General features: G+C 42.0%; 2 protein-coding genes across 2 annotated transcripts; both read right to left on the bottom strand.

The window, feature by feature from the left end:
• Positions 1–50,469: 50,469 nt before the first annotated feature.
• LOC129178536 (glycine N-acyltransferase-like protein 3) lies at positions 50,470–52,050 on the bottom strand. Its single transcript, XM_054770853.1, has 5 exons — positions 51,973–52,050; positions 51,758–51,865; positions 51,545–51,677; positions 50,985–51,105; positions 50,470–50,908 (listed from the first exon to the last, which is right to left on the bottom strand). The coding sequence occupies exons 1-5, from the start codon at positions 52,048–52,050 to the stop codon at positions 50,470–50,472; spliced, it is 879 nt and encodes a 292-aa protein (XP_054626828.1).
• A 6,468-nt stretch (positions 52,051–58,518) lies between these two features.
• LOC129178534 (glycine N-acyltransferase-like protein 3) lies at positions 58,519–60,041 on the bottom strand. Its single transcript, XM_054770852.1, has 5 exons — positions 59,964–60,041; positions 59,753–59,860; positions 59,541–59,664; positions 58,988–59,108; positions 58,519–58,915 (listed from the first exon to the last, which is right to left on the bottom strand). The coding sequence occupies exons 1-5, from the start codon at positions 60,039–60,041 to the stop codon at positions 58,519–58,521; spliced, it is 828 nt and encodes a 275-aa protein (XP_054626827.1).
• Between the last annotated feature and the right edge of the window lie 12,048 nt (positions 60,042–72,089).

Raw genomic sequence — 72,089 nt, 5'->3', positions numbered from 1 at the left:
GGTGCCTGATGAGGTACAGGAAATTGTGAAACCCATAAATACAGGAAGAGGTAAGATGCAAGCATATACCACTGTAGGAATTGCATTTTAATGTAAGCAGCTCATCTCTTGTGTGGTCTAAAATATACTGGAGTTAGTGGGATTGGGGGCTGTACTATCACACCGTATTTTACAGCAAATTAGTCACTGTGTAATTCAGTGAGTTATTATTTTTCCTCTCATTCCAACGCATCCCGCCGTGCATGTATCTTTTTGTATCTTATCTCAATCTTGCTGATGGAGTGCAAAACAGAAGAGGTTGCCCTTAGGCTACATACCATGCTTACAATGTGCCACTGTGATTTATTGTTCATTTATTGTTTTATCTGGCTGTTGTCTTCATGGATGTTTTTATAAAAAGAAATGTAAAGAACTGAACATTGAACACACTGGATATTGTGGGTCCCCACACAGCAGACACCCCATCCCCCCTCCCCCAGAATTTACCAAGAAAATAAACGTGGTAAATGAGGGAACACTGTGCTCGCTCATCCCAACGAGTTACTACCACAGCAGGTGAACAGAGTGTCCTTCAGCTCAAAGGTGAGCGCAGATCAAAAACACGGACCAGAGTTATAATTCCAGTAGAGGTTATTTCATGGTTCATGGTTATTTAATGCAATAAAACAAGAATTTGTTTAAAGTAAGCATATCTGTAAACAGACCTGCCAAAATGAGGAGCCCCAGGAAGGCACGCAGCTCCACCAAATCGATGTCCCTCCAGTGGGTAACACACCGCCTTCCCTGCAAATTAGTAAAATGCAGGACCAGCTGGAGTATTTCATCTGTTAAGAAGAGCTCCAATGCTGACACTGGACTTGTTGTCCGTGCAACAGCAAAGTGGGTTGGTCCAGGGGTCAAGATGGGCGGGAGAGAAGGCTTGAAGACCAAATCATTTGTTGAGAGCCACTGAATCTTCCCATCCATTCTCTACGGACACCATCCGCGCCTCTTCTTCCTTCTGCTGCTGCTGTTGCTCTTCTTCCTCCTCCTCGTCCTCCTCCTCGTCCTCCGTGCTCCATGGCCCTTCCACAGGAATAAATCCCTCAGATTCCTCCTACTCACTTGTAAGAAGTGTCGGTGGACAGGGGCTCATCGGACTCTAGGAGCGCCTTGAGTGCTTCCGTTGCGGAATATCACCTCTTCATGATGTCTGCAGTGTCGCCTGGTCAAGTTGGAAATGTGAAATGGTTGGGTGCAAAGGTGTTGCTAACTTAACTGCTAGACTTCAAAGGAGCAACTGGGCCAATGAAATACCCAAACCCTCCGTTGAGCATCGCTGGACATTTTTCCTGCTTCCAAGCAAAACAAGAGTACCAAGGAGAAAGGGAAACTTACCTGAGCAAATCACTCTCAGCAGGCCCGGATTCAGGCCTGTGCCGCTAAGTTTCGGTCGCTTCCTTCTGGCCGGTGTTTCGATCACCTGTCTAGGGCTCCTGCGTGCGTGGAACCCTTGTGTGTAAGTCTTGTTTTGTGCCATAAACCGGCTGTAGCATCTGCCATAAGGCATTTTAATTATTACACCACGATCTGCACTGGCCGAAGTCTATCTTCCCCAGTTCCTGAGACGACTATGAACTACTGGCAGTGCGGCCTGCTAGCCGAATTAGCTCCGGATTGTCAACTAGCTTCCGGCTTTCGGCTCCTGCGCTGTCATCGACATCTCCCAGCTGAGATGGCCACTACTGGGCCTTCAACCTTCACCACCGGGATTCACCAGTGGCTACTGGGGTCCTTCCTCCATCACTGGGCCTCGGCGACTGCCATCGCTAGCACTGCCATTGACACCTCCCGGCTGCGACGGACTCCAAAAGACCTACAACCTTCACCATCGCCCTAGCGGCTGCCATCGCCAGGCCAGTTACAGCTAGCAAAGACCCTGAGAGAAGATGGCAACTAAAAGAGACATGGAGGAACTAAAAAGATCCAACAAAGAATTCAGGAAGTCATTGAAGATTCTGAGTCATCGCATAGAAGATTTTACAAATAAGCAAGACATGTTAATAGACATGGTTCAAGAAATCAAAAAAATGAAGAGACAAAATGAAGAGAAAGATGTTATCATTGCAAAACTGGGAAGATTATCAAAGCTTGAATGATGACATTGTTACTGAGTTGCCGACAAGACCCTGGTCTTTTGCTGCTGCAGGACAGCCCAGGATGGAAGGACAAGTTTACACGAATCAAGACTTGGACTCAGTCAAGCAGCAAGTGGTAGATTTTCTGCAGGAAAAGCGTATTAACATACACAAGGACAATATAAAAGCCTGTCACCCTCTCCCTCAGAAAGACAAGAGCAAACCAGCAGCCATTATCATGAGGTCCGCCAATAGAAAATTCAAAAAACTATTTATTGCGACAAGGTAAGATGCTTAAAGGAACAAATATCTATCTCAATGAACACGTAAACAAAATCATTGCGGACATTGCAAGGAGAGCTAGATATCTACTCAAAGAGAAAAAAATCCAAGCAACATGGACCTCCAACTGCAAAATTTACATAAAGTTAAATGGCACTCCAGAACAAACAAAAGTGTTAGTGGTCAGAAGGAAGCAGCTGCTCTATTGAAGGACGTGGACAAACTCTCATAAGAAGGCAACTCTGTTTTACTTATGGCATGCAATACACATGATTGACGAACGGCTAAAATTGTTATAACAGAAACAAAGCAAGATAGATTTTCAGATGGGGGAATACGCCAGATATGCTCACACGAGTACCAGGAATAAAATGCAATATGACATTAATAATTAGGCAGACGTTAGCAGACGTATATGTGACAGCAGTCCTTGTGTGAGTACTCCGCCCGTTAGTCTTTTTATATTAGAGTATTTGCTGGAGGAATAAGCACTCTGAGGCATCAATCAACTAGAAGAAAACTAACACAGTTAGACCACAAGTCTCTGTTTTTTCTATTGCGCAAAATGCAAAATAACCCACAGTTATTTTATTATATATTAAAACACAGGAATTTTAAACTGGTCTACAAGACTACCATCAAAGTTCTCGTCAGCTCCTGAGTCAATGAGAGCTCAAATAGATTCCCCCATCAACCCCTACCCAAGATAGCGTACCTTCAACTTGAAGACGACCCTCGGACGAAATGGAGGAAGGGAGAGGAGGTGGGGTCAGGAGACGATCACCGAGTGGTCCAACGGCTGGGGCAGCGTGAGATGACGTGGTCTACTGCTCCGCAGTAAAGACACAGTGGCGCATGTGGCGGATCCTCTCGCCGTGAGACAGTCGATTGTCTCCAAGCTGCATCGGCACCACCTCCTCGGTGAACTCAGACGAGGGCCCCGACGAGAGAGAAGGTGGAGGAGGAGGAAGTGGAAGGAACTCCTGTCTGCTTGGTGACGGCCGACCTGCGGCGAGGAAAGGATCCACCCCGTGCTGACGGGCACGCTCCCGCAGGCGGTTGTCCAGCCGGATAGCGAGGGAGATGAGCTCCTCCAGCGTCCTGGTTTCATCGCGGGCTGCCAATTCATCCTGCATGCGAGAGCTGAGACTGGCCAAGAATACACAACGTAAAGCCTTTTCGTCCCAGCTGCTCTCCACTGCCAAGATACGGAACGTGATGGAGTGTTCAGCCACCGAGCCGCCGCCCTGACGCACGGCCAAGAGACGCAAGCCGGCTTCTTGCTCCCTCAAAGGGTGGTCAAACACGCTCTTGATCTCCTCCATGAACTTCGGCAAACTGGTGAGGAGTTCCGGCTTGCTCTCGCAGATGACCATGGCCCATCTGGCAGCGCGGCCCGAGATTAGTCCAATTATGTAAGCCACTTTGGCCGAGTCATTAACATAGGTCTAAAACAGGAGTCTCGTAGGGCGAAGCGTCCGCAAGGGCGAAACCTCCAGGGTGCGCCTAGGGGAGACTGTTCGTGCCACCAGAACTCAGGTCAGGAGTGCAGCAGCCACACGGCTAAGATATCCTGCCACCCGGGAGTACAACGCACGCAATTCGTGGTGGCCCAGAGATTTTGGTGGCCATCCATGTCGGCAGACATTAAGGAGTTTGTAGCTGCCTACTCTGTCCGTGCCAGGAGCAAGCCGTCTCACCATCCACCTGCCGGTCTCCTACATCCATTACCCATCTCTTCCCAGCCATGGTCTCACATACAGTAGCTCTGGAATTTATCACTGGACTACCCCCGGCTCAAGAGAAGACTGTCGTCCTTAATATGGTGGACAGATTTTCTAAAATGGCACATTGCATTGCTTTGTCTAAACTACCATCTTCATTGGAGACAGCCCGGCTGCTCATTAGCACTTGTTCCGCCTTCATGGCATACCCATGGACCTGGTTTCGGACAGAGGACCACAGTTTTCTTCATGCGTCTGGAAGGCATTTTGTAAAGCCTTGGGCGCCTCTGTCAGCCTTTCTTCAGGATATCACCCCCAATCCAACGGCCAGACAGAGCGGGCGAACCAAGACTTGTAGACTGCCCTTTGCTGTGTCTGCCACCGGCACCCCTCCTTGTGGCCCTCCTACCTCCTTTGGGTAGAATAAGCGAACAACTCTCTATCCAGCTCGGCTACAGGTATCTCCCCTTTTAAAGCAGCCTACGGTTATCAACCTCCTCTATGGTTGGGGTAGGGGGGTGCAGTACCTGGTCGACTGGGAGGGGTATGGACCAGAGGAACGCTCCTGAGTGGGCCGCTCCTGTATCCTCGACTCCCCGCTGATTAGCGATTTCCACTCGCTCCATCCTGATAAGCCAGGTAGGCCGCCAGGTGGCGCCTTATGAGGGGGGGATACTGTCATTAGCCTAGGTGCTGCTCTGCTGACCTCTAACTGTAATGTGTTGCAGCACACCTACCGACCCGTGGGAGGAGCTCATGCGCACTTGTTGGCAATCAGCGTCTGGACTATTTAAACCCTGTCTTGTTACTCACCTGTTGCCAGATTGTCTTCACATGCACGTCTGTTTTCTGCTCTTGCCTACCTTGTTATGACTTGTTTCCCTAGGTCTCTGGTCTATCCTTCCCTGCATTTTGTAAGCACTAGTATTTTCCTGCTTGTGGTATTGCGGCAGTGATTTTCTGTTGTACTTTGTATTTTTGCTCTGCTTGGTTTTCAGCAGTTTTTCTGTTTTGTGATTTTTCACTGCTAGCCTTTTTTGTTAGCAGTGTTTTTTGTTCCCTTAGTGTTTTCTCCCCCTGCTCTTTCCGTGTGTGCAGCGACTTAAGTTTCCTTTTTGCCTGATATTCTTTCCCGCGGCTCGGCCCGGAGTTTTTATTATCATTTTGTGGACACCTTTTATTTGTGTGCGGTATTGCCACAGTGTTAATAAATATTTGTTGCACGGACTCTTTGTCTCTGCATCTTGGGTTCCTGCTTTCCGGCGACACACTGTCCCGTGACACGCCATTGACATGTAATGCATGAATTAAAAATAATTCACTGCATAGCAGAAAGTTTGTTTTCAAATAGTCGGCAAATGTACGCGATCACAATGGTGATTTTTTCGTTGCTTTTGAGGAGCTCCATAACCACAAGAACCAAAGCAGATGTCATTTAGACACACATTCAAATGTTACCAACGACACAGAAGTGCTGTGGAAAGTTATGTTATCCATTTGACCACACAGATTCCACTAGTGAGAGCTATTGGCAGAGGTGTGGATTTGAGTCACGCGACTTGGACTCAAATCAAACTCAAGTCACAATTTTGATTAGTTAGGACTCGAATTGACAATATCAAGACTCGCAACTCAACTTGTACTTTGACATCAATGACTCAGGAAAGTATTCAACTAAAATGATCGTTATGTCAATTTCAGCAACAACAAATTTTCCCACAGAATCTGCCTCATGAAATGCATCTATTGCTGTCCAGTCAGGTTTAAGAGCCAACAGCGAGGGTGTGGATTACATTTCTGTCCACTGGCTAAAGACCATTACGTCGATCGTGAACTACCAGTCGATCGCAAAAGTAGTTTGGGTCAATCGCTTAAACGTCACTTTGTAGATGTAATAAGACATCATTCAGCTGACATTAAGATCCTCCGCGGCGAAGATTGAGTCGGGAACGGACGTAACACACGAAGATGCAACTTTCATTTTTATTATTCTGATTACGGATTAAATAACTCAGCGGTAATATACCTATATCTATAACAAAAGTTATCCGTTCACAAGCGGCTAGTTACTGTATGTACAAAAAAAGTGAATTTTTGATGGCTTCGCTTCACGTCCTGAACTCCACTATAGAAATGCGTGTTTTCTACACTTTCTTAAACTATTATTTCATGATTAATTGGAAAATATGTCCATTACTAAAATAGTTTTAATATGTTACCTTGACTTTGGCGGCATTGTCTTTTGCATAATCATTTTCATTTTATTTTCACTTATATATCGGTGCTAATGTTTGATAGCAAATGCTAACTTGACGTAATACACGAACTGTGTGTCTAACGAATGCTATGTAGCTATTTTGACTCACATATTACCGGTACTCAGGTTATGTACACTATTACTATTCAGGAATTATGTGTAATTATTTTTATTGCCATATTGAATTGAATTGTGAATTACTTGAATGATCTACTATTGATGATCCACTATTCTGATTACCTGTAAACTTTGAAACTGTACATATGAAATACTAATTGTTAGTATTTAGAAAGGATGAGCCAGATAGTCTTTTTGTAGATGAGAATCTGTTTCGGGTAATGCATTTTTGCACCTCTGAGCTAAATCTGAATGCTGTGTTACCACTCTTTTTCTGTGACTAAGTCTTACCACACTCACTTTATTTAAAAAAAAATAAAACAATTCAAAATGCATTCATTGTATTTGTCAAATTTAATAGTGTTAGATTGTTACAATGGCAAATGCTAAACACTAAACAATGCTTTTGACTTGTAAGTATTCAAAAATTTCAAGCCGATGACTTCAGACTTGATCTGTCTTGCCTTGACTTGTCTTGGACTTGTATTGAGATTAAGACTTGAGACTTGCAAAACACTGACCTTCTCCCATCTCTGGTTATAGGCATGTAGCATTGTCTTCCTTTACCCACATAGCTAAACTAACTGAAATGATCAAAGTCACTCCATTAGCATTTCTGTGGCACACAGCGTTTTGGCAGACTATTGAATTACTAAGTCAGGGATGTCCAAAGTGCGACCCCGGGGCCATATGTGGCCCACGACTCGTTTATTATTGGCCCATGGTACGTTGTAGAAATAACACTAAACACACTAAAAAAACAACAGCAAAAATGGGAAAAAGAGCAAAAAGGCACAATGTAGACAAAAAAAGAAGAACGTTTTATACATTAAAATATATATATACATGCAGTATTTACAAATATCAAAGTGGCCCCTTGCATCTTTTGGATTTTGCCCTCTGTGGAAAAGGTTCGGTGCATGTAAATGCAATGACTACAGTAGTCTGCAGCAAATCACATAATACAGCAATTTCAAAGCGATTTCAAATCTATAGTCAAACATTACTTTGCTGCACTGTAATGGGTAAATTACAATTGCTTGGCAAAATAACGTATTTATATGTCTGGGCACATATAAAATAGTAGTACACAAAATGTGCAGCCGGCGTGGAATCAATTTCCGCTCAGTGACTGTAGGTGTGAATGGTTGTTTGTCTCTGGCCTTAATAGTGCCCTCAGCCTACTATGGTCCAATTTCTGCCCCGCTGTAAAAAAGTCTTTGTGTTTTTATTGATAGTTCTTTTAACCTTGACAAGCAGATAAGTTCAGCTCTGACTCCATGGTAAGGTCAAGCCATATTTGGCACCAAACCAGCTAGAAATAGTGGTGCACTCTTTGATAACATCTCGCTTGGACGATTGTAACTGCTATTGTAACAACTGGTCCAAAATGCAGCTGCACACCTGCTCACAGGAACTAAAAGGCACGAGCACATCACTCCTGCGCTGGCTTCTCCCTACTGGCTGCCTGTTATGTGTAGAATTCAGTTTAAGATTTAAAAATTTGTTTTGAAATGTCTTCATAGGCTGGCTCCACCTTATTTATCTGAATTGCTTGTTTTGCATACGCCGGTCAGAGCTCTGAGGTCATCTGACCAGTATGTGTTACAGAAATTGTTCTCAACTAGTTTGGCTGCGGGACCCACCATCACCCTGCAATGACAAGCGGTGACCCAAACTGCAGAAATGTTTTAATGTAAATTTCTCAAATATCTTATTTACTTAATAAATTACTTTATTTAAATTTGAATTGTAAAAAGACTGTTTGCAACCGTTGCGTGGTTCTCGAGAGGGGGTTTACCTTTGAACGTATTGCAATCCCACCCTCTTCCTGCTCTGAGCATCTAAACTGCGCCTTGGGTAACACAGACCTTGCTAAACGCTGGCCGTGTCCCTTTAATGAAAAGACATTCAAGACATGAAAAGACATTCAAGTGCAGTTTGAATTTGAGGTAGTGCAAAATAGATTGGTGTGCCAGCACAAAAGATGTTTCATGGGGAGTTGAATCAGAGCATTTGCACATGGATCCGGATGAGAAGTGAAACACAAAGTTAAAAATCAAGCAAGTCCAGTTGCTCAGATTCAACACACAGTAGGTAAGTTTAATCATAGGAGGACCATTTCTTCTATAGAGCACACTTCTGCCTGGGTCATAGATGGACAGTACAGTATAAACAGTACCGTCATACTGTACTTGGTAGTCTTCATTGTGGGTGGATTTTCCCCACGCAACACACAGTGAGCTTTTGCTTTATGCTCTTCGCCAGTAGCTATCTACCGTATTTTCCGCACTACAAGGCGCACGTAAAAGCCTTTGATTTTCTCAAAAATCGACAGTGCGCCTTATAACCCGGTGCGCCTCATGTGTGCACTGAGTTCCAAAATCTGTAAAAATGTTGTTGTGCGACTCGGGTAAGCACTCCGCTTGATTGACTGTCGGACCATTTCCCGCTGACACAGGGACGTAATATGTACAGTACGTACGCTGGCAGCGAGTTACGCCACCATATGTAAATGGATTGTGGATGCCCGGGCTAAGGTACCTGCTTTAACTGTTGTCCGAGCTTTCGTGAAAGTCGGCATCATTGCTGAATAGCCACCTGACAACGAGACTGACTCCAACAGTGATGAGAGGGAACCCGGCATGTTTGTTGGTGAAATTGCCCAGCTGTTCAATTCAGATACAGAAGATGAGGACTTTGATGGATTTGTGGAAGAGCACTGATAAAAAAAATACTGTGAGTGTATTGTTAAATAGTAGAATAAAGATGTAGACTGTATGTTTTAGCAAGCACATTATAATACGGTGCACCTTATATATGGGTTAAGTACAGAAATAGACCCCGTAATTGAAACTGTGCCTTATACTCTGGTGTGCCTTATGGTGCGGAAAATTTGGTGCGGAAAAAGACAGACAGCGCATTAGGTCCACACACGACGTCCTTCGCCTCCCATTCAAGCTTCACCATGTCGCCCATAAACATGGCGTGCACCTTGTGGAGGTGTAGCAAGCCAAACGCACAGATGCAAGATGCATTCACAGACATCACTAAACTTTTTTTTTTTTTTTGGCAAAGACCCTGCGTCACGGCTTCACTATGATGGTTTTCCAAAACTATATCAGTTAATACAACCTGCTGTTTTTTGGCTGTTTTTTGTGCCGTATGCTACTGTCAGCAAAACATGGTTTGTTATTGCACTTATAAAATGTTTTGTGTCCATTATTTCATTAGATTTTACTAATATTAGGTATAATTAATAAACAATGTGTTGTTCTACTAAGATACACATTAATGGCACACTGACATGCCAGGATTATTTGTTAGAAGCCTCTTGTGTCCAAAACAAGTCTCTCCATGGTGTTTCCATGTCAACGGCTCTGATTAAGTTAAAATACATCCTTGCAGCTGATAAAGTGTCTAGACATGTGAGTCTGCCTTTCATTGTCTCTGTCCCTCACAGGAGGAGAACATTTTTAGCGTGAATTGTCAGACATTCTCTCAAGAACTTGTCTGTTCCGGTTGTATTGATTTGTTTCCTTACGTGCACATTTTATTACATTTATTAAATTGTACCATTCTGGGTTGTGGGTGTGCATGCAGACTGAGCTGTCGCTGACGGGTTGTTGCTTCCTTGTTAGGTCGAGAATAAATTGTTGATTGAGTGCATCCCTTTAAAGTCACGGCCATGCAATTAAACCAAAAAAAAAACATTTAAAGCATCTTTGTCTCTTTTGTCGCTAGCATGAATTAACTTGAGATAAATGTGCACATTAGCACTCAATAAATCATCAAAACTTACCTTCATGCATTCCCACATAGTATCAGCATTTCAGACCAAATATGAGGTGAAAGAAAAATGGTAAAAATACAGTAGTAGTCTATCTGTGCGGCATGAGAGAAAGTTAGCACACGAACAATGGACATGCGTCAAGTGAGACGGCTGTAACAGAGAGAATCCCAGGGGTTGGGGATCACTGCTTTAGGGCACTGGTGGTTGTTTTAATATGTGCTTATATAAATACACTATGACCTCTACGAGCCCTGTGACTGGTGACAAAGTCCAGGCCAAAGTCTGCCTTTTGCACATTGTCAGCTGGGATAGGTTCCATCTTACCATGACCTTGAACAAAATAAAGATGATATTTATTTCCTATTCTAGCATGGAATTTTGCTCAGTATATAAAAATAAGAAACTTTCCAATCCTTTGAAATGTACTTTTTAAACTAGAGCTAAAAAAAATAGGCTACTTTTAAAAATCGCTGTTGGGAAACTGCAGCAGAGGTTTTTGCATACAACTAAGTACATTTATTCAAATTCATGATTTATGCCTATAAGTTGTTTAAATGTAGCAGTAGTCTGCTTTGCATTGGCTCTTTTAATCGTCAAAAGTATGACTTTCTTTTCAAAGTGCTTAATTTGATGTCCAAAACAAACTGGGAATAAAAAGATGCTGGAACTTTATCCATCCTAAACGCACAGGGTGTAATAACATGTCAGGATTTTCTCCAATATATTTATTTACCCTCTCTCTGACATACTCTCTTGGAGCATTTCCATGTTTGTTTGGTTCTTAAAGCAGTGCAAATAATCTCTTAGAAGAAAATTCAGCAGACAACAACCAGTGATGCTCCACTGCCATGGGCCAAGTAGGCTATGTGGGATTATACTGGATCTGGCTAATACTTGTATTGCCTTGGTTAGACAGCTTCTTTATTTGCCTGTTTGTAGCTATTAACACACAAAGGCTTTGACCTATCTGTCCATATAATCTTCTCTAGTTTTGGAATAGTCTATTATGGTAACTGTTTAAGCAAATGGGCAATACTTGGTAGAAATATTGTGAACCTTTCGAACTAATCATAAAAATTTGAAGTGCCATCTTTATGTGCTGCTTACTGAAAAATACGATATGAAGTAAAAGCTGTTCATGCTTATTTACATATTCCACATGAGTTCTGCAAGGATGTCTGCTGAGTGTCTCTGCAGGCTGGTCAATGTATGTACTGTATGTATCAGCTGGGCTCTAAGCAAAAAAAAAAAAAAATTTAAAAAAACAAAGAACAGAGAAAACGTGTTGTTTGTTGATCATACATTTGGGAGAGTCCAAGGAAGAAAACCTGCTCCAAATGTAGTATTCCTTATTTAAACTAATGAAAACAGTGATTCCTATTTTTAGGAGACTATAAACTAATGAAACCATATTACCAATTGTGTTATGTACAGTCTATGTCAATTAAAAATCCCCCTAATTCAGCAGGCAAGGATTAACAAGAGGCGGCTTGTCTTTAATTACCAGGCAGATTTTCATTTCGATATGCAATCGGTTTAATTGACGTGGAAAAAAAAGACACATAAATGATTGTGTTCATGGTCTTTAATATAATTATGGGTGTATCTACATTCGTAATAAAGAAAAATATGGTTGTAGTTTAGTCGAGATATAGCATCATATTTGATGAATTGTAATGTGTACGATGTATACATTACACGTAATGTGTACTATGTATGTTTATTGCACATAGAACTGTACAATGTGAGACTGTGTAAGAGTGATATCGACTATTTAATCCGTGTTTAAGGTGTACAATATAACAAAGACTGTTTGGAGGTGTGACCTTCTCAAATGGTGGAGGACAGTCAAAGATTTATGTCACAGTTGAGAGCTTCTGTTGGGAGCCTGACAGACGGATAATCCTGTGGTTTAAACTTGGCAAATATTGATCCAGCGGTCCTCAGTAGCAGGCCTCGAGACCTGAAATTGGGTGAAATAGATTATTCTGCAGAGTCAAAAAGAAGACAAATGAGGAAGAACAAAATATGCTATCTTGACCATCAAACTAGATAACACACTGAGAGGAAGCATAGCCATCCATTCTTAGCTATCTCATTATCCCATTTGGAGCTGCATTGCAATGCTCTTCATTCAGTAAAGGATTGTCTTGCCCAGCTTTGCATTCAGGCTTTAAATGTGGGGTCTTGTCATCCATCAAAGCATGCATTATCCTGGGCTCTATTGACATTACCATGATAACGTAGCCTCACATAATGAGTCTTGAGAGTGTCATGTAATCAAGAAGGTCAGTGGTGAGATGTTTTTCCTTCTAGGAATATCTTTTTTGTCTATGCTCAAGAACTACCTGATGAAATTTTATCTCGCTCTTTTTTATTATATAAAATTATTATGAAGAAAATGAGGAGGTTTAATTCTTTTAACTTAAAGTTTGCAAATACAAAAAACAAAAATGCTAACATTGTATGGGATTACAGGTACACAATACAGTGTGTGAGAGTATACATACAGTAATCCCTCGCCATTCCGCGCTTTGAATTTCACGAGGCCTCAACTACCCATCCTTACTAGAAATGCTCAACAACTTACTGGTAATAGTTGGTAGCCAGGAAAAATGACAAAAGATAACTTCTATCAAACGTGGCATGAAGGAACGGAGCACACACAACACTGGTGAAGGCAGACAACAATCTGGCAAAGACGGACGAGGCAGCACTGCTTAAGAAGGGCTTGATTACTAGGCTTGATTATCTGTATCTGTTCACCCAACTAAATTCAATTGTTCACCCATATCCGTATCTGTACTCAGAACGGGTGGGGCATAAACTGGAAATGGGGGTGGTTTGACCAAATATTGCCTTTAAGTCATTATTTTAAGTCCGAAATTTACATGGATTGATCAGAAGTTGCTAAATTTATTGTTTACTATTCAGCTTTATGTGTAATGTGTATGTGTGTAAGTCATCAGTAAGACTTTATTATTTAATTATTTTTTAATGATCTGTGTGAGGTTGGTGATTCACGCAAACATCCACTGATAGCAAAGAGGGCCATAATCTGTCAGCCGTGCAGGTGTACCTAATGTTGTGGCCACGTAATGCAGGTTACTGTTATCACTGTCTGTGTACTGCCAACTGAAAATTAACAAAATTCTTATATTGTTGGTAGAACGCCAGTTTTATGATGACTTTATGGAATACAACAAAAATACATTTCAAGGAAAAAAGCGGCCATGCTAGACCAAATGAGTTGCATAAGTGACAGACGCAACACAAGGCTGCACAGCGCTGTCTTGTCAAATGCACCGCAGAATTTACGAAACAAGTTCACCAAATAATTTTAGATAGAAACCGAAATCGAGGCGAGCTGAGGAAAATTTAATAAAGCGGAGGCAACGGCACACAAGCCGTTTTCAACTTGCCAATTACACCGTGTACGTGAATGAGGCACCGCTCACCTCCTATGTGGCTCCAGCCTGCACAGTGTGTCTCGGGATGGGCGGTCGCTGTGTGTGACTGGCCAATCACAGAGCGTGAAGAGTGAATACATAATGAAGATTTTCTTTCATCACGATTACGGATAATGACGAGATGTACTTGTTTCATGCTTGTATTCGGCAAAAATGCATTATCCGTAACGGCTCATCCCTACTGATTACTAATGAGAAGCAGCTGCGCTAGCCAGACGAGCAGAAGACAGGGCTCCTCTGCAGAGCTTCAGTGAGACAGCAGAGGGCAGCACACCAAGCAGACTGCAAATCATGACAATTTTCATGTTAAATATCTGGAAGAAGTAAAGTACAAATATAAGGCATTCTGAAGACGCATTCAAAAATGTTGTGATGAAATGTAGTATTCTGCACTGGACACTAAGTGTCAGTAATGTTACTGTAACGCTCAGTCAGACAAGCACCAGACTTGAATGCCGGACCAACAATGTTTTATTTCAAATTTGAATTACCTAAGAACAGTCACAATAATACCTAACACGGGCTACTGTAACCGACGCCAACGTAAAACTCAACCCTGAACCCCCAATGTCACTTACTGTTCGCCCCCCACTCAGACTCCCAGCACCGGAAGACATTTACAGCAGCACACGCGCACAAGTCTTATTTATGTCTTGAATGGCTTATTTTCTCTTATTAAGTCTACTACATTGGGTATTACGAGTGTAAAGATGACTGTAAGGGTGTTTGTACAGTATGTCATGTCTAGACAGCTCCAATAATGCTAAAAACATATTTAAAAGCAGGTTTTGAATGCTCTAACTACATAAACATTCATAAATAATGAATCCTACTTTACGGAAATTCACTTGTCATGGTCGAGTCTACAACCACTTTACTGCATTATATTACTGTATGTGTGCATTACAGAAACAGTCAGTAGCAGGCAATGATGCAAACCGACATAAAAGTTGCAATATTAAAATATGACGTGTATTGAATACACTTACACAAAAAAAAAGGAACAGCTCACAGTTTACAGTTCAGTTTACACTGACTGATGCAGCAAAATTGTTTCCTTTTTTACCAATCCATTAACAATTCAGAAGAGGTTCATTGTTCATAGAGGTGAAATGTTGAATTGCATTTTTTTCCCCTTTTTAGACTGCATTTGAGTTGACTCATAATGGGACATTCAAGCATATGATTGCAATTCAGCTCACATTGCTTTTGAATAATTTAGGGTTTTAGTGGTGTTTGCATTTCTTATGTGACATATGAATGAAACATTGCATTTGTGTGATAACAAGGAAGCCCTTGTAAATGTGTAAACCAGGGGTCACCAACCCGTCGATCGCAAGCCACCATCGATATTTGGGGCTTTTCCAGCTTGTTGGGAGTGACTGTTGTAGTCGACCAACCCCTCTTAAACCACGATTGCTCGCCCACAACACTGAGCCAGCAAGCCAAATAGGGTTGTAGTTTGCTCATTGAGTCACTCCCGAAGACGAAGCCTGCTACGAAGAGCAACAAAAATAGTGGTGCCCAAAGTGTAGTCCAGGGGCCATCCGTGGCCCGTGGCTCATTTGTCATTGCATCACTGCAGAAACAAATAAATCTTTCAAAAACTGAAAAAGTAAAGTGTGCAATATCATGTGTGCCACAAATGTCCCTTCCAAAGTCAGCATCATCAAGGCATCAATACTATTTGTGCACTTAGACTTCAGTTCGTTGTCAAGGGCATTCCAGTGTGTTGATGGAAATCATACTAGGACAAACCCCTGAGAATATTTCTTAAGCCATCCATCCATCCATTTTGTATTCCACTTGTCCTCACTAGGGTAGCAGGTGTGTGCTGGAACCTATCCCAGCTGACTTTGGGCCACAGGCAGTTACACCCTGGGCTGGTCGCCAGCCAATCGCAGGGCACAGAGACAAAAACCCACGCACGGGGAGAACATGCAAACTCCACACAGAAATGCCCAAAGGAGATTCGAACCCAGGTCTTCCCCATCTCCTGACTGTGGCCAATATGCTAACCACTAGACCAACATTTCATGAAATAAGACATTATATTTAAGCTATAAAACATAAAAGTAATTTTAATGTAATGGAAAAAATTATTAGAAAAAAAACACCGGCAGTGACCAACTAGGTTTTCCTCAGCTCAGCTCGTATCTAAAGTGATTTGGTCAACTTGTTTTGTTATGTATGCGGTGCATTTGACAAACAGAGCTGTAAACGGCTCGTGTTGCGTCGGCCACTGCCGGTGTTTTGTTTTTTTTTTCCATCTGCTTGTTTCTAATTTGGCTAGTGATATGAAGTCAGTTAGAAAACTTTTCTCGTAGTACTGAACACTTTTTAGAAAACTACAGTGAACGAGGCTGACAGATTATTTTCCTGTTTGCCATCACTGCATGTTGGCATGAATCTCCAACTTCACACATCATTAAAAAATAATTAAATAATAAATTCTTACAGATCATTTACACACATACACAGTACACAAAATAATAAACAATAAATATAGTAACTTCTGATCAATCCATGTCAATTTCAGACTTAAAATAATGTAGTGATGTGAGCTCCACCCATTTCTGGTTAAACCACACCCATTTCTGGTTTATGCCCCACCCACTTCGAGTACACATACAAATTTAGATGAGTGAACAAAAACAGATACAGATAGTGATGTACTCGCTCATCCATACTATTATGTATGCTGTACGCAAGTATGCATCTGTTATGTGCAGTCAGGCAGAGATCCCAATATGCAGAGCCAGACACAATCCAGGTAAAAATAATATCTTTAATCTTGTAGAACAGGAACCAAGTAACAAACAAATAGCAAAAACTTCTGAGTCCAAACTGAGGTAGAACGGTGCAACTAAGGTAGTAAAACAAAAAGGCACCGTGGAAAAAGGAAACAACTCACTGATGAGCAGACGGCGTCACAGGAGGCAAGGAGCACGTGGAACAGACTTTGAAAGGACACAGCAATCTTAAGGCAAAGAGCACAGGAGCAAACAAACTGGTGTATCACAGGCAGCATGCAAACCAGTAGTACAATCCCACGTCCTCCTCCTGCAGCCATGTGGCTTAAGAGCCCTTGATGACCAAGTGGCTACAGGTGTGCCTCGTGGCGCCGCCCACTCAAGGAGTGAAGGGATCTACAGAGAAGCACACAGGTCAAAAGGTGACAACACCAAAATGAAACAAACCTAACAGCAACCTTTTTATAGAAAGACCCCACTTTACAGGGACATGTTTTGGGCGACCCCATACTTGATTATAAATATGTCATCGGTGAATATTCGAAAAATGGCGTTGTGAGCTTGTAGACTGTCCATCTACATTTCTTTTAAGAAAACAAAGTGAGAACAGCTGCTTAACTGATGATCTATTAACAAAAAACAATACAATAGTATAAATTTCATTATTTATTAAGATTTTAAAGAAATGTTCTGAAAATCTAGGGGACACAAACATTGCAAAGAATTTCAGGGCCTTTGGCATCACACATTAGGTCATTTTGTATCGGGGGGTAAATGGGAGTTCAGTTGTCCCTTGTTTATAGAGGTTACGTTGTTCCAGACCCAGCCACGATAAATGAATTTCCGTGATATAGGATTCAGTGTTTATCAATTTAATGTTTTTGTTGTTAGGAGCATAACCTGTTTGTGTCTTTCGATGTTTTTTTCACACTACTTGTATTAGTGTCCTGTAGTCCTGAAATAACACCCCTAGTCAACTTTACACACCTGTTATTCATTGTTTACACCATATTGCGCAATTCTGCTGCAGGAACTCGAGACATGTTCTTGGTGCCTAACTGTTTCCCAAGTACATTAGTGCATGTGTGAATAAACGAGAGGCATTAACTTAAATTTCTTTATAGAAAGGCGCTTTATGAAAGTATGTACATTTATTTGTATTCACTTACAGCGCAGCCTTGCCACATCCAACATGGCGGCGACTATGACGTAAGTCTCTTGTCGCTTGATGCAGCGTCTATGTATATGGTAACGGCACTTCCTGTTTCCAGGCATGCTTTGCTGTACTGTTGTTGTAAATGGTTGCTAAGTTACATGTTTAGAGCTCACATAGTTGTTGATTATTCAGCATTATTTGTTGGTAGTGTCTTGTCTGTTGTCATCTACCTATTACATTGCTGTGTGATGTCTTTTCTACAGTAGCTCTTTCTTTAAAGACACCATGAGTGCGAATGGTATGTGGAATGAAACACTCTTGAAAAATTGATCCACTTCACAAAAAAAACAAAATTATTTTGTAACTACAGTCAAACCTGTCCTAGCGGCCACCTTTATAGAAGGGCCACCTGCCTATAGCCACTGAAAAATCCCTCCCAGGAAATTTACATGTTATAGACCCTGTGTATAGCAGTCACCTGTCCAACGCAGCCAGCAGCCACCCATTTTGTCTCCCTTGGTCAATATCTGACCTGCATATAGCAGCCAAATTACCAACTCAAGTAGAAGCTTCATGCACGAAAAAGTTTTGTTTTTCAATCAATGAAGGCGTCGTGTGAAGACTTTAATTACTTATCCTAACTCAGTCACAATCATTCACAAGATCCACACAAATTGTCAGTTGTTCCACATAAAAAAGCCGTCTTCTTTTGAGCTTGCTATTTCCTGGTCAAACATGTAACTTTAAGAGCATTTGCACCAAAACATTACCGCAAAGTAGGCTGGGAACAGGACGTGCTCCCAGCGACGCTACAATAAAAAAAAAAAAAAAAAAAAACATATGCTAGCATGCATGCGGCAGCGGGAGCAAAACTGAGTTCGGTTGTACTTAACTGAAGTATTTTATCAGTTATCAGTTATTATTAAGCCTCTAGCTTCCTTTTAGTAAGTAAAAACCTTGGCTATGATTGCACTACATTGTCATGTAGAACTACAAAGTACACTTGGAAGAACAAGAGGTGAATAAATGTATTGCAACTGATGTGAAACTGATGAGGGGTAGGATTAAATAAGCTTTGCTTCTTCCTACTCCTTTTTGGACATGCAAAATTGTGAATTGTACTATGTGATGTGCTACTGTTTGACTCATGCATGTTCAGGGTTAAAACCATGAACCATGATAATAACAAGCCTAGTAGTGCTGTACAACTTTTATCAGCAGTCCGCAGTGCCATCTACTGGTCAAGATTATTATTATTTTTTTTTTTTTCCTTTTTTCCTCTACTGGTCAACATTCAAACTGGACGCCAACCTGTCTATAGAGGCCACCTGTCTATATCGGCCACTTTTGCAGACTCCCTCTAGTGGCCGCTATAGACAAGTTTGACTATATGAAACACACATTTCAAATGACTATTCTTTTTGAACTAGTAAAACTCGGCTGGAATAAACGTAAAACACTTTTAGCACTTCCCAATGATTAGAGTAAGCGACTATAAACAAAGTACACAGAGAAAGTACAAATATACAGTAAATTCACAAAACAGTAGACGACACCAGTGTTGCAGACTGAAGAAAATGTCATTTACAATATTTCTCAACGTGCCCATCATGTTGACATGGAAAGTCATACTACAGTATATACTGTACTATACTAATTTCACAGTCAGCGCTTTGGTGATGCAAAGATGGGACTTCATTATAGATTTATTTGTGTAATTTAGTGATTTGCAAATCACTGTGTGTATTGTTTTACAAGAACTGTGAGATTGACAATGTGCTTATATGGGCTGATGTGTTACTCCTTGAGTGTACAGTAAGGCTTTGCAAATAGTGTAATACTTTTCATTTGAGTGCGTAGGCAATCGACTGTAAATAACTGAGTTACGCACCTAGCCTAATGTAGTACAGTAAATAGTAAAAAAAAAAAAAAAAAAGATATGGGAAATGGCAGACTGCTGTTTATTAGCATGAAATAGCAGAGAAGCATGACGCAGGTGGTAGAGTGTCTCGTCTAGCAATTGTAAGATGGTTGTTTTCATCTATCAGCTCGCCATGAGATGTCCTCTGTCAAAGTGCACTTCAGCAAGATACTGGACTGCCAAATGCACCTGGTGCAACGTAATCAGCATGAATGTGCCAGGTAATGGTGACTGGGGTTGTCAACTCACAGAAAAATAAGGGACGCCTTGTTGGCAGGACCAACCGACCCGACTGTTATTATTCTTTTTTTGCTTTTATTTGTGTGAAACAAATTTTGGATGATTTGACACACATTTGATGCATGTTTTAGAGTAATAAAAATAACACAATCAACAGAATAAAGTAATAATTTCAATATCTTTCTTATGGAATTCTGTCCTGCTTAATTCAAAACAGTATAAATTCAGTGTCCAGGTTTATGATAATGTAGATGTCTCCAACTTCCAGGACTATTAAAGCTACTTTGACAAAAAGAAAGGAGAGGTGATTTATTTGTGTTTTATGTGACTCTCAACATTTAAATTGTACTTTATTTACAAAGCACATCTCCAGTCAAACAGTGTGAGTGCCTTCATGCTATTGTGTTCATTTGTAATGAAATACAGGCATCATGTCTGAATTGAATAGTTATAAAAAAGAAAAAAAATACAAAGGGTAAATACTCCTTGGTGAGCTACTCAAAATCAGATGGCAAGCTAGTGCTAACTCACGAGCTACCCTGCGAGAGCATCACTCATGAAGCTGGACACACTACATGTCTATGTTCAACAACTTAGACACACAACTAGTGTTTTGAGGATAAAACATTATCATGGTAACAAGAGAGCAAAATTGTTAAACGACACTTAAAAAGTAAGTTAGCACATACCTGAAACGTGATAGCCACTTGTAGCTAGCTTGATAGGCGAGCGATCAGACACGCTGGTATTGATTGGCTTAGCCTGTGACAAGCTGTCATCAACAGACTCCACATTTTACAGACTAAGTTTTGATTGTCACGGTAATAAAAGGACAAAATTTGTGTGAATCTGTGAATTAGACAGCAGTTTGATGAATATGTTAAAAGTTAAAAAAGGTACTATGTGGTGACTGTACTTCAAACTACAGAAATCATCTCTTTCAAAGCAATGCAGACGTCCCTTGCTACATCGCAGTTCGAACATCGCTCCCGCATTCCATTGCATTTTTTCAAAAATGAATGAATTAATAAATGATTGGTGTTTCGTGGTTGACCTGTCAGGAGACGGATAAGGCCGGGTCTCCAATCCCAAAAAGCATGAGCCAGGAGGTTGTGCAACAGGGTTTATTACACTCAACAAGTTAAAGAGGTGTGCGAGGTACAAGGTACAACACAAAAGGGCCCAGATAGTGTCACGGGAAAAAAGGTACACACCAACTAAAGGAGCTGCAAAAAAAGGGAGCAGAGGTGAATAGCAAAAGGCTAACTGAAAATCACTGTAACAGAACTGGCAGGAAAAGTACTAAATACTAAGAGCACTCGCTGCCACAGGCAGTAGCCTGGCAGGAGGTAACTGGTAGATAGTCACTCGAGGAAACAGGAATACAAAGGGCTAGCTAGGCTTGCACAGAGAAGAACGGGAGCTGATGCTGGCTTGAAGCTGGCAGTGAGTGAGAGCACGACTGCAGTTTAAGAAGGGGCCGCTCCAGATTGCTTGCAGGTGTGTCAATTAGTCCTTAGACTAGGTTTAGGGCGTGTGCTGCAACACAGAACAAACAGAGGGCAGCAGAGCAGCACACAGAGCATGACGTGGCAATTATTTGTCACAAAACATTGAAATACAAGTTATATGTAGTATTCTGGTCACTAGGCGTGAGTAATGTTACACTGATGACACATACAGTGGTGTGAAAAAGTGTTTGCCCCATTCCTGATTTTTTTATTGTTTTACATGTTTGTCACACTTTGATATTTTAGATCATCAAACTAATTTAAATATTAGTCAACGGCAGCACAACTGAACACAAAATGCAGTTTTTAAATGAAACTTTTTATTATTAAGGGAGAAAAACCTACATGGCACTGTGTGAAAAAATGATTGCCCCCGAAACCTAATACCTGGTTGGGCCACCCTTGTGCAGCCCGCCCTGTTTCGCACCGCCCGCACCGGGGCTCGAACACAAGACCTTCGTAATGGGAGGCGAGAGCGCTGACCACACGGCCAAAAGCCCAGACTGTCGACCGTGTGTTCAGCGCAGCTCTTAAGGCAGAGGGAGTGAGGTTTACCAACGTACACTTGCACAGCCTCACAGGCTGGCATCCGTTACACTCGGGAAGAGTGTTCATTTTGTTTTTCTTCAGCCAGTAAGAGGTGGACTTGCTGGTGTGTTTTGGATTATTTTCCTGCTGCAGAACCCAAGTTCGTCTCAGCTCGAGCTCACAAAGAGAAGGCCGGACATTCTCGTTCATGATTTTTTGGTAGACAGCAGAATTCATGGTTCCATTTATCACAGCAAGTCTTCCACGTCCTGAAGCACAAAAAGAGCCCATCACATTACCAACACCATATTTTACTGTTGCTATGATGTTCTTTTTCTGAATGTGCCATTACTTTTACCCCTGATGTAATGGGACACACACCTTCCAAAAAGTTCTTTTGTCTCCTCAAACCATAGAATATTTTCCCAATGGTCTTTGGGATCATTTTTGGCAAAATTGGGCCTTAATGAGCCTTCATTGAGCCTTAATGTTCTTTTTGTTCAACAGTGATTTCGTTTTGCACCTCTGCCTTGCAGGCCGTTTTCGCCCAGTGTCTTTCTTATGGTGGAGTCACGAACACTGTCCTTAACTGTGGCAAGTGTAGCCTGCAGTTCTTTGGATGTTGTAAGAAACCGGATTTTGTAAGAAACTTTTCTTCTGCATTTTGTAATTAAAAAAAAAGTGCAGCATCTGCATTTTGTCATAACATTTGCAGTATGTAATACGTTGTTAGCTCTGCCAAGCGCAGCACAGAGGTTATGTTTGTGTTCAAAATAACATAGAAAAGTTCTGAATGGATTTGGATGAAATTTATGATGAAAGTGGGATATGGAAGAACTGATTAAATTTTGGGGATGATCTGGATCCAGGAATTTTGTCCAGGCATTGGTGCATTTAACTCCGCAAAAAATGGTCACAGCACTTGGAAAAAAAATACAGGACAAGTTTCCAACAGGTTCTACAAAATATCTAAATATATAAATATATATAAAGACTGATCCAAAAAAAATGTAGGATTATTATGTTGGTGTGAATCACAATATGGGGGGGAACTATGGCGCTTGGTGGAGGTCTGCGCTCTCTGCAAAATGCAGCAAAGTTTATAACAAAACACTTATTTACTATTATTAAAAATCAAAGCACAGATGAGCACAGTATTGGGGTATACACAGAAAAATGCAACATAACAGCAAGTTGACGGTCTAGGTAGAATGAGATAGAGTCAGGGTAAATGTCTCTTTTGGCCTTTGACGTCCTCCTGTAATGATCATCCAACCATGCTGTAACCACCCCACCCTTGAAGCTCATGAAGAGGTCAGGATTGATGCTCCTGCTGTGACCTTGAAGTCATAGCATCTCCCTCCAGCAGCATATTCTTTTTAAACCTGCCAGTTTAATAGTTTTGGGGAGGAGAGGGTTACAGGAGTATGTTGTAATTTTTGCTGTTTGCAGTTACCTATTTTAGTCTATGCTGTTCTGTGGTCATATTTCATGACAAGATAACTATTTTTTTGTCATACCTTATGTATTTATGGAGCTATATTTACCTCTTGCTAAATTATTTCCCTTGAGGGGTTGAGAAACCCTTGAGAAACGCAACACTTTTGTTTTTGCACCCATCTTTCATGAACTATACTAAAAAAAAATTACAACTCGTTCGATGTACACAAAAAGCCTCTTTCTCTGAAATATCGTTCACTAATCTGTCTAAATCTGTGTTAGTGAGCACGTATTTGCCGCGATAATCCATCCTCCTCATAAATGTGGCATATCAAGATGCTGATGAGACAGCATGATTATTACATTACATGGCCTTAGGCTGTCTACAATAAAATATAAAAAAAAACACAACAAAATGTGCAGCTTTATCACAAAGCACAAAACCACAAATGTGTTCACCAACACAATATGTGAGAGAACTTGGGCTTTTGTTGTACATAGATAAAGATTCAGCTCTTTCAGTTCAGATCATGAAAGATGGGAACATAAACAAAAGTGTTGCGTTTTTAGTTTTGTTGAAGGACTTTCATCATGTATTGTGTGATAACTGGGAGTCTGTGTGACAAAGCAATACATGGGGAGATATGTTAAATTCAAAATCATTAAATAAAATATTGGTAGTGTAACAATGTTGATGACTGTTGAGTTTTGTTTTTACATCATTCTTTACAACTTTAACAGAGTTTATATTTCCCCTGTCCATATGGGACTTCATGCACATCAAATATTAATGTTGTATCAACAGAAAATGGTTACTCAAAAAAAGGGATGACCTACTTCTCACTTTTTGCCCAAAGGAAAATAACATACATAAGAGAGGGCTGTTCGCCAACAGGAAAGCTCTTTTAGTTTTAGCTTAACATAGTTTGAAATTAACTTTTGTCACCTCCAAAACATCCTACCATAAATGATCTGTGGCATAGAAAGAAAGTACTTGAACTGTTGGTACAAGCTCCTGAGAACCAAAATGAAAGCAAACTGTGCCAAGCTGACACTCTTAATTGGAGTCTTGTATTAATATGACTGTATTATGCAAGGATTAAATTATCCTGCCTCCCTTACAGAAATCAAGCCTATTGCATCTATTTTATTCGCCCAGTGGTATGAAATAATCCACCACTGTTTCAACCCACTAACATTACCAACCAATCAGAAGAGAAGCATGGTGGGTCTGACTAAACACATGTTGTGAACATACTATTGCCATAATTTCAGTATATCAAATATTATACAGCTCTGCAGTGAACATGTGTATTTGTTTTTCTCCCCTTGCCCCAATTTTGCGGCCCTTTTATGTTTGCAATAGTCCCAGAATCACTACCCTTTTCCCCATTTTTCAATTTCAGCTCCTTCCAGGAGTGTGGTTTGATGAATGTTGCCCACGTTATTGTGCCCTCTTTGATAACCCTCCCCTTCTCTCCTGAGAAAATTCATCAGGCAGGGTTGGTCAACCCCAGGGATTTGTGATTCAGCACTCAAGGTGAGTGTCATAGAGGCCTTATATGGCCACATATTGGTTAGTGAGGACACAGATGTGCTTTTTCCTGGTTGCTGTAGAGCTGAGACTGGATATGCAGTACTATGAAGCTGGTTTACTTCTTTTTTTTTTATCATGAAAGTACAAAATCTTTCATTATCTAAAAAAAAATTTTAAAAAATCACCAAGTAGCTGTCAATTTCAGATTCACCATCTTAGATTTAGTCACAGTCAAGATGCGGGGTTCGCTGCAGCAAGCTAGGCCGCATAGTTTGGGTCTCCTCCTGCTAGCCAGGACTCACAGACCGCTCTTCTTTCTGCAAGTCAGGGGTGAAGTTCGCTCCTCCTCCTGCTGGCCAAGACACATATCTTGCTTCTGTTCCTGCAAGTCAAGACGCAGGGCCCACTGCAGCAGCGCCGGGAACACAGACTGCTTCTTCTCCTCCTCCACCTGCAAGTCAAGAGGCAGGGCTTCCTGCAACAAGCCATAAAGCACAGCCTTCCTTTACTGCTTCTTCGCTGTCACGTCAGATGAACGAGACGTCACCTCCTTCTGCTACGCATCTGGCCGGACGTGACCTTCTACTCCACATCTGGAGGGGCTCCCAATCCCCGAAGGGGTTTCACTGGCTCCGCCTCTCTTACCGTCCCGGCCGATCCCTGGAGGGGTCCCGCTGGCTCCGCCTCTCATGCTGTCTCAGCCAACCCCCCGGATGGACTCCGCCTATCATGCTGTCCCAGCCAACCCCCGGAGAGATCCCGCTGACTCCGCCTCTCATGCTGTCACGGGTGACCCCCATAGAGGTCCTGCCAGCTTCGCCAGATTCACCATCCCGGTTGACCACCGGAAGGGTCCCGCCAGCCACCCACCACCGGTCCTCCCACGACCCGTCCCTTGTTGTCTTTGGACTTCTTAGGATGTCTGGGATCCGTCCTTGAGGTGGGGGGGTACTGTCACGATCTGCATTGTTGCTTGCCTGACAGCTCATTTATGTTCCCTTTTTATGCCTTAGTTCCTGTTTGATGCCTTTATTTTGTAGTACTTCCTGTTTTGCTATGGTCTGTGTTTTTCTGCTTTGCTTTTCTCATTTCAATCACGCCTGCTGCCAATTTGAGTTCCGCTTATATATAGTTCTGCCTCGCGCTCCTTTGTTTGTTGGAGCATTGTCGTGTACAGCTCTTCCGTGGTTTCCTGCCGCTGCATAGCAGCCGCATTAATGAAAGAAAATACTTTTTACCTTCACTTTGGTTTTCATCTCTCGCATCCGGGTGAGGCCCAGTCCCCCCTTGTTCATAGCGTTTTCTGAATCACTCTAGGCCTGGGCCACTCTGGCCCATCACTAAGACCTGTTTGCCTTGGGAGACCCTACCAGGGGCATATAGCCCTACACAACATAGTTCCTGGGCTCACTAGGGCATTCAAAACCCCTCCACCACAATAAGGTGGTGATTCACAGAGGAAATGATAAGCAATAATAACTGACCGTTAGCATTTGGAAAGTTCCTTGTTCCTTGTGTCATGTAGTAGATCTCATGACATCAAAAAATAGATTGACATTAGCCTATCATTCATCCTGTGCAAAAGTGCAAAATTGATACACATGCGCAAATACAAATTGAAGGCACAGACATTGACAGGGTAAAACAAAACAAAAATAAATTTCCCGGGGTCACAATAGATAATAATATGAACTGGAAATCTCACATTAAAAATATACAACATAAAGTGGCTAGAAATACCTCAATACTGAATAAAGAAAAATTCTAGACCAAAAATGACTCCATACTCTCTACTGCTCGCTGGTATTACCATATCTAACTTACTGTGTGGCAATATGGGGAAACAACTATAAAGGCACACTACACTCATTAACTATGCTACAGAAAAGGTCAGTTCGGATGATCCATGATGTTGCTGTGGAAAAGTGTTTGCCCACTTCCTGATTTCTTATTTTTCTTGCATGCTTGTCAATGTTTTAAATTTAAAAAAAAAAATAGTCAATGACAACAAAACTGAACACAAAATGCAGTATTTAAATGAAACTTTTATTTATTAAGGGAGAAAAAAAAAAAAACCTACATGGCCATGTGTGAAAAAGTGAAACCTAATAACTGGTTGAGCCACGCTTACCAGCAACGACCGTATCAATCGTTTGCGATAACTTACTTAAAATACTCAGACCACAGAGTATTTTCCCAAACGTCTTGATGATCAAGATGATTTCTGGCAAAATTGAGGCAAGGCTTAATGTTCTTTTTGTGCAGCAGTGGTTTTCGTCTTGGAACTCTGCCATGCAGGCCGTTTTTGCCCAGTGTCTTTCTTATGGTGGAGTCATGAACACTGACCTTAACTGAGGCAAGTGAGGCCTGCAGTTCTTTGGATGTTGTTGTGGGGTCTTTTGTGACCTCTTGGATGAGTCGTCACTGCACTCTTGGGTTAATTTTGGTTGGCCGGCCACTCCTGGGAAGGTTCAGCACTGTTCCATGTTTTCACCATTTGTGGATAATAGCTCTCACTGTAGTTCGAGTCCCAAAGCTTTAGAAATGGGGGGGTGCAAACACTTTTTCACACAGGGCCGTGTAGGCTTGGATTTTTTTCCTCCTTTAATAATAAAAAGTTTCATTTAAAAACTGCATTTTGTGTTCAGTTGTGTTGTCATTGACTAATATTTAAATATGTTTGATGAGCTGAAACATTTAAGTGTGACAAACATGCAAAAAATAAGAAATCAGAAAGGGGGGGCAAGCACTTTTTCGCACTTTTTCGTGTGTGTGTGTGGGGGGGGGGTTTCATGGGGCGCAGTATTCCTGGAAGTGCCCCTGGTTACATGTGTGGACATGTGGTCATGCGTGGTCTTATCTATCTAGCGTCTTTGATGTTCAGCATGTTTAAAAGGCACATAGGGATACTTGCAAACAATGTAAAGTTATCGGTCACTTTGTGGTCTGCATCAATGCATTTCAAACACTATGGTAGGGCAGGCACATGATGGTCAGTTCTATTTTCATGTGTGTTGTGTGTGAATACATACCGTACATTGTCTCCATCTGTGTATTTCTCCTGACAAAAACGCTCATTAGATATCCATCTGGTAGATCCAGTAAATGCCTAAACCAGTCTGCTGTCACGCCAATTGAGCACGAAAATTAAGGAGGCTTTTTTAGAAAACAGTGTGAACAAATTCCATCTAATGAAGTGTCTCATGCATGTATTTCCACAGTAATTTTTACTTAAATTGCAAAAATACACATGAAAGCACTTTCAATGTTTGAACAAAAAGCATATCACATATTGTAGTTGTGAATATACTGTAAATATAATTTATTAATACGCAACCAACTCAACATTATTTGTTTTTCTGATTCGTTACATGTCCACATACTGCAGGCCCTGTACTTTCTTTAACTTAGATTGCTGTGAACCACAGATGAGAGATGAGAAGAAAAACAGAATAGGAACCAATCACAAGCAATTCCTGAATTCTTTTTGCCACACTTAAATGTTTCAGATCATCAAACAAATGTAAATATTAGTCAGTGACAACACAACTGAACACAAAATGCAATTTTTAAATGAAACTTTTTATTATTAAGGGAGGAAAAAAATCCAAACCTACATGGCCCTGTGTGAAAAAATAATTGCCTCCTAAACCTAATAACTGGTTGGCCCCCCTTAGCAGTACCAACTGCAATAAGCGTTAATAAGCGATAACTTGCAATGAGTTTCTTATAGCACGGTAGAGGAATTTTGCATCATCTTTGCAGAATTGTTGTAATTCAGCCACAGTTGTATGACATCCCCATCAGCAGTGTAGTCCATCAGCGGTGAATTATCCCGCATTTGGTCTTGTGAGCCCAGTTCTGTTCAGATTTCGGTGATGAGAAATGTAGTTCCGGTTAGTTATTGGGGTTACTTAAGTAGAGTTTGGCTTCTCAAAACAACATGCGTTTCAAAGAGTAATACATTTACATGACAAGAATGCTCCTCCCAAAAATCAGACCGCACAAATCGCTCTGCTTTACTTCCTCTGACGTCATATTAATGCGTGCTATTGGCTGTCCACTACTGTGTATGTGATGAAAATGGCTGCGACCCAAATAGCTTCATCCGCTGTGGAACACATACGTAAACAAGATGACTGCGACGTCGTGGCGGATGCATCTTCATGCAAATGTATTACTCTTTTGAACGCATATTGTTTTGAGAAGCCAAACGCTTTACTTAAGTTACCCCAATAACTAACTGGAACTACATTTCTCATCACCGAAATCCGACCAGAACTGTGCTCACGGGACCAAGCGCAGTGTATGTCCCTGTTGATGGACTACACTGCTGATGGGGATGTCATACAACTTCATGTCAAAAAATCCGAACTCTACTTTTAATGTTCCTTTTGTTCAGCAGTTGTTTTGGTCTTGGAACTCTGCCATGCAGGCCGTTTCTGCCAAGTGTCTTTTTTATGGTGGAGTCATAAACACTGACCTTAACTGAGGCAAGTGAGGCCTGCAGTTCTTTGGCTGTTGTTGTGGGGTCTTTTGTGACCTCAAGGATGCATCGTTGCTGCACTCTTGGGGTAATTTTGGTTAGCCGGCCACTCCTGGAAAGGTGCACCACTGTTCCATGTTTTACCCATTTGTGGATAATGGCTCTCACTGTGGTTCGCTGGAGTCCCAAAGCTTTAGAAATGGCTTGATAACCTTTTCCAGACAGATAGATCTCAATTAGATTCAGTTAAATCTCAGTTTTTCACACAGGGCCATGTAGGTGTGATAATAATAATAATAAAAAGTTTTATTTAAGAACTGCATTTTGTGTTCAAGTGTGTTGTCACTGAGTAATATTTAAATTTGTGTGATGATCCGAAACATTTAAGTGTGACGAACATGCAAAAAAATAAGAAATCAGAAAGGGGGCAAACACTTTTTCACACCAATGTATGTGCATGTATGAGTCGTGAGTGACAAAGAGCCATTAACGCCTCTTCTCTTTTTCGGGCTGAATGACAAATCTCATTCAGTTTACCTTGTAATTGTGATCAACATAAGACATTTTTTTTCTCTGTTCGCTTGTTCTCTGAGACCACTACTGGTAATATATGCTAGCCAATGGTGGTGTTCTGAAATTTTTTGGGGGAAAAAAATAAAAAATTTGGACCCAAGGAAAGATAGCAACTTTTAATACACGATAAGCGTTAGTGATGATATTTGTTTTCTAAGTAAGTACAAGCAAGAAACGAGTACAGCTTGTCATTATCCGTAATCGTGATGAAGGAAAATCCTCATTAGGTAACTGTTTATGTATTCACTCTTCACGCTCTGTGAGTGGCCAGACACACACAGCGATCGCCGCTCCCTAAACAGTCTTCCTACAGCCAGAGAGAGGTGTACACAATGCATTTGGCAAGACAGAGTTAAAAACGGCTCGTGTCGCATTGGTCACTGCCTCCACTCCGGATGGGGTTTTTTTTTAGGTTTTCCTCAGCTCAGCTCGTATCTAAAGTCACTTGATAAACTTGTTTCGTTACACACGCGGTGCATTTGACAAGACGGAGCTATAAACAGCTCGTGTGGCGTCGGTCACTGCCGGTGTTATTTTTTTTTATTTTTCGGCTGCTTGCTTCTAATTTGGCTGGTTATATAAAGTCAGTTGGAAAACTTTGCTCGTCGTGGTGCTTTTGAGAAAACTACAGTGAATAAGGTGGACAGATTATTTCCCTGTTTGCCATCAATGGATGTTAGCATGAATCACCAACTTCACACAGATAATAAAAAAATTATTAAATAATAAAGTCTTACAGATCACTTCCACACATACACAGTACACATATAGCTGAATAATAAACAATAAATATAGCAACTTCTGATCAATCCATGTCAATTTCAGACTTAAAATAATGTAATGCTTTAAGCCCCACCTATTTTCATATAAAACACGCCCACTTCCAGTTTATGCCCCGCCCATTCCGGGTACAGATACAGACAATTTAGATGGGTGAACAGATACAGATAGTACTCGCTTATCCTTAATATACATGCTTAGAAAGAGCGTGCTGATTTATTATTGTCGGATATGAATAAATCTATCAGGCATTGATGTCTCCTATTCTTGCATGAACTGGTCATCCCTCATGAAAACTCTGCGCATGAACTGGTCATGCGCAGAGTTTTCATTAAAAAGCTTTAGTGAAAGCCCATATTTGAGGGCAAAATTCAAATCCAGGCTTAATACTAAACATAGGCTGTCTGGGGGACATTTTTTTGGCTGAGTGGAAGCTTTAATGCAAATGTAATGCTAATTCAAACATGGTTTCATTACCCTATTTAGCAATTGTTAAGTTTCAGATATGCGGCACAAAAAGAAAAAGATTATTCATCAATTGATGTATTGAATTCACATGCTGCCAACTGTGACTTTTTGTTTCTACTCCTTCACAGTGACACATACTCATTTCACACACAGAGCTACTGTAGATTAAAACTTGGTTTATGCCTCTGTGTAGTCACTATGTTTCAGGGGTGCAATTTTCCGCCAACACGCTAAGGTCAGTGTTTCCCGGTGAGTTAACTCAATAAGCAACTATAACGATCATCGACTAGGTTGCTTGTGGGTTTCCTACGTTGCTATTGAAGAATGGCAATTAAATAATAACAGGGAGTTTTATTGGACCTGGAACTAATTAATGTGTTGGAACAGGCCGTTTTGGACTATTCTGGCACTTTTCTTGACCGCATATCTTGACCATAATTAAAGACATTTACCATATACCACCAATATTTAATACCATCTGCAATGAGGAACTAACGTGTAGAAAAAAAAATCCAGTGACGATTGCCATTATTTGTTAGCAAGACAAGCTAAATGTTGCTGATGGCCAAACTTCAAAGGTGTTGGCAGAAAAAAGGTTTCTGTCGCCTAAAATGCAGAGCAGGAGGGCGTCAAAGAGTGCCAGGGAACAGGTTCTCACCAAGTGCTGATAATGATGTTGAACAACATTCGGAAGGGGAACTTAGAAGTTAGCAAGGAGCCAGTAAACCGCATGAGGACAAGAAGAAATGAAAAAATGAAGAACTGAAATAGGCTGTTTATCGGCTGATCAAAAGTTTAAGACCATTGCTCAAAAAATAACAAAAAACTCTCCAAACCAGAACAAAAAATGTTCTCAGTAGGACTCAGTAATGAGTAGCTCCACCGTTCTTGTTAATCACTTCAAAAATTGGTTTGGGCATGCTTGATGCGAGTGTCTCCAGGAGGCTAGTGGGAACATTGCTCCAAGTGGTGAAGATGGCTTCACGAAGGGCATCAACTGTCTAGAACTGATGGCCATTTTTATAAACTTCCCTTGCCATCCATCCCCAAATGTTCTTTATGGGATTTAAATCAGGGGAACATGCAGGATGGTCCAAAAGAGTGATGTTATTCTCCCTGAAGAAGTCCTTGGTCAAGCGAGCATTGTGAACTGCAGCGTTGTCCTGTTGAAAAACCCAGCTGTTACCACACAGACGAGGGCCCTCAGTCATGAGGGATGCCGCTGCAACATCTGCATCCGTTTGACGACCCTGCACCACCTGAAGCTCCAGTGTTTCACTGAATGAAAAAGCACCCCAGATCATGATGGACCCCCCTCCACTGTGCCGGGTAGAAAACATCTCAGGTGGGATCTCCTTGTCATGCCAGTAACGTTGGAAGCATAACGTTGGCATTCTGGGTGACCTGAAGCGGTATTTTTGGAAAACGGCTTGCAGAGTGGGAAAATCTGAAAATGCCGGTTTGCAGTTGCCGTGTAGACCGGCAATACGACAATAACGTCACCGACCCAACACCGCCCCATCACCCTCACGTGACCAGAGGAACGAGAGGGTGCCCCATGCGCGAAACAACAACAGCAATTGCAGACTTCAGAGCTTTGTTTGTGCTCCAGTCCTTCCCTGCAGCCATGTCCCCAGTAGTATACTGCTGCCAAAAAGCCAACGTAATATCAGAATACTTCGACTGACACAACTGCCATTCAACATTCTCCTGATACTTTTTTACTCCAAAGTGACTCGCAGAAGTAAGTCCACTTTGTAGTCAGTCCAGACCAAGGACTGCCGCACACTCACCATCTCCTTCTTGTTGTTTTTGTTTTGTTTTGAAGGTGACTTTCTTCTTCTAAAATTTGGTGTGTCACGTGATTCTGTCTGCGTGTGTGTTCACAGCGCCACACGTAGGTGTGCTTTGTGTATTACATCGTTTTCATTCAGTGATCCATTCCCGTCCGGATGGAACTATTTACAAATCCAGCACAGTGTGGACACAAATTTTTTTTAACACCAAAATCCCACGAACGTTCCCGAGTGGACAGGGTCAAAGACATCCAAGAACTGGAGAAATAATAAAGATGACATCATCTCGACTACAACCACAATTAAAGGCACTACACACAAAGAATGATGCGGTCTGTAATAAAGTAACCCTTTCCTTTCCTGTCAACATGTTAAACACATGGTGTGATTTAAAGCGGGGGGGGGCTTTTTGGACATGTTAAACTGTAAATGGAATCATGTGATGCTCTTTAATGTCACTTGTTAAGCATGTCTGAAACAAACGATTCCAATGACCATTATGCTTGGGGGAGAGGGTGTTCACAAAACATGGACTATATCTGATCTGAGCGAGTATTAGACACACAGGAAATAATGTACTAAAAGCCAACCATTCATAGCTCTTACAGTCCTTGTAGGTGCGAAACAAGGTTGGATTTTTTTGGAGGTGCACATCACATTATGGAGGGGAAGGAGCGAGCTGGAGTTGCATACGCTGTTGCCTCGATGCAGAAGCTTAAACCAACCTGAAGGTTGCGTTCACACTTGCTCTGCTAGTACAATTGTTTGGTCAAGTGTGAATGCTATCGTCTGAATCCTGGTGCGCACCAAACAAGTGGAGCTAGACCGCTTGATAAATGGGTCTCAGTCCACTGTCAACTCGAGAGTGGTTTGGTTCACGTGAGCTCAAATGTAAACCGCACACACACACACACACACACACCGAAGACACAGATCAGTTTTATGACGCCAGCAAGAAGCATGCAGAAATTGCAAACATGTATGAAAAATGTGTTGGAAGTGTCTTTCTCGTCTGCTCTCTCCCTGTGTGTGTGAGACAACATCACTCTTTATAAGTATATATTAGAAGCTTTTTGTGAAATCTAAGTTGATTAAAAATATCCTATGTATTCAACCTAGCAGATGGTGTTTTGGTTTAGAACATATTAGCAAAGCCAAAATTGACCAAGGCATCCAAAATGAAATCAGCAAACATTTTTACTGTTTGGCAGGGGGTTAAATGTTCTAGAGCTAATGATGAAACCATATTGCCATACATGGAAGCAATCCAGGGTACATTGTTGTTTGCTTGTTGCATATTTGAGAGTCCCAGCATGGGTTTCCACTGCTTTTTATCTTTGTGTGGGTGGTGCGACATACTGGGAAGTTAATAGAGCCGTCTTATCCAACCCCATGAAAACTGCACCTTTTGATTGGGCTTCCAGTGCTACTGTGAAGAGTAAAACACCTCCTTTGGCAATAATTCCTGGACAAAAAACAAAATAGAAAGAAAGAAAAAAAGGTTGAAGCATGGTGAAATACGTTTTACATCCATAATTATATGTAGCATATATGATATAAATTGATATTAGGGCTGTCAATTAAAACATTTAACCCTGATTAATCACATTTGGTCCATAGTTAACTCAGAATTCGACGTAGATTGACGTTTTTATCTATAATAAGTAGGGATGTAAATCTCTTTGTGGTAAATGATGCGATACACCATGAGATACACGGGTTAAGATACGATTAAAAATGATATATTTTAAAAACAGTATGATTCGATACAGTGTACAAATGTTACAGGTTACATTTGTTGATGTAGACATTAATCACTAGTATAAATAAAGAAGTCAATTCTATAAAAGTGGCATTCTTACGGTATTTTTGTATGTGTTAACGAGCACATCATATCCCGAAGCATGCTGCAAGGCAGGGGTCCCCAGCCATCGGCCATGGGAAACATTCAGGCGCAATGGTAAATAAAAAAAAACAAAAAAAAAACTATTTCTAAATAACTACCTCTAGTTTTATGGGATATCAATTTTGGAAATATGGGCAATAATTTTATTCAAAAAATAATATACAGTTAGAAATCCCACAGTTTTTGCATGTTTAATGCAAGCGGCGACTTGTCACACTTTGTTCAACGGTCCTGAGCTCCACCATCTAACTTTGTCCCACGCTACACAGACAGACTACTATACTGTATTTTCCCCGTTTTTCTTTCATCTCATATTTGGTCCCAAATGCTGATACTATGTGGGAATGCATAAAGGTAAGATTTGATGACGTTACTGAGTGCTAATATGCATATTTGTGCAGTGCACCTCTTTGAAAAACCAACTCTAGGCTCGTACTGATGGATGGTGGGTCTGTATTCATTTATTGCTTTTAATTTGATGTTGTTCTTGTCATAGTTTTACATAATAGATAATAAATAAGATTGCTATAATGTACATATGTTTCGCTAATGTGTTGAAAACCTTTCCTGGTGACTAGCTAGTGCGCTGCTAATGCTAGCATTGCTAATGCTATTTAGATCCATTCTCGTCTTCAGTCATCGTCACATTGACACAAACCCCCAAATAGCTGTCCTTGGCTATGCCTGCCAGGGTGTAACCCAGATTTTAGCCCCGAGTTCAAAGCAGCCAAGAGACGGCTCTCATCTAAAAAACACTCATTAGTTGGGACACTCGTGTGCCAAGGAACCATTGTCTACATGACAAATGAATAAATACTGGCAGTGCTTCAGTACCTTCCTCCCTGGCAGTCAACGTACTCTGTGACAGCTCAACTCACAGCAACAGTAGATACAAATAACTTTGATCTTGTTGAAAGAGCCATCTTCAAGTGCTTTGAAGTTAAACTTACCATTCTAAAATACTTTTTTCTGCTCAATATTTGTTCCCGCTTGTGGTTCCACATCCACCACTGCGTTTCCTCAAACTACGGTGTGGGCCAAGGTTCAAAGTGCGCATGTTCATCGCGTGTCAAAAAAAGAAATAGTGACGTTAAAGAACATGACAGCCCTACTTGATATACATACTTTGTGTGTCCTGTGGTAGACATTTTATTTAGTTTGACTCCGCTTTGATTTTTGCAGTTATTTTCATGTCGGGAACCTTAATGCACACACCTGGAAGGTTAATGTTTATGAGATGACCTTGAAAAAGCAGGGATCATGACTTTAAATTTAGTGTTATGATAGTGCCATCCTCCATATGACCATAAATGTACAATTATTGTTAATGTATTTTTAAGGTTACCTTGTTTCATTGCTGATCATTTAGGCAAAGGTGTCCTCTGAGAAGGTATCATAAATTTATTTCTGCTTTAACCTGACAAAGTTTATTGCAGAAGCTAACTATCCTTGTTTAACGAAATCCATAGACCCTTTTTAATATCAAGGGGCCTGTGGATTTACAGTCGTGGGACAATTGCAGCCAGAGCAACCGAGAGCCTCAAATTAGGGTCTTTGTTCCAACAAATGCATCGAGATCAATATGTTCCATGTCACCAGAAAAATGGTGTTCACATTTTGCCACTCAAACTTGCACATCTCATCCTTGAGTTGACAGGGGCTAATCTCTGAGCTTTGTTTTTCACAGTGATCCACTGCTTATATGAGGCCGATGTGTATTGAATCCATCAACCTTTAAAAGTTAACAAGTTGTCTGGGGAAATGCCATTTGTACCAGCTCAATAAGAAATGTCAGTTGGACTTGTGGATCTACAAAGAATCGCAAGTGAATTGGAAGGCCATTGTGATATAAATTCTTCAAGGGCGCTCACTTTCTTTGCTAGATTATTATAAATAAAGAATAGAAAGTAACAATTTTGAAAAAGACATTTGAAATTTGGTAGGTCCTTGTTTTGACTGTGTTGCCACCTAATATTTAGCAGGTACAGTGGCCGCTTAGGTCAACTCATCAATTCTCAGACCACCGTGTTATTACTATGAAAACGTGGACATGGACAGACATGGACATGGACAGACTTGGTTAACTCCTTTTCTCTTCATAAAAATGGTCTCATTTCTCTGAAAAATTGGTCTGTATATGTTGACGTGTTGTTTTATTCTCAACTTATTATTGCTAAGCAGCACAAAACAACAACAGAACAACTGTCCAGTTATATCGCATTAACACATGCACACAGTGACTTCCTGTTCAGTGCAAAATAAGCTTCAAAATAAAAGCATTGCAGTATTAACCTGGATTATACGACAACATTGATTGAATAAGTGAATTTTCAGTGAGACACTGGCAGCAGGCGTTACGGGAAGGATAGTAGGTAGGCAGTGGAAGAAGGCTGCTATGACGTATAACCTACAGAAAAAAACCTCTTTAAACCATGACAATGCGTAAAGGTGGACAAAATAACCTGTTTACGCATGCAAATGAGTTTTGGTGTTGACATTTAATCTAAAATATAAAAAAAAGTGGTAAACAAAAGTGAACTACTTTCCATTGTGGATGGATAAAATCAAGCACTATGTGTGAATCCGGGCTGAGTAATTTTCTCATCGAGTTGAAGCTGCCAGATTCCTAAACAAAAGAAACTTTCCTTAGCATCTTTTCTCATCTTTTGATTTAGTATGTCAGCACAAGCAGGACGTTAACAAGTCAACAAGAAAACGTTTCGAAGAAGGTAGTCACTTCAATCCAACATGTTCCAAATGCATCCTATGCCTTTGGTAGCATCGTCGGTCTGTACAAACTTGTGTTGCTATTCATTCACATCCAAGATGCAGAGACAGAGTGGAAGTGCAGGTAAAAGTCTTTAATTAGTGAGGTGCAGGTACTTACAGTTCTGTAGTCAGAATGGAAACACAAGGTGATGGAGCAAAAAAGCTCTGTGAAAAATTTGAACAGGTAAGTACGAGAGGGATTAAAAAACTAAGACTGAGAAGCAGCAAATAAAGACATAACACAATGCATGCAGCATTGACAATGAATCACCTAAGTCCTGACACTTTACTGGGCTTAAGTGTTCAACTGATTCTTAATTGCAGGCAGTTGCTGCACACTGCCACCCCGACGTCAAGCGGCTGCACATAACAAAAAAAAAACCAGAAAGTGCATACCAAAATAAGAGCGCAGAACAGGTACTAAGGAAGTAACAAAGGAAAATACAGAGAACAACGGTGAAGTGAAGTCTATTTAAAATGCCTTTCAAACTACAACCTTAGCAATAAACATAAAACTATCTTGATTGATCCCTGGCAATGTCATGCAAAACTGAACACCATTGTCTATTGTTCTGCTGAATTGCATTAGATTCAAGATTCAAGAGATTCAAGAGAGTTTTATTGTCATGTGCATGGTAAAACAGCAGTTATACTATGCAAAGAAAATCTTATTCTGTTCATTCTCCCAAGAAAAGAAAGAAAACACAAGAAAGAATAAGAACATAAGAAACATAAACATATATACCAATAAATTAAGCAACAACAACAGAAGAGACATTAATACAAATAAATAAATAAAGTGCTATTGCGTGCGGCGTGTGTGAGTGCTTCGTTGAGAAGCCTGATGGCCTGTGGGTAAAAGCTGTTTGCCAGCCTTGTGGTCCTGGACTTCAAACTCCTGTAGCGTCTGCCTGACGGTAGGAGTGTGAATAATGAGTGTTGTGGATGTGTGCTGTCCTTGATGAGGTTGTGTGCTCTGCGTAGGACTCTAGATTTATAAATGTCTTGCAGTGAGGGGAGGGCTGCCCCAACAATGTTCTGTGAGGTCTTGATCACCCGCTGGAGTGCCTTCCTATCACGTGTTGTACAGTTACCGTACCAAACAGTGATGGAGGCGGTAAGGACACTTTCGATAGTGCATCTGTAGAAGAAACTCAGGATTGTGGTGGGCATGCCAAATTTCCTCAGTCTTCTCAGGAAGTACAGTCTCCTTTGGGACTTCTTCATAATTTGTTGGGTGTTGTGAGGCCAGGTGAGGTCCTCGCTGATGTGTGTGCCAAGGAACTTGAAGGTTTTCACCCTCTCCACCTCAGTCTCATCAATAAACAGGGGTCTATGCGGCTCCTTTTCCCTTGTTCTTGGGTTGATGATCATCTCTTTAGTCTTATCTGTATTGAGAAGGAGATTGTTATCACGACACCAAGCTATGAGGTCCGCCACCTCTCTTCTGTATGATGTTTCAACACCACCAGTGATCAGTCCGATGACTGTAGTGCCATCCGCAAATTTAATGATGCTGGTGTTGTTCTGGGAGGCCACGCAATCGTAGGTGAAGAGCGTGTAGAGGAGCGGACTCAGCACACACCCTTGTGGGGTCCCAGTTCTCACAATTCTTGAGCTGAATGTGCGGTTGTGGACTCTGACTGACTGGGGCCTGCCTGTGAGAAAGTTAAACACCCAGTTACAGAGGGAGGGTATAATAAGATATCAATATACTTTTTTGACCCAACTACAGTTTTAGTATCTTATAGCTTTGATGTGGTTGGGCTTACCACAAAGCCTCAATAGCATCGCCTTGTACAGGAGGAACAACAAGCCAAAACTGCCCTTCAGTAGTCTGACGAAGGAGTTTATGGTCACCCGAGCAAAAGAGGTGCTGCTGTATAGGGACTCCAGTGACATCATAGTCTCCTCAGCTAGCAAAGAAGTAAGAACTGGCAGGAAGTGGAAGGCTCATGAGGCAGTCGACCAGGCTGAGTCCCGCTTGCGACATAGTGAGCTGGTGGGAACAGTGGCGTCTGGACGGTCAGGTCTCGGGAGCAACCCAAGATCTCACTTCAACAAGGCCCAGGGAAAGGAAAGGCGTCAGCTGATCCAGAAAGAGGTCTGAGCAGGGTGGAGGAAGCCCGCTGCACTAGGACAGTAGAGATGCGGCAGCAGGGGGCGTGGACCCGATGGGATGATGCAGCTGACCGGAAGATATCGTGAGACAGAGTAACTTGTTTCGTTACGTACGCGGTTCATTTGTCAAGACAGAGCTGTAAATGGTAAGGATTGGTTCATTGTCAATGATTCTAACTTAGATCATGACTAAAGTGTTGTGACTGGGATGGATATACGGCATTTCTTCTCTGGTTGGTCCTGTTATTTCGAGATTATGATAAAAACATGCAGTAAGAATACAATTCGAACACAGCTTTCCCACACACAGATACTATATGCATTTGCAATTCACTAATATGTTGTTATTATAGCCAGTTATTGACTATGTACAAGTAAATATTTGTAGCCATGGGGAATAGCATTCAATAGCATTCATTGTTTTATAACAAAAATAGATATCAATATAGAAGATCAGACCAAGTATTCTCTGCACATATCAAATATGAAAATTTGTGCAGTGTTTTCAAATGCTTAATTTATGGTATTTTCATTTCTAATTCAATGATTTGTTAGGGTTAGAGACAAGGGATGTATTTAATTGCATAATATTCCATAATTACCCACTGCCAATGGTAAAGATGTTCAAAATAAACCTTGACAAATTGTGTTTTTCTTCTGTGGTAAATAAAAATAACCATAGATATTATATGAGGATATGTGAATTTTTTAATCTATAATTTTTATTATTAAAAATGTAAATACAGCCACAGAATGCTGTTATACACAGTAGGTTTTTTCTTGAGCAACAGTTTTGAATACATTGTTACAATGTTTACGTTATCATGCATCTGAATACAATCTTAATGGGAATATGAGTAACCAGCCAAATAGTAATATTAACCTTCATGAATCATTTTGGCAAAAGGTGACCACTGTCAACAGCCTGTAATCAACATGTGAATGATTTATTATAGTGTCACGATGGTACAGTGACTTCCCCACTGCCTCCTCGTATTCTGTCATGACCTTGATCTCTTGTGTCTTCAGGTCACTTTGCCTGAGGGTCAGAAGGACAGAATCCCCAGTGTGCATATTTGTTACCACTCTAAGGCCGGATCACAGATGTCCAGTGGGATTGGTTGGAAGTTGATATACAATGGGGAGTCTTCAGGATTTCTGGTACAGCACAAACTCTCTGGGTGTTCACTGCATTATACTTTAGTTTTCTCTTGCTCTCTCAAAAAGTCTGTCAGTATTCAAACGCCGCATAAAGTACAGCTAAAAATCAGTGACGACATTTAATGAACAGAAACAAATGCAGTACATTCTGTTCTACTGTGGAATCTTCTTAATGAAACCCCAGGTGATATATTTACAATAAATGCATTTCAGCATCTTTCTGATGATGAAGCAGCAGTTCAACATTGTGTATATGCCAAAAACTTTTGAGAACTAAAAAAAATTAAATAAAGGCTGATAAAGTTGGAATGCTTTTAGCCATAATATTGCCTTAATAAAAACTCCAAATGAAGAACGCCAGTGAAGAATGTCAGTCTCTATCCCCTGCTGAAGAGACACATTCATTTACATAAGTTTATAAGAAGCTTATTTTGTGGAATACTTTATTCAGTACATTAATTAAGTTCCTGTTGTTCGCTTTTCATTGAGATATGTCCGTCTTGATTAGCCGGACTAAACTCTTGCCATAATAATTGTATATCCTTTATAATGCATTATAAAGGCTAAACAATCACAGTAACCAATGATAAATTCTATCTCATAATTTATGGATCTTTGGTGATTGATCTGTATTCTTACAATTTATTGTCTGCGTTTGACATTCTGACATAGAAATACTGTACAAAGAGTTTCTGCAGCTATCATTATAGGATGCAGAATAAAAATAATCTTTATAAGTCTGATGGACGTTTTGCTCTGTTGTGAAAAGTTTAATGTTAATGGAAACTGTAATCACTAAATGCTAATCTATGAGCAGCAACACTTCACTCCAGAAGGCTTTAGTTCTTTTTAAATATGACAGCGTTGTCATTGTCAAAGGTGATTGGCCGAAAAATATAGTTGAACAGAAAATTTGTTACCCGAATTAATGCCTTGATTCATTTAACCGCAGAGCCTCCTATGGTAGACTGGGCTTCATAGTCTAGAAAAGCAAAAACTGCTGGGTGGTCTAAGGCTACGCTCACACTGCGGTTCACAATTTGGATTTTTGGGTAAAATTGAATCTTTCACGTAGTCATTCACATTACTAAAAAATGTGACTTGTAAATGTCAACTTGTCCAATGTGTCCAGCAAGTGACGCGCATGCACACAAAACACGATATCAAACGCGATGCCATGTGTTTACAGAAGTAAACATTACCCCAATTTGTGGTCTCAGTCCAGGGCCATTGGTGGCCAAGGATTTTGTGCAACTGGAGTCAGCATTTTCTTCACTAAATTGTTTTGTGTAGGACATTAAGAAGAAAGAGGGCAAGACTTTTGTCTATAGCAGTTTGCGGGACACTTCTTGCGATGTCTGTTCTAAAAAGCCAGGTGTGGTGGGACAGTCATGTGAGCTGCTTTACATAAAAAAAAAAAAAAAAAAGAATTATACTGTTCACACTGACATGCCAAAATCAGATATAAGTCGCATATGATTAAAAAAATCATAATTGCCCTGCAGTGTGAATGTAGCCAATATGATGTGTCAATGTCCAAGTAACAGCTTCTCTCGGGTATGAATGACACAGGAGAAAAAATATTGGGTCAACTGTTACATCTCTGACACACCAATTTCTGGAATCTCATTTTATGAGGGGCTAATTTGACTTTTTTTGTTGTGAAACCTGCAGGGTTTGCAGAATAAGGGAATATCTGTTCCACTTGTGCCAATTTGTCCCTTACAGTTTAACTTAATTGTGTAACCGTATTTGGTCACTAGGATTAAAGTTTAAATGACATTTTTTCTTTCTCTTTAATTTTTCAGAAGTGCAGTAGATCTAGAGTTTAACTGCAAAGTACCATTTGATTGAATTGATCATAAAGAACTATATTTAAATCAGAGGAAGTCAGCGCTGACTTGGAAAATATATTAGCTTTAATTGACGAATTACACTACCTTAATTAGTCTTTTTTTTCTCTGTCGCTTAAGACAGATAAATGTTCTTGTCTGTGCTATTTTCAGCTCTCCTGCTCATTTTCAGAACATTTTAATATTCATGTGTTAATACGAGACATTAGAACTCAAATGAATCACAGCCGGTCAAAAAGGTCTTTACCGTAACGTAACTCAATGCAATCTATTCAATATATTTCTATTGTTATTTTTTTATTTCTTACTATCTATCATCTTATATTATACTTATTCCTTTATATCGTGTTGTGTTACTTGTAAAATAATGCAGTAGAAATTCTAAGGTTGAACATAATCCATTCTGGGACTTAAAGTAAAAACCAGAATAAGAATAAGAACAAGAATGTCTTCTGAAATTGAAGGTGCATTTTCCTAGGGTGCCATGAAAAGTATAAAGTATATCAAATGATAATAAAAACTCACACAGTAAACAACGAAAAATGATCCTGCTTGTAAAAAAACTGTCTCAGAGTGCAGTAAGGTACTGTATGAAAAAGAATAAGAGGAATGTGAAATTCCTTGTAAAGGTACAGTAGGTTATGGCACTCCTTTCTGAGCGTCTAACGTAACGTGTGTCCCCCCTTCCCATGAGCTCACCACTTGTGGGAGGGTCAAAGGGGTCGGGTGCAGCTTGAGCTGGGTGGCAGCCGAAGGCGGGGACCTTGGCGGTCCGATCCTCGGCTACAGAAGTGAGCTCTTGGGACGTGGCATGTCACCTCTCTGGTGGGGAAGGAGCCTGAGCTGGTGCACGATGTGGAGAAGTTCCAGCTAGATATAGTCAGACTCACCTCAATGCACAGCAAGGGCTCTGGAACCAGTCCTCTCGAGAGGGGCTGGACTTTATTCCATTCTGACATTGCCAGCAAGGAGAAGCGGAGGGCAGGGGTGGCAATTCTTGTTGCACCCTGGATCGTGGCCTGTACGTTGGCGCTTAACCCGGTGAACGAGAGGGTAGTTTCCCTCCACCTTTGGGTAGGGGACGGGTCCTGACTGTTGTTTGCGCTTGTGGAAAAACACCCACTATGTGGAAAAACACCCGCAGATGCAGTATGTTAGGATGTTCTCAATGGAGCATCGATAAAAGGACACAAGCAGCTTCTGTGCGAGGTTGTTTGTGAGAATCCTCAGGCAATACAGTCTCTACTGTGCCTTTTTGAACTGGAAGTTGGAGGCCCTCTCCATGCAGTCCACATCAATGAAAAGAGTATGAATGTATGCCCCACCATGCTATTGCTACTGAGGTGAGGGGGGTGCACTCATGCGTTTAGAGTGTAGAGTAGGGGGCTCAGCACACAGCCCTGAAGAGAGCCGTTGCTCAGCCTGATGGCCAAGGAGGCATGAGGGGCTACTCTCACCTTTTGGGGCAGTTTGTTAGGAACTCCCAGATCCAGAGGCAGATAGAGCAATTCATTCTCAAGTTGGACACCAGTCTTTTGGGGAGTATGGTGTTAAATGCCAAGCTGAAATCCACAAACAGCGTGTCAGAGAGTGTGGATGACCATGGTGATGGCGTCCTCCTTTGACCTGTTGGCAAACTAGTGAGGGTCGAATTCAACTGGAAGGCAGGGTGTGGTGTGGGTCCAAACCAGTTTCTCAAATCACTTCGTAATTATTGGTATAGGTGCCATTGGGAAATAGTAATTTAATGTACTCATGGTGTTCTGCTTGGGGAATGGGACGATGATGGAGGTTCAGGCAGGAGTGGACAACGGTCTGACTCAGCCAGCTTAGCCACACTCTACTTTAGCACCTGTCTGGAAATGCCGTGAGGTCCTATAGCTTTTCTTGGGTTCCCCTTGCTCAGTGTGCCCCTCAACTGGTACTCCTCACTGTGAAGGCATTGCTGCTGTGGGCTGGTGGGTGTCATGAGGGAGCCTCTGGTAATTGTGCCTCAAAGCAGGCAAAGAAGTGGTTTAACTCTTCAGCCAAACAGGCCGCTGAGTCTATAGTTCATTAAGGGTTGGACCCCATGCCACACTTGCCTCCAGTTATTGCTGTTGAAGCAGTCCTTGATCCTCATCTTATATGCAGCTTGTGCCTCCCTTCAGGTTGGCTCTGTAGTGCTGTACAACTGAACCTGAACTAGACCTGAAGGCAGCATTCTTCTCCCTGAGCAGGCACTGCGATTGTTCAGTCATCCAGGGCTTTTTATTGGGATAAACCTGGATGATTCTATCCATCGTGGTGATGTCCGTTCAGAATTTGATATAATCCAAAACCGCTTTTATGCACTGCTCCAGGTTTGAACACATCCCAAAACATTTCAGAAGTTTCTGGGACCCACTGTTGTCCCAGGTCTTACCAGTTCTGGATGTTGTGAGAGCACTTTTCCTGTGTGGAGTATTACTTCCAGTAGTACTAAAACCATTTTCCACAAAAAAGTCAGACATCAAAATTGCTCTGTGTTATTTTCTCTCCCTTCGTATCACTGCGCTGCCGCCTGAGTATGTGTTCCACTGTGTTTACATGCGCGGATGATGACTGCTCTGACATGAGAGATTTAAATGAGAGCTAGAGTGGTATTGTCACAAAAGAAAATATCTGCAAAAATTATGCAGACTTTGCAGACCTATTATCTGGACTGTAACAACAAATATATGTCTGAATAGCCCTATATATATATATATATATATATATATATATATGCCATCGTTTTTCTGTCACGGACATTGCTATTATGCAACTTTGGCTTCTTGCCATATTGGCTATAATGTGGGAACCAAAGTGGCCAGAACTAAACAGCTTTGTGTGTATAGTGCACGAAGGATTTCATTCCAACATGCCCAAAACAGAGGAAGACACATGCTTTGAAGAGTTCTGCTGTTCCAGCACCCCAGGTAAGAACTAGCTATACGAATTAATTAGATGCTGCCTACCACCTTTTTTACAGCATTACACTCGGACCAGGCAATGGCGAATCAGCTAGTAACGTTGTGTGCAGCAAATTACCAAATGTTATCTTACCAGTGAAGCCCCAACATAACATAACATTATATAATGACTGTTATCATCATCATAGTCAGCTACATTGAAGTGTGATTGTCCACTATTCTATGAGTATGCTTCCAGTCACATTATACATGGAAAAAATGTTGAGACCACCCTTGTTTCTTAATTTTATTGATCCATGTTAATGCTTGGTACAAATAAAGATAAATTTTTTGAACAAATATAATGATGATTACAAATATAGCTCATAAGAGTTTAATTTAAAAGTTGATATCTAGCAACTTTGATGGTTTCCTTGATAATAACCAAAATCACTTAAGGTCTTACAAGAATAGCTATAGCATTGTACTGCCAAAAAATGTAACTCTTATGAGCTATTTTTCTGGTAATTGTTATATTTGTCCAAACAAAGGTACCTTTAGTTGTACCAGTCATTACAATGAAAAAGAAACTGAAGAAACAAGGGTGGTTTGATAATGTTTTCCTTGACTGTATGTAGCTGTATGTAAGTTTCTAAAAAAATTGATATCGATGTTCAGTGTCATTTGGAAATCAGTCAAAATACGAAAAAAAAGTGAATATAAGTATAGTCTACTCTCAACTACAGCTGTGGGTCCAGCTTCAGCTTGTCGACCAGCTGACCCTCCTCTCTCTCTACCTGTTCTAAACTCCATTTGACGAAGTTCGGCATCAGTGTATGGTATTTCAACACTCATACAAATTACATTGGAATACATCACATATTAAAATTCACAGTTCCACATGTCCAAATGGAGTAAAAAGAAGCAAAACTTATTTAATCCTACCCACATCTGTTTTGCATCAAATGCAATAAATTTGTCCACTTCCTGTCTTCCAAATACACCCTCTTCTAGTTGAATACATCGAAAATTGATGAGACAATGTAATAATGTGGCCGTGGCAGCTATCTTAATGTATTTGAGTTCCGCTGACTCTGAACTTCTATATGGCACATTGCTAACAACTCTGTCGCTCTACATGGGCGAGTCTGGTTTGAAACGCAGCTATGGCAAAAGTTTACTTTTACTATTGTTTTGTTTTTTTGATAGTGGATCTCACGGTGTCTGGCAAAAAAAAATCAGTCCGTCTCACTGAAGGCCCGGGTACAAAACACACTGTGATGCACAAGTGATGAGGACAGAGACAGAAACAGAGAACAGAGAAACTCCCAAGGTAGATAAAAGAGCCTGCATTTAACAAATATGAAGTCCGGGTCTGGAGAACAGTAGCTGCTCATTGTCTTTGTCTTGATGCACCAACTGGTGGTAATGCTGTTTCCGAAGTTTTACAGTCCTATCTCAGCTGCATCGGAGATTGATGAATCGATCCAGGTTTCCATGAATATTAGCACAAAGCAGTACTTGACAGTGTTGTTTGGAAAATCCTGCAGTCTCAGTTCATCCATCTTGTTAGCGAGGGATCTCGTGTTTGCAAGTAAAATGCTGGGAAGCTTGGCTTGCGTGGGCTCCTGTGTATCCTCTTCAGCATGCCAGCCCTGCATCTATGCATTTGTCTCTTCTCTAATGGGATGATAATCCACGATGCGCCAAGGTTCCTGGCGATGTTTGCCGGGATGTAATGCGAGTTGATATAATCAGCCGTAACAGTCCGCTCGCTGTGTAGTGCAATGTCTATGAGTGTTTGCTGGTCATTGTTTTTGTTTTCAAACTTGTGCACACAGAGCTCACACATACAGTCGTACCTCGCATAACATAAACCTCCTTTGAGTGGCAAACTTTTACATAAATTCCACTGAACATAAAGAATTTATGTAAAGTTTTTGCATCGTATCACAGAAGAAATTCCATACAACATAAAGCGTCAAGTCAGCGCAAGTCTTTTTTTTTTCAATCAACTTTATTAATGCCTCAAGTCGGTGCAAGTTCAGACTAACACTTGGTGACGCCTTCTGGCGCGTCATGCTCTCACTGGCTGATTTTTGGGGCACCGCCTCCGCTCTCATCTCATTGGCTGATTATCGGGGCACCGCCTACTCTCTCATCTCATTGGCTGACTTTTACAGCACGTACGTGAGTTTGTGTGAGAGACAGGCTTCTCCCTTCAACCTCTTTCCTCTTCGTAGTCGCCCTTAAACTAACTTAAACAATTAAGTTAAGTTACAAATTAAAATTTTGCACACAGCATTATCATGTAGTGCATGTGTGTTTGTCTGTGAGACCAGTTGACTCTTAGACTCTTTGAGTCGCGTTTCGACTCAGGCTAGTCCTCCTTCTCCTTCCTGCCTCCACTTGCGCTCCTGATCAAGACATCTCGTGAACGGTAGGATTGTTTTTGTTTTTCAGTTTTATTCATTTACAGTAATCTTATTTATTACCTTATTTTATATTGGAATGTTACTGTACTATGTTTATGCTAACGTTTTCTTATATTTTCCCACCATATTTGGTGGACTTTGAATATTTTGAAGTGCCAAAGGGGGGAGTTTGGGAAGATCTTGGAACGGATTAGGCTATTTACATGTATTTTACGCTTCGTATAACATAAAAACCCTATAACATAAAGGTTCTCGGAACAGATTATTTACGTTGTAGGGGTGTCTACTGTACACATCCTCAAAAAACACACAAACATAAAGCACCAAACCCAAGAGCGACACAGCTTGCTTCTGTGCAGCCATGTTTTTGTCAATCAAATTTTTCGTTTGAAAATAATGGAAATTGAATTTATTGATTTCAGAGTCAATTTTTTAGCATTATAAACCCTAAAGTAACTATTAGGGATGAGCCGGATACTCGTTGTAGACAAGTATCCGTTACGGATAATGCATTTTTGTTGATTACGAGCATGAAACGAGTACAGCTCGTCATTATCCGTAATCATGATGATAGAAAATCTTCATTGTGTATTCATGCTTCACGCTCTGTGATTGGCCAGTCACACACAGCGACCGACCCTCTCTTGGCATAGCCAGAAATGCACAGCAACATAACTTCTCAGCTATCAGCTGTGCACTAAACACATTGAAATAGCATGCTAACAATATCATGAATTTGTGGCAATGCTGACGAGGCTAATGGCAATGAGGATTTTCCTTCATTACAATTACGGATAATGAAGAGCAGTACTCATTTCATGCTCGTACTCGGCAAAAATGCATTATTAATTACAGATACTTGTCTAAAACTCATCCCTACTATCAAGTGATATATTGTAGGGACAATGGTTTATTTAATGTATAAAAGAATAAATAAATCTGGGCATTTATAGAAGACTATTCTGTATAAGTTCTATTTATAGATTGCATTAAAAATATTTTGAGAAAATATGAGTTGAGTGGGAGTGCGTAGTGTTGCTTTATGGACTCCAACAACAAGACCATGATGACTTCAGTCTGTTTGGGACATCTTCTGGAGTCTCCAACATGTGTCACATCAGATCATACATCAGGTAGGTTTGCAAAGCTGATTGACCGTAATGTCATGCTACTAAGACTTTTATACAAACACAAAACATAAGAAAGTAATCATTCACAAGCTTTAGTATACAAAAAAAATCCTTTGTAAAGTAATGCATAACTATTAAATAAATAACAATAATATAGATTTATAATGTTTTGACTTGCTTAATAAAGAGATTCATGGACCCTTCATTTCAGATATAAATGATTAATATATAATAATGATACTTTAAAAAAAATACACAATGATAGTCAAACCTCTTAATGCTCCAATTTACATATAAAGTCAATTTTAAAATAACCACGTTGACAAAGTGCTGTGCAAATGGGCTAAGTAGACAAACATACCAAATAAAGTAGTTAATATTATAATGGTTACAAATACAAGGTTTCTCTCTGAGCTGGAGATACATCTGCTGACGAATGGCTGCTTTTTTCCAGGAATACATAAATTCAAATTAAATATGAACCCACAACCCAAAACTTTAGTTTGAATATTCTGAGGCTTGGCAGATTTGGAGAGAAATCAGCCAGTCAGAGGGTACATTTATCCGGTTCTCTGGTTGGCTGGCTTTTTGTCACATTTATAACGCTGTGCCAACTTTAGAGCAAGCAGAAAGCAGAAATGTGAACGAGTGTAGAAAAAAAAAACAAACTTGAGCCAGGTTGCACAGGTTGAGCGAGAGGGAGAGAGGAAGTGGGAGAGTGCATCAGTGTGCCTGGGCACACAACTGTAATTATTGCACATTAATATTGAGAATTACAAACATGCAAATACATTTTATTGGGCACAAAATACATTTGTTTGCTCAGTTTGATTTTTCGCTTGAGTTTCATTGCTGTACTCAAAATCTTCCATTGCTACCTCAAAATTATGGCACAATATAACGCCATATTGTAGTGATGGAATGTTGCAGTATAATAAACTTTTTTAAAACTAATTTCAAAGTTGCACTTTTGAGACTTGACATAATTGTGTTTAAAGTTCAAGTTTAAACTGTCTAATTTACTATTGTACTTAAAAACTGTTATTTATCGTAAAAAAAAAAAGTTCACACAAAGTACACACAATAAGTACACTTGTATTTTGCAGAGTTGAGCCTTTTTCTTTGTTTATGAGCAGAATGAATTGAATTGAATTATGATTAATCGATTTACAACCTCATGAATCGATTTACCCTCGATTTAGGGTATTGGCCATGATAACCAGCCCTATTCGCCTAAACAGGCAGATTTCCAGTATTGGGTTGTGCTGTGACACAGTCATCAGAGGTCAAAAGACAGTAGATCTCAATACAGGGGGTCATGCCAAATGATAGTGCAGCATTATGAGAGGCCCTGTTCTCTTTAAGGATGCATCCAAAGACAGGCAGACCTGCAGAAATCCTTTGTTGAATCAGGGCACTGTACAATTCTCGCAAGTGACCAGCCCGTCTATATTCTGGTTGGGTGTAGGCCATCCTGATCTCCATGAACTCATCTGTCAGCAGCCAAGACACAGGTTGTCCCTTCTCATCCACCACACAGTAGTTTGGGAGGTATTTGATATAGGCTTTCACTAGATTGATGCACTCCTGGCTTGTTCCGTAACGCATTGCTTTTAGCACAAGGTCAGCATGGGATTCGCTTAGACTTGTCATTGGTTGCTTGGATGTCTTTCTGATAATCAGAAACCAATGTAAAAAAAAAAAAAAAAGATGACAATTAATGAATGGGAGACTTCTTTTCTACTTACTGTGAGCTGCCAAATGTCTCTGGGCTGTAGTGGATGTAGGTATGGAAGCTTCCAAATAGTTTTAGATGGAGTCCCCTGAGACAAGCAATTTCCTTTAGGATTGGATGATGAGTACTTTCAACTAAAGAAAGACATAAGAACTGAATGTACAATATTTGTTTTAAACTTGCCTTTCATTGCATTGGATATATCATGTCAAACAAAACCGCTAATTTCAAAAGGATCAAAACCAGTCGATTGAATGTGTTTATTGCATACTTTGTCAAAGCAGGATTTAAGTAAGTCCAACTAAAATAGGATGCGTCCATTTAAACACCATTGATTAGATTAAAACGTAAGAATCACTTATAATTTGGAGTGTGTTTAAAACAAAGCTTGCAGGCAAAACAAACTACTGGTAAAAGTTGCTGTGTAGAAGCATTCATATGGTAGATTATATTAATTAATTAAATGATTTTTGGAGCCTTGGAGCTATAGAAGATATTATTTACAACAAGATGATCAGAGTTACTTCTCTGGGAATCAAATGAAAAGTAGGTTAACTCTTTTACATACTTTACCTCTGAATTCCAGATTGTTCCCCCATTTAAAAAGGCTGTCATCTGTCAAAAGTCTTCTCAGAGTGTCTTGGTTTTTGGAAAAGATGCTACACACATCAGGAATCTCCCCCATACTGCTCTTGATCACAAAATCCTTCGACAGGTAAAATCAATATATAGAATACATACTGTATAAAACATTTACATTCTTATCATTGTTGCTTTACGCTGTACCTGTTTTTGACGATAACAGATGACAGTACTGAATGTAGGCCACGAGTCAACGCACATCTTCAGTTGAAACATGTTGCCTTCCAGTATATGGAACAATCCACCAAGTACCTGGAATTCAAAGCAGCAAGGAAGAATTATTACTTACAATGCTGATGTTGGACTGTGTAGTATGGTTATAAGTAACTAACTAACTAAGTAAGTAACTAACTTATTACATTAATCGACTGTGGCAGTTCTCTTGAAAGAATATTTTTCATCAGAATCAGATCCTTGAATGCGTTCAAGATGATCATTTTGGTTACACTAGTTTGAGCTATCTTTTCCTCAGTTTGTTCACTATCACCATACAGGTGCAGTTATAACAATTTGCAAAGTAACCACAGTCACACCTTCAAATATTAGTCACTGTGTAAAGTACAGTCCCACATCATTTTCATGTAATTGTTGTCATTTTTTAAATAAGTAATTATTCACAGAAGGTTTGTATCTCCGTTTGAACATCTCTCCCTTTTTTTTAAAACATGTTTTAATTGACTTTTAAGAAATATACATTTTCAATAGGACAATCAAGTATCAAATGTTTTTTTCTCCCCCACCCCCACCCAAAAAAACAGACAAGACATCAAACAGCAACAACAGAAAACAGAAAAAACAAGAGAAAAAAACACAGTCTAATTAGTCTAAGTCAATCTATCAGCATGTAGCGACAGACAACCATATTTCAAACCCACCTCATGCCATCAAAAACTCAAAAACAAATAAATGAACTCAATAAAAATAAAAAAAAATAAGAAAAAAAAAAAAACTCAGTTGGAGATCAGTCTCATTAAGACATTTCAGAAAAGGACCCCATGTTTCCCAAAGTTGTCTCAAACAGCCATTCAGTGACAACCTAATCTTCTCTAGCAAGAAAATAGAGAATGTCTTTTTCCAAAGGGTGTGGGAGGGTGGTGCCGTTACTGTCCAAGTCAACACAATCATTGTTTTGGCCAAAAAAGTTGCAAATGTTAAAAGATGTGTTTTGGATTTTTTTAGGGGAGACGACATAGCGGCAACTACAAATAGTGCGCTCAAAGGGTTTGGTTCAATTTTTCTTTTGGTTATTACTGACAATGTACAAAACATTCAACCCATTTACTTTGTAGGGATGGGCAGAGCCAAAACATATGTATCAAGTTTGCAGGAGTTGGCACTCATTACAAAATAGATATTCCATTTACACATCTTAGCCAGTCGAGCCTTAGTATTGTAGCTAGTGGTTAATTGTCACAACAGGGGTGACTGTAGTTTGTGCACCTCACTTTTTGTTATTCCGGTCCTCCTTGGCTGTACTTTTTGTTGGGTGTCCTGTTTGTTGCTGTCTGACCAGTGTTGCCAACTTGGCAACTTTGTCGCTAAATTTAATGACATTCCAAACCTCCTTGGTAACATAGTTACTTTTTCTGGCGTTGCTGGCTAGTTTGGTGGTATTTTGAGACTGTGAAAGTGAAAGCACGTATTGTTGTGCAGTTTTTGGTCTCACTGAGCAGCAGGGGGTGCTGTTGAGAGGTTTGCCCCGCTCCAATGCAGTCACAAGCCAGCTCAGAGCATTGTGGAGCTCTACACATCCATGAATCATGCACATGTGAAGCATCATACTGCTGGGGTGGGTCTCGCCCTGTTTTACAGAGCAGAATTTAAAGGCCCTGCCACACCTTGACGATTTAGCGAGTGCATGCCCGACGTGATCATTTTGATGGCATACATTGAACTGTTGACGTTTTTTTCAATTTTGTGCATCTACATAGTGTATTCATAACGATTTTGACGAAAACATGATGTATTAGTCACTTATATAGAACGTTTCCATAACTTATAGACAAGGTATACCAACGAATGCGTACTGTGTTGCCGGCATTCACAACTTATGCCCAACGCCAGTCTAACTTATGCAAACCGCGCGGCAGCGTATGGCCGACGATCACGTGCCGTAGCCGATAAAAAGGCTGCCACTTGATGACTCCAATCATAACCTCACTACACATTGCAGTGTCAGCATCACCATCATGGCGAAGAAAACTGCAAAGACCGCTGCCAAGAAGTATCAGGGCAGTGACGGAGGGCGAGGGCAAGGATGTGGACGTAAGAAGGATGCATCACCACCCACAGCCTCCCACTCTCACTCTGATGGCGATGACGCAGGTTCTAACGCCTCTCAGTCATCGCCAATGGTATTGGAAGCTGCTTCCCCAGTTGCCTCCATCTCCTCTCAGCCAACCCTTGCCAAGAAGAGAGCCAAGAAGACACAGTTTTGTCTCAAGGTATCTTGACGTATTACGACTTGTGCGTAACTTACAAATAACGTGTGTGAACGGGCGTCAACGATTGCATAACTTATTGCCCGCGTATGCGGGACATATGAATCATACTTTGACATATTGTACGTCGAAAAGTTTTGTGCATGCACAAAATTTTTGGACGACTTGGATGCACTACGACGTATGCCGGCGTGCTTCAGCGTGCAGTTTCATTTTGATGGCATACGTTGAACTGTCAACGTTTTTTTCAATTTTGGGCATCTACATAGTGTATTCATAACGATTTTGACGAAAACATGATGTATTAGTCACTTATATAGAACGTTTCCATAACTTATAGACAAGGTATACCAACGAATGCGTACTGTGTTGCCGGCATTCACAACTTATGCCCAACGCCAGTCTAACTTATGCAAACCGCGCGGCAGCGTATGGCCGACGATCACGTGCCGTAGCCGATAAAAAGGCTGCCACTTGATGACTCCAATCATAACCTCACTACACATTGCAGTGTCAGCATCACCATCATGGCGAAGAAAACTGCAAAGACCGCTGCCAAGAAGTATCAGGGCAGTGACGGAGGGCGAGGGCAAGGATGTGGACGTAAGAAGGATGCATCACCACCCACAGCCTCCCACTCTCACTCTGATGGCGATGACGCAGGTTCTAACGCCTCTCAGTCATCGCCAATGGTATTGGAAGCTGCTTCCCCAGTTGCCTCCATCTCCTCTCAGCCAACCCTTGCCAAGAAGAGAGCCAAGAAGACACAGTTTTGTCTCAAGGTATCTTGACGTATTACGACTTGTGCGTAACTTACAAATAACGTGTGTGAACGGGCGTCAACGATTGCATAACTTATTGCCCGCGTATGCGGGACATATGAATCATACTTTGACATATTGTACGTCGAAAAGTTTTGTGCATGCACAAAATTTTTGGACGACTTGGATGCACTACGACGTATGCCGGCGTGCTTCAGCGTGCTCTTAACTTATACAAAACTTACCCATAACTTATTCAACGTACGCCAGGGTATTGGCCAAATTTTTCATACGTTGGCATACGCTGGCTAAACCGTCAAGGTGTGACAGGGTCTTAAAACGTAAACGTGATATTTCTTAAGCGTCATGTTGGAGATTAAATTTTCTGCAACCTAAAAGACCACTCTGTTAAATAAATTTCACTTCCCCTTACGTGTTAATCGCCAATTATGAGAAGGAATAAGACTTACACTCCAATTGACAAGGTTTGCAGAATGTATTTCAAATATGCCAGACAGAAGAGTTTCACATTCTTCGGATATCCCTGCTAAGTGTCTCTCTTAATGTCTTCCTGAGGCTTCCTGACCAGAAGAAAAGAGAGTCTGCACCGCATGTTGAAGCTCCCAGCTTTTTGTCGGGGTTTCCCAGACGGCTGACGTATGCTCTTGTGCAAAGATACCTTATATGGAACATTCGTTGTGAATGCGTGTGTGGCAGTAACAGCTGAGAGTTGCGTTTTTTCTGACGTTGTAGTCTCACATCTGCATCTTTTTCTGTACAAAATGGCACATGCACTCCCAGCATAGTGCATCCTATCTTTGACCCACTTGCCCCATTCTGTGGCCATGTCTGACTGCTGACAGCTGATTCTGTGAATGCACTTTATCTTTATGTGTTTCTATAACCTACGTAAATAAATGTTCATCCATTAAGTTAACAAATTAATAAAACAGTATTTCTATAATCTACTTGTAATAAGTGTTTACCCACTCAGCTAACAAGTTAATAAAGCAATATTATTCTACAGTCACTAAATTACTACTCATTACAATCAAGCCTCATTCGGAACCGGTCACTTACCTCTCAGTGTGTCAGAATGTGTAATGGAAGAACGCTGTGTGATAAGTTAAACTAGTAGTCCTAACTACAAGATAAGAGGTGGAGGCTGGAGGCGAGTCCGGATGTAATTAACATGCAGTCTAGACTTTGAGAGGCGCTGGCCGAGATAATACATTAAAATGATTTTATTTTTTGGAAGTGATGGCCAATTTTAAATGAACAAAATAAGAATCAAGTTTATTTGTAGCTCTAAACATAATTAAGGTGTTTTTACTCACATTTTTTTGTCTCTTCAACGAGGTCCTGCTTTTTTCCTACAGCATCTCTTGCAAAATGATGTAATCTAGCCACTTTTACGACAGCCTATAGCTACTTTTCTTACTGAGGAATTGGCAACAGTATGTCTGATCTTGAGTTTGATTTCCTTTATGTAAAGTTAAGCAGCATAATTACCATTTGTTGTGTTTTTTTGCCCTATCCAAGTGTTGTTTTATTCATTATTTATGTGATATCTTTATATTATGTGGGTTTAATGTTAAATTTAGTGGTTAATGTGTTTTTAAAAGTTCATGTTATTGTATTATGGCATGCTAGCCATGTCACAGGGCTTATGGTGAATTTAATGTTAAAACGTCGCTGACATGATTTTTCAAATTTGCTTCCTTGTCTGTCTGTCTTCCTACTGAGACTGCTGCCCCCGCGACCCGGACCCGGATAAGCAGAGGAAAATGGATGGATGGATACATCCATACATCCATCCATCCATTTTCTATACCGCTTCATCCTCATTAGGGTCGCGGGGGCATGCTGGAGCCTATCCCAGCTGACTTCGGGCGACAGGCGGGGTACACCCTGGACTGGTCGCCAGCCAATCGCAGGGCACATATAGACAAACAACCATTTACACTCACATTAATACCTATGGGCAATTTAGAGTCGCCAATTACCCTCCCCTGCATGTTTTTGGAATGTGGAAGCCGGAGTACCCGGAGAAAACCCACGCACACACGGGGAGAACATGCAAACTCCACACAGAAATGCCCAGGGGAGAATCGAACTCAGGTCTTCCCGATCTCCAAGCTGTTACTGTGTTGGCCAACGTGCTAACCACTGGAAGGATACATTTCCTATATAATGTATTCTTCTTACAGGCATTTTGTAGTCCTTTTGTCATCCGTGGTTGATTATTTTTCTTTTGCTTCTTGGACATTTCTCGCCAGGGACAGTTCTTATCGTAGAGCTCCTTATAAGTGTTTGGAAAGTGTTGTTATGCTTTATCCATGTCTTTTGCACTGTAGACACTCTCCCATCTTTGTTCTTCTAGATCTTTCCTGAAAGTGCTGATGCTGTCCTCTGTGCGTAGTCTTTGAAAAGTCTTTTTGGCCTCCATTTGTCTGTTATTATCATGTTTGATGTAAATTGTAAACACTGGAAGATGGTCGCTGATGTCGTTGATTAACAGGCCACTAGTTGTGTTATTATCAAAGTCATTGGTGAATATATTATCAATAAGGGTGGCACAGTGGTCTGTTATTCTGCTTGGTCTGGTGATTTTAGGATATAGACTAAAACTATGCATTGTATCCATGAAGTCATCTATTTCCTTGTACTTATGGGGATTCAGACGATCAATATTGAAGTCTCCACATACGAAAGTTGTCTTTTGACCAATGTCTGTAAAAGTCGTTTTCATCCAAACCTCAAATGCTTGCCTTGGGAGTTCTATATAAGCAAATTATTAACACTTTTTTGCTTTTTTCTTTACAGATTTCAGTTGTTTTCATTCTATGATGTTAAAAATAGCAAATGACTTCACCGTTTTGTAGTTCAGCCACTCCTCCTCCACTTGAATTATTCCGGAGAACAATTATTGGAGAACAATCAGCCAATCACAGGGTACATTTCTCCAGTTTTCTGATTGGCTGGCTTTTTGTCACATTTATAACGCTGTGCCAACTTTAGAGCAAGCAGAAAGCAGAAATGTGAACGAGTGTAGAAAAAAAACCCAAACTTGAGCCAGGTTGCACATGTTGAGCGAGAGGGAGAGAGGAAGTGGGAGAGTGCATCAGTGTGCCTGGGCACACAACTGTAATTATTGCACATTAATATTGAGAATTACAAACATGCAAATACATTTATTGGGCACAAAATACATTTATGTTTGCTCAGTTTTATTTTTTGCTTGAGTTTCATTGCTGTACTCAAAATCTGCCATTGCTACCTTAAAATTATGGCACAAATATAACGCCATATTGTAGTGATGGAATATTGCAGTATAATAAACTTTTACCTGCAATTCCTTCTAATTTCAGAGTTGCACTTTTGAGACTTGACATAATTTAGTTTGAAGTTCAAGTTTAAACTGTCCGATTTACTATTGTACTTAAAACCTGTTGTTTATAGTAAAACACAAAAAATAAAGTACACGCAATAAGTACACTTGTATTTTGCAACAGAGTTGAGCCTTTTTCTTTGTTTAGGGACAGATTGAATTGAACTGAATTATTATTAATGGATTTACAACCTCATGAATGAAAATTAACTTGATTTAGGGTATTGGCCATGATAACCAGCCCTAGTTGCCGCTACAGGCAGATTTCCAGTATTGGGGTGTGCTGTGACACAGTCATCAGAGGTCAATACATCAGAGGTCAATACATTGAACGTATGTCTCAATACAGGGGGTCATGCCAAATGATAGTGCAGCATTATTAGTAGCCCTGTTCTCTTTATGGATGCATCCAAAGACAGGCAGACCTGCAGAAATCCTTTGTTGAATCAGGGCGCTGTACAATTCTCGCAAGTGACCAGCCCGTCTATATTCTGGTTGGGTGTAGGCCATCCTGATCTCATTGAACTCATCTGTCAGCAGCCAAGACACAGGTTGTCCCTTCTCAACCACCACACAGTAGTTTGGGAGGTATTTGATATAGGCTTTCACTAGATTGATGCACTCCTTGCTTGTTCCGTAACGCATTGCTTTTAGCACAAGGTCAGCATGGGATTCGCTCAGACTTGTCATTGGTTGCTTGGATGTCTTTCTGATAATCAGAAACCAATGTAAAAAAAAAAAAGATGACAATTCATGAATGGGAGACTTCTCTTCTACTTACTGTGAGCTGCCAAATGTCTCTGGGCTGTAGTGGATGAAGGTACGGAAGCATCCAAATTGTTTTAGATGGAGTCCTCTGAGACAAGCAATTTCCTCTAGGATTGGATGATGAGTACTTTCAACTAAAGAAAGACATAAGAACTGAATGTACAATATTTGTTTTAAACTTGCTTTTCAGCACATTGCATTGGATATATCATGTCAAACAAAACCGCTAATTTCAAAAGGATCAAAACCAGTCGATTAAATGTGTTTATCGCATACTTTGTCAAAGCAGGATTTAAGTAAGTCCAAGTAAAATAGGATGCGTCCATTTAAACACCATTGATTAGATTAAGACATAAGAACCACTTATAATTTGAAGAATGTTTAAACAAAGCTTGCAAGCAAAGCAAACTACTTTTTAAAGTTGCTTTTATATGGTAGATGATATTAATTAATTAAATGATTTTTGGAGCCTTGGAGCTATGGCAGAACTTATTTACAACAAGATGACCAGAGTTTATTCACTGGGAATCAAATGAAAAGTAGGTTAACTCTTTTACATACTTTACCTCTGAATTCCAGATTGTTCCCCCATTTAAGAAGGCTGTCATCTGTCAAAAGGCTTCTAAGAGTGTCTTGGTTTTTGGAAAAAATGCGGCACACATCAGGAATCTCCCCCATGCTGCTATTGATCTCAATATCCTTAGAGGTAAAATCAATATATAAAATAATATCCTGAATAAAACATTTACATTCTTATCATTGTCCCTTTACGCTGTACCTGTTTTTGACGATAACAGATGGCAGTACTGAATGTAGGCCACGAGTCAACGCACATCTTCAATTGAAACATGTTGCCTTCCAGTATATGGAACAATCCACCAAGTACCTGGAATTCAAAGCAGCAAGGAAGAATTATTACTTACAATGCTGATGTTGGACTGTGTAGTATGGTTGCAATTAAAAAAAAGACAAAGTAACTAACTTATTACATTAATCGACTGTGGCAGTTCTCTTGAAAGAGTATTTTTCATCAGAATCAGGTCCTTGAATGCGTTCAAGATGATCATTTTGGTTACACTAGTTTGAGCTGTCTGCCTCAGTTTGTTCACTATCACCATACAGGTGCAGTTATAACAATTTGCAAAGTAACCACAGTCACACCTTCAAATATTAGTCACTGTGTAAAGTACAGTCCCACATCATCATTTTTTCATGTAATTGTTGTTTTCCTTTTTTAAATAGATAATTATTCACAGGTTTATATCGCCGTTGGAACATCTCTCCCTTTTTTTACCATTAGTTAATTGACTTTTAAGACATATACAGTTTCAATAGGACAATGAAGTATCAAAGGTTTTTTTTCTCCCCCACCCCCCCCAAAAAAAACAGACAAGACATCAAACAGCAACAACAGAAAAAACACCATCAAATTAGTCTAAGTTAATCTACCAGCATGTAGCCACAGACAACCATATTTAAAAGCAACCTCATGCCATCAAAAACTCAAAAACAAAAACAAAATGAATGAACTCCAATACCAATAAAAAAAAATGAGGAAAATAAATAAATGTCAGTTGAAGATCAGTCTCATGAAGACATTTCAGAAAAGGACCCCATGTTTTCTAAAATTGTCCAATAACTGTCACGAGTTGCCGTGGGACACGGCGAAGAGAAGGATCCCAAAGCAGACAAACGAGCGTAGATCAAGTACAAAAAGGAAAATTTTAAAATACAAAACAGTCCACACAAAAATACAAAGTACAACTAAGGAAAATCCAGCAAGGGTAGCAACAACAAAAAACACTAACAGCAAAAGGCTGTTCGGAAAAAATACTAGACGGTAACAAAACACTGAAGGCAAACCTTACAGGAACAGATCAAGATACTGAGCAGGTGGGTACATAGAGCAGGGTAAGGAGCAGGGAGCCAGACAAAGCGGTAGCAGGAAGCAGGGAGTCAAGGAGTACAATCTGGCACTGGTAGATTGTCAGGCAGCTGCTTAAGAAGACCAGCAGTAATGAGCCACAGGTGTGTGTAATTAAGTCCGGGTCATGTTCAGGGATGTGCTGCAACATAAACGGCAGAGGGCAGCAGAGCAGAACACAGAACATGACCGTATGCCCCCCCCTTATAAGGCGCCGCCTGGCGGCTTACCTGGCTTGTCAGGATGGAGACGGTGGAAGTCGCTAACGAGGGACGGATCCAAGATAAGGGAGCGGGAGATCCAGGAACGCTTCTCAGGACCATAACCTTCCCAGTCAACAAGATACTGGAACCCCCTGCCCCTCCTTCAGGAGTCCAATATGGCCTTCACCGTGTACGCTGGGTGGCCATCGATCAAGCGTGGCGGGGGCTGAGCCTCGACCGGCGGGCACAGGTGACTGGCTGACACAGGCTTGAGACAGGAAACGTGGAACACTGGATGTACTCTGAAGGTGGATGGCAGTTTGAGTCTCACGGAGGAGGAGCTGATGATGGAGTCCATGGTGTACGGACCCACAAATCTGGGTGCAAACTTCCTATTGGTTCCTGCTAACGGTAAGTCCTTGGACGACAACCAAACCTTGTCGCCAACCTTGTAAGCAGGAGCTGGGACTCTGTGACGGTCCACCAGTCGTCGATTCCGTGCTGCTGTGCGGTTAAGAGCGGCGACTGTCTCTCCATATCCTCCTGGCTCGCCGTAGATGCACTTGCACAGATGGCACAGCAACCTCCGCCTCCTGCGAAGGGAACAGTGGAGGCTGATATCTGTTAGCGACCTTAAAAGGGGACATACCCGTGGCTGAGCTGACGAGCGTGTTGTGTGCGTACTCCACCCAGGGGAGGTGGGGGGACCAGGAGGATGGGTGCCGGTGACAGACGCAACATAGGGCTACCTCCAAGTCCTGATTGGCCTGCTCTAGCTGGCCATTGGTCTGGTGATGGTGACCGGAAGAGAGACTGACCGAGGCCCCCAGCATCTTGCAGACTGCCTTCCAGACCTTGGACGTGGGACCTGGGGGCCTCTGTCTGAAACAATGTTCGTAGGAATGCCGTGAATACAAAAAATGTGTCTCACCAGCAGACGAGCAGTGTCCAGGGATGTGGGTAGTCCAGGTAGTGCAATGAAGTGTGCCATCTTAGAAAATCGATCCACAATGTTCAATATTGTCGTGTTCCCCCTAGAGGCAGGTAAACCAGTAATGAAGTCCAAGGATATGTGTGACCAGGGCCGGGCGGGGATGGGTGATGGTTGGAGCAGGCCTGCCGGTGGTCTGTTTGAAGACTTACTCCTGGCACAGACAGAGCAGGCCGCGACGAACTCTTTGACATCCGCCGCCATAGAAGGTCACCAGAACCTTTGTGCCAGTACCATTAATGTCCGTCTAATTCCCGGGTGGCAGGTCACCTTAGACGTGTGACCCCACTGAAGCACTTTTGACCTTCTTTGGAACAAATAGTCTATCTGGAGGACAGCCCTCTGGTGGTCTCATCCCGTCTGTTGCCTCCGACACCTTCTCCACCTCCCACTGAATTGCAGCCAACACTCGAGCCACAGCTATGATAGTCTCTAGTAACCTCTCCTCCTCCGTGGAGCTGAAGATTCTGGACAGGGCATCGGGCTTGGTGTTGCGTGAACCGGGTCTGTAAGTGATTGAGAAGTTGAAGCGAGTGAGGAATAGTGGCCAACGGGATTGTCAAGCATTGAGTCTTTGGGCGGAGCAAATGTAGGACAGGTTCTTATGGTCAGTGACGACTACAAATGGAAGTACTGCACCCTCCAGCCAATGACGCCACTCCCGCAGCGCAAGAACGATGGCCAGCAGCTCCCTGTTCCCAACATCGTAGTTCCTCTCAGCCTGTGTGAGGCGAAGAAGGCGCATGGGTGCAGCCTCTGCTCGACTGGGAATCGCTGGGACAGGGCCGCTCCCACTCCCGTATCCGATGTGTCAGCCTCTACGAAAAATTGCAGTTTAGGTTCAGGATGAATAAGAACCGGTGCGGCAGTAAATAGTGCTTTGAGATTACTAAAAGCCGTCTCAGCCTCTGGATTCCATACAAATGAGACTTTAATGGACGTAAGCCTAGTCAGAGGTCCTGCTTTGCTGCTGTAATTGCGGATGAATCGCCTGTAGAAGTTGGCGAACCCTAGGAACCTCTGTAAGTGCTTCCTTGATGTGGGAGTGGGCCACTCGAACACCGCTTGGATCTTAGCAGGATCGGCACGTAACTGCCCCTTCTCCACGATGTACCTCAGGAACGGCACTGATGTAACGTGGAATTCGCATTTTTCAGCTTTAACATACAACCTATTCTCTAGAAGACGTTGAAGGACAAGTTTGACGTGGGTAGTATGTTCTTGCAGGTCTCTGGAAAAGATAAGGATATCGTCAAGATAAATGAAACAAAACTCGGTTAATCATGTCACAAAGCAAATCATTAATGAGGTTCTGGAATACTGCTGGGGCGTTAGTAAGGCCAAAAGGCATGACGAGATATTCCAAGTGCCCCAGCGGAGTATTAAACGCCGTCTTCCACTCGTCTCCCTCCTTGATACGCACCAAGTGATAAGCGTTGCGAAGGTCAAGTTTGCAGAAGATACGTGCAGAGTGAAGAGCAGAAAAGTCAGAGTCCATGAGCGGCAGTGAATAACTGTTACAAACAGTAATACTATGTACCTGTAGTCGATACATGGTCGTAGGGATTTATCCTTCTTGGCTACAAAGAAGAATCCGGCTCCAAGAGGGGAGGAAGAAGGTTGAATGAGGGCGGCAGCTAGCGAGGAGGAAATATAATCCTTGAGGGCTTTCTGCTCCGGACCTGAGATATTATAAAGCTTGGGACTAGGTAATGTGGCATTGGTTAACAGTTCAATGGAGCAGTCATAAAGTCGATGAGGATGGAGTGTCTGAGCTCGCTCCTTGCTAAACACCTGTTTTTTTTTTTTTTTTTTTTTTTTTTTTTTTTCCCCTGTCCTGTCCAGCCTTTAAAGCAGATAGAATTGTATACCTAAATGCCGTCAAGTGCTCAACAGATTTACTCTGCCAGAGAGAAGTGTGATATACACTTCCCCTGTCATACAAAATTTATTCGACCTTGATGCTTGTTATAAAGCAAATTTGGAGCGCCCGGACCGGAGCAGGAGGGGACAGAGAAGAAGAGAAAAGGAAACGGGGGGGGGGACGGGGGGGGGGGGGGGGGGGGGGGGGGGACAAAAACAAAAAAAAAGAGAGACAAGAGACAAGGACAACAGCAGCAACAACAACAGTTGTGACAGAACAACAGAAACATACAGAACGACATCAGCAAATAAATGTCCGTGACAACTATAAAGACGAACAAGGATAAAGGACAAATCAATATCAACAACCGCAATGACAAAGCTGTCAATGACAATCAGACATAATAGCAGTCATGAAATGATGAACTATGACAGTGATCACAATGACAATACTGCATTGAAACAGTCGCACACAATAGCAGTCATGAAATGATGAATTATGATAGTGATCACCATGATAATACCGCATTGAAACAGTCACACATAACTGTAGTAATGAAATGATTATCCATGATAGTGAATAGAATCAAAGTTACTGTAATGCACATCATTGTAAAAAAAAAATATACATATACACACATATATACATACATACACATACATACATATATATATATATATATATATATATATATATATATACACATATATACCGCACATACACACATATATATATATATAGTCATACTGCTGAAATCACCGTCGCTGTAATAAAACCAACAACATAATAACACCCTGGATAACTCAGTGAGTAATGTGGGGAAGTACGTATGTACTGTGAGTGTGCACATGTACAGGTATCTCTGTATGTAAGGAAGACTTCATATATATATATATAAAGGTGCAGGAATGTGTGGGCGTGTGATTGTCACTGAGAGTGCATGAAAGGAAAGGGGCCGCCTTCCACCTCCCAGAGAGCCCCGCCCCAAATAGCAAGGCCGGGCCCCGGCCGCCAGAAGGCCACCAGGCCCATAGGGGCAGGCAGCACAAAGATCAGTGCCCCAAGAGCCAGCCCAGAGAGCCCCCCCCCCCGGGAAGACCAGTAAGGGGCCGAAGAGAGGTAATCCCAGCCAAGGACAGGGCGCCAGCGGGCCGGAGGACTGCCAACCCCTGAGACCAGCGAGAGATCACACCCCACAAAGGCAGACGGGTACAGACGGGCCACAAACCGGCAGGCCCAGAGACGCCTCCACGGCCGGAAAGAAGCCCGCCCGCGCCGGAAGCGCCAATTCCCCCCCCACCGCCACCCCCCACCCCCAGGGAGCGGAGCCCGGCCCGCCCCGGGCCAACCCCCCGCCCGACCCCCGACACAGGGCCGCCGCGCCAAGGGATGCAGGAGGCACACCCTCCACCCACCCGGCGGAGGCACGGGCGGCAGAGATGTATCGCCCAGCACCTGACCCCACGGAGCAAACCCCTGTATGCCCCCCCCCCCCCCCCCCCCCCCAAAATAAATAACTAAAATAAATAAATAAATAAAAATACACACACGCACGCACATACACACTCCTACGCACCCACACACACGCACATAAACACTCCTACGCACAAACACACCCCTATGCGCACGCTCATACACACTCTTACTTACTCAAGCGCGCACACACACACACACACACACACACACACACACACACACACACACACAGTGGTCGACTGCCCGACACCCGGAAGCCCCACCCTATCCCCCGTTGGTAACCCAAGGAGCAGCGGAGCCGGGGACCCCGGGGTCCCAGACATACGATTCAGAACCCAGGGGCGGAGAGCGCAGACCGCCGGGGAGCAGGAAGACACCCGGCCACACCCCCCCAGCGGTAGGACGCCGCCAGCGAGGCAGACAGGGGAGTCAGCGAGGAGGAGAGCGGGAAACCGAGCAGGCAGGCGGGAAAACGGGCGAGCAGCCAGGCGAACCACCACACAGCGCCAACCGAGACCCGCGGGCCAGCAAACCCCGAAGAGAGAGCGGGAGCACCACACCCCAAGCCGCAGGGAGGCCAAGCACCAGAGCCGAGAAGGCGAGACCAGCAGCCGACCAGCCGACGGCCCCCACAAACCACCAGAAGCCAGACCAGCCACATGCCACCAGAGCCGACAGCGCACCACCCGCGCACCGGAGCCCCACCCCCGACAAGCCCACAGACAGACCGGGGGAGGCGAGGACACAGACAGCGGCCCGGCAGCGCACAAAGCGCAACGGCGACAGACGCCCAAGCGCCCGGCAGAGCACGACCCCCCCCAGCGAGCCCGGCCCCAGGGCACCCGCCCCCCCACCCCCACCCCGCCACCCAGGCCCACAGTACCCGCAAGCATGACCAAGCCCCAACCCACCAGCTGGCCCGGCGCCCCAGCAGCCGCCACAGCGCAGCAACCACCGGCCGCCGCGACAGCACACGGGCCACCCGAAGCACCAGCACCGCCCCCCGGAGACCGCCGAACCCGCCCCAAGAGCGCAGAGGCGCCCGCGGCACGTGTCAGTCCAGGGGGGGCACCGCAAGCCGCCCCCCCCGGCGCAAGCCCCGGCATCAACAGGCCCCAGAGGGCCACCCCAGGGAAGGGCAGGCGAACCAGACAAGGGCACCCCACAGGCCAGGCCGCCCCGGGCGAGCCACCGCGACAGCCAGGCCCCCGGCCACACCGCCGACCCTGGCGGGCAGACGCCGAGATGCACGAGGCACCCCAATCCAGCCCGCCCCACCCGTGTATGTGATAAGGTGTGATAGTGTCTATGATGCAATTAAAAAAAATAAATAAATAAATAAAATAAAATAAAAGAGGATGGTGTATCTGTGTGCATGTATATGGAGTGTATGTGGATGATAGCTAATGATGCAATTAAAATCGGGGGACAGCTGCCGCTCGGAGGGCCCCTCACCTGGCCAGCCCCCCCAAACCCTAAGTGTCTACTAAACACCTGTTTAAGATAGTGATAATCCGCTGGAACCCCCGTAAGGTCGATCTCTTCTACTGTGGGTGTGTTAACTGGTACCTCAGAGATAGCTGAACGCAGACAGTTAGCATGACAAAAAGGGCTCCAATTAATATTCATTTTAGTCCAATCAACAGAGGGATTGTGGAGCTTAAGCCAAGGTAACCCTAACAGTAACGGGGCTGCTTGAGAAGGCATGATGAAAAAACGGATGATCTCAGAGTGGTTTCCCGACAGGTGAAGAGATAAAGGTTCGGTCTGATGTGTAACTGTTGCCAAAAAACGTCTAGCTAAAGATAAAACCTCTTTAGAAGAGGGTAACTCAATCGTCTTAATGTTATTTTTCTCTACAAACACAGTGTCCAAAAAACAGTTGTCAGCGCCTGAGTCCACGAGCGCGGTTACAGTCACACTTCTGCCCCTCCAGTAATGGTTCCCTTGATCTGAAGTCGCCTCGCCGCCTCCTCTTTGCGTGTGTCGATAGTTCCATGGAAATACTCAGTCCCTGGCTGACGAATGGCTGTTGGCGACAGGTAGATCGATACTGGGAATCGCTGGTTGTTCCGGCGCTGATACCTGGGTTGATCCTCGGCAGCGAGCTGGGTGGCTGGGGCATTGGAGAAGTCGATGTCCTGGGTCACCGCAATACAAGCACAGGTCCAGCCATCGACAACAAGCTCTCTCCTCGGCAGCTAGGCGTCGTCCTCCAAGCTGCATTGGAACCTCTGTAGTTGTAGCGTCGTCATCTGGGTTGACTGAATAGGAAATCCTTCTCTTCGTAGAGGGGTGACATATCGGTGTTCGGCCATGATATCCCTCCTCCGCATAATCTCTGACTCTCTCCTTTACTCGGTTATCCAAATCAATAGCCAGATCTACAAGACTGTCAAGGGATGTAGTATTGTCCTTGGTGATTAATTCATACTTGATGTGAGCGATGAGCGCTCTCCGGAATAGTCCACGAAGCACGGTATCGGGATACCCACTCTCTGCAGCAAGCACACAAAAGTCAATGGAAAAGTCAGATACTGAGCGTCCTCTTTGTCTTAAATCCAACAAACGGTTGGCGACTTCTAAACCCCGGATGGGGTGATGAAAAACTTTCCTTATCTCCTCTAGGAATAAGGGTAACGATGTGCGAATAGCGGGAATCGAGGTGCTTATGGCCAAGGCCCATGTGGCGGCTCTACCAGAAAGCAAGCTCATTATAAATGCTACCTTATCCCGGTCTGAGGAGTAAGAAGTAGGTTGCTGGTCAAATACAAGCGAGCATTGATGTAAAAATTGATTGCAAGAGTCAGAGTCACCGGAGAAGCGAGGAGGGTGAGGAATATTAGGCTCATGGGGTTGATGAAAGGCAGGTGTGCTTGCAGCGGTGGCATTAAGTGAGTCACTCACTGTAGCGGAGGTACCGCCCTCTGGTGGTGGAAGCGGAGAAGAGTGTCCAAGTCGCTGGTTTAATGCCCCAATGTTAGTGGAAAGCACGGAGAGGGCTTCCATAATCCCATCGAGCGATTTCTCATGGCTACCCACCATGTGTCCTTGGTGTGCCAGAGCCTTGCAAAACTGTTCCATATCTGCGGGATCCATGTATGGCCAGATTGTTCTGTCACGAGTTGTCGTGGGACACGGCGAAGAGGAGGATCCCAAAGCAGACAAACGAGCGTAGATCAAGTACAAAAAGGAAAATTTAATATACAAAACAGTCCACACAAAAATACAAAGTACAACTAAGGAAAATCCAGCAAGGGTAGCAACAACAAAAAACACTAACAGCAAAAGGCTGTTAGGAAAAAATACTAGACGGTAACAAAAAACACTGCAGGCAAACCTTACAGGAAGAGATCAAGATACTGAGCAGGTAGGTACCGGTAAACAGGTAGGTACAGGTAAGCAGGGAGCCAGAGAGCAGGGTAAGGAGCAGGGAGCCGGACAAAGCGGTAGCAGGAAGCAGGAAGCAGGAAGCAGGAAGCAGGAAGCAGGAAGCAGAGAGTCAAGGAGTACAATCTGGCACTGGTAGATTGTCAGGCAGCTGCTTAAGAAGACCAGCAGTAATGAGCCACAGGTGTGTGTAATTAAGTCCGGGTCATGTTCAGGGATGTGCTGCAACACATAAACAGCAGAGGGCAACAGAGCAGAACACAGAACATGACAATAACCAAAAGGGTTTGGTTCGATTTTTCTTTTGGTAAGTAACCAAAACATAAACCGAACCATACCCTTTGAGCACACTATTTGAAAAAAAAAAAAAAAAAATTAACAAAAAATCTTTTGGCATTTGCAACTTTGGTGGCCAAAACACTGATTGTGTTGACTTGGACAGTAATGGCACCACTCTCCCACACCCTTTGGAAAAAGACATTCTCTATTTTCTTAAGCTAGAGAAGATTAGGTTGTCACTGAATGGCTTCCTGACCAGAAGAAGAGAGAGTCCGCCCCGCATGTTGAAGCTCCCAGCTTTTTGTCGGGGTTTCCCAGACGGCTGACATATGCTCTTGTGCAAAGATACCTTATATGGAACATTTGTTGTGAATGCGTGTGTGGCAGTAACAGCTGAGAGTTGCGTTTTTTCTGACGTTGTACTCTCACATCCGCATCTTTTTCTGTACAAAATAGCACATGCACTCCCAGCATAGTACATCCTATCTTTGACCCACTTGCCCCATTCTGTGGCCATGTCTGACTGCTGACTGCTGATTCTGTGAATGCACTTTATCTTTATGTGTTTCTATAACCTACTTAAATAAATGTTCATCCATTATATTAACAAATTAATAAAACAGTATTTCTATAATCTACTTGTAATAAGTGTTTACCCACTTAGCTAACAAGTTAATAAAGCAATATTATCCTACAGTCACTAAATTACTACTCATTACAATCAAGCCTCATTCGGAACCGGTCACTTACCTCTCAGTGTGTCAGAATGTGTAATGGAAGAACGCTGTGTGATAAGTTAAACTAGTAGTCCTAACTACAAGATAAGAGGTGGAGGCTGGAGGCGAGTCCGGATGTAATTAACATGCAGTCTAGACTTTGAGAGCCGCTGGCCGAGATAAAATACTAAAATGATTTTATTTTTTGGAATTGATGGCCAATTTTAAATGAACAAAATAAGAATCAAGTTTATTTGTAGCTCTAAACATAATTAAGGTGTTTTTACTCACTTTTTTTTGTCTCTTCAACGAGGTCCTGCTTTTTTCCTACAGCATCTCTTGGAACATCTTATGCAAATAATATTCAAGTTAGCAAATGACGTAATCTAGCCACTTTTATGACAGCCAATAGCTATTTTTCTTACTGAGGAATTGGCAACGGTGTGTCTGATCTTGAGTTTGATTTCCTTTATGTGAAGGTAAGCAGCATAATTACCATTTGTTGTTGTTTTTGCCCTATCCAAGTGTTTTTTTGTTCATTATTTAATGATATCTTTATATTATGTGGTTTTAATGTTAAATTTAGTGGTTAATGTGTTTTTAAAAGTTCATTTTATTGTATTATGGCATGCTAGCCATGTCAGAGGGCTTATAGTGAATTTAATGTTAAAACGTCGCTGACATGATTTTTCAAATTTGCTTGTGAGTTTTTTTTAAGCGAACGTTAAATTAGTAAAAATGACATTTTTGTGCTCACAGCATGTGTCGACTTACAATGCACCGTCCTCGGCAGGTGTCTCATCCCACGCTATACTGTGGTTCTCCTGACATCCATAGCGCCACCCGGGGCTGCTCACAGCATGTGTCTGCTTACAATGCACCGTCCGCAAATAATACCAACTTTAAGTCTTTTGGCACTTTATAGATGTCATTGATTTTCTTCTTCCAGTTTTGGTCCAATACTGCCTGATTCATCCTTATTAGCGTTTCCAACCATAAAATAATGAGGGTAGTCTGCTTTCTTAGTACTGTTCTTTATAATATTATTTAAAATTCCTCAAGTTGCTCTAATGTTATTTTGTATTATTACCTAGTAATTGACTTTAATGTTCCTTCTTCCAAACTGTCAAGATTGTTTCCAACTTATTGTTACTGTATATGTCTTATATTATTTTTCTGCTTCTTTATTTTGTTGAATGATACATTTCCGGACCGTCGTGGTGAAGAGAGAGCTGAGCCGGAAGGCAACACTCTCAATTTACCGATCGATCTATGGTCTCACCCTCACCTATTGTCATGAGCTTTGGGTTGTGACCGAAAGAACAAGATTGCAGAGACAAGCGGCTGAAATGAGTTTCCTCCATAGGGTAGCTGGACTCACCCTAAGAGATAGGGTGAGCAGCTCGGTCATCCGGGAGGAGCTCAGAGTAGAGCCTCTGCTCCTTCACATAGAGAGGAGCCAGTTGAGGTGGATCGGGCATCTAGTCCGGATGCCTCCTGGACGCCTCCCTGGTGAGGTGTTCCAGGCATACCCAGCCGGGAGAAGGCCCCGGGGCAGACCTAGGACACGCTGGAGGGATTATGTCTCACAGCTGGCCTGGGAACGCCTCGGTGTCCTCCCGGTGGAGTTGGAGGAGGTGGCTGGGGATCGGGAAGTCTGGGCTTCCCTACTGAGACTGCTGCCCCCGCGACCCGGACCCGGATAAGCAGAGGAAAATGGATGGATGGATACATTTCCTATATAATGTATTCTTCTTACAGGCATTTTTTAGTCCTTTTGTCATCCATGGTTGATTATTTTTCTTTTGCTTCTTGGACATTTCTCGCCAGGGACAGTTCTTATCGTAGAGCTCCTTATAAGTGTTTGGAAAGTGTTGTTATGCTTTAGCCACGTCTTTTGCACTGTAGACACTCTCCCATCTTTGTTCTTCTAGATCTTTCCTGAAAGCGCTGACACTATCCTCTGTGCGTAGTCTTTGAAAAGTCTTTTTGGCCTCCATTTGTCTGTTATTATCATGTTCGTTGTAAATTGTAAACACTGGAAGATGGTCGCTGATGTTGTTGATTGACAGGCCATTAGTTGTGTTATTATCAAACTCATTGGTGAATGTATTATCAATAAGGGTGGCACAGTGGTCTGTTTTCTGCTTGATCTGGTGATTTCAAGAGTTTTATTGTCTTATGCACAGTAAAACAGGTGCAATACATACAAGCAGTGCAATGCTATGCAATGAAATTCTTATTCTGTTCATTCTCCCAAAAAAAGAAAGAA

This window comes from Dunckerocampus dactyliophorus, chromosome 3 (assembly GCF_027744805.1).
Source record: "Dunckerocampus dactyliophorus isolate RoL2022-P2 chromosome 3, RoL_Ddac_1.1, whole genome shotgun sequence".
In the NCBI taxonomy this organism is placed as follows: domain Eukaryota; kingdom Metazoa; phylum Chordata; class Actinopteri; order Syngnathiformes; family Syngnathidae; genus Dunckerocampus; species Dunckerocampus dactyliophorus.
The sequence above is the reverse complement of the archived record's forward strand: the minus strand, read 5'-3'. Positions and strand labels throughout refer to the sequence as shown.

Coding starts and splice junctions, on each gene's coding strand:
- LOC129178534 (XM_054770852.1), bottom strand. CDS start 60,041: ATGATCATCTTGAACGCATTCAAGGACCTGATTCTGATGAAAAATACT. Junction 59,665..59,752: donor TCTGTTATCGTCAAAAACAG/GTACAGCGTAAA, acceptor AAGGATATTGAG/ATCAATAGCAGCATGGGGGA. Junction 59,109..59,540: donor GAACAATCTGGAATTCAGAG/GTAAAGTATGTA, acceptor GTCTTTCTTTAG/TTGAAAGTACTCATCATCCA.
- LOC129178536 (XM_054770853.1), bottom strand. CDS start 52,050: ATGATCATCTTGAACGCATTCAAGGATCTGATTCTGATGAAAAATATT. Junction 51,866..51,972: donor AACTGCCACAGTCGATTAAT/GTAATAAGTTAG, acceptor TTTGAATTCCAG/GTACTTGGTGGATTGTTCCA. Junction 51,678..51,757: donor TCTGTTATCGTCAAAAACAG/GTACAGCGTAAA, acceptor TACCTGTCGAAG/GATTTTGTGATCAAGAGCAG.